Genomic DNA, 72,089 nt, shown 5'->3' on the forward strand with positions numbered 1-72,089 from the left:
ATGGTCATTACCTGTATTTCCCATAATGTTAAGGGATTCAATTCCCCCATAAAGAGACGTAAGGCTTTTGACCTATATAGTCATATAGGTGCCAGAATGCTTCTACTGCAGGAGACCCACTTCTCACATTCTTCACACCCAAAATTCCTTCATAGAAATTTTCCTCAATCATTTTGTTCTCTCCAAACTACCAAAAGCAGAGGTGCCGCCATTCTAATACATTCCTCCCTGTCAATGGATGTAAAGCAATGCTATAGAGACAAGGATAGCAGGTTCGTCATCATTAAAGGGGTAATTCACAACAAAGAAATAACCATAGCTAGCATATACGCCCCAAATGATGCACCTGCATCCTTCTTTAAATTATTTTTTGACAGATTGGTCTCCTTGATCTCTCCCCACATGATCATAGGAGGTGACTTTAACCTAGTAGCCAACCCAACACTAGATAGATCCTCCTCCACAACAGCCTCCAAGGCCTTCCCCAGGTCTTTAACACAAGGCCTGGTAGAACACCAGCTAATCGATACCTGGAGAATGCACAACATGGGTCTTAAAGAATTCACCTTTTACTCACACCCCCACAAAAGTTATGCCAGGTTAGACTATATTTACACCACCCCTATCATATTAGCTAATTCCTCTAACGCCACGATCCACCCTTGTGTTTGGTCGGATCATCATTTAACTTCCTTTACAACAGATTTTATCGGTTTGGCTCCCACCCCACATACTTGGAGACTGAATGAAGCCTTGCTCTCGGACCTAGTGGCAGAGTCTGAGACAGCTAAGACAATTGAGGAGTACTTCTCATTTAATGCTCTTCCAGAAACCCCTCCCTCTATAGTATGGACTGCTCATAAGGCAGTTGTAAGGGGCAAACTAATTAGTCTCGCTTCCTCCCATAATAAAATACATAGACAAAAAATCCTTGACCTCACGACGGAATTGGATCGCCTATACAAAAACACCAATACATTGTGCTTGGAGTCCACCAGAAAAATCATAGACCAAAAGAGTCTAGAACTAGACTCTCTCTTATCCTCCAAGACCGAAAAAGCTCTTCGATGGTCCAAAGCCAAATTTTTACTGCATAACAACACCACCTCAACCCTTTTTGCCAGAAAGCTCAGCCAGTCCTCCCGCCCCACACATGTATACAAACTGACTTTAGAGACGGGTCTATCCACCTCCCATCCCAAAGAGGTGCTTCAAATTTTCGAACACTTCTACTCCTCCCTCTTAGCACCAGTCCAAACTCCGCCAACTATTGCAGAAGATACTTGGTTCCAAAACATTCCTATACCCTCTCTTTCGCCTACACAAATAGAGAAACTCAATGCCCCTATCACAACCTCAGAAGTTCTTAACGTAATAAAAACCCTGAAGATAGGGTTCAGCCCCTGGCCCTGACGGCTTTTCAGCAATATATTATAAGAAATTTGCCGGCCTTCTTTCCCCCAGCCTGGTACAATTGTTTAATGGGGTCCTACAAGGGGGTAGTTTCCCAGATGAAATGTTGCTGGCAAATATGTCCTTGATCCCTAAACCTAATAAAAATTATTTACTCCCCCAAAATTATAGGCCAATTTCGGTCATGAATAATGACTTAAAAATTTTTAGTAGGATTCTGGCGGACAGACTGGCATCCATTATTTCCTCCCTGATAACTCCTTTCCAGTCAGGGTTTATACCCCACAGATTCATAACTGACAACATTCGGTTAGCCACTAACATAATACAGGATGCGGATCTGTCTTCCAGAAAACTCTTCATGCTTAGCCTAGACATACATAAGGCATTTGATAGCATCTCCTGGAGCTATCTTTCCATCCTTCTGCAGCGTATGGGCTTCTGTAATGAATTTTTACATGCGTTCCGTGCCCTTTACGTTAACCCTAGAACTCGCATTAAGATCCCAGGATGTTACTCTGACTTTTTTTCAGTAGGGCGGGGCACTAGGCAGGGGTGCCCACTTTCTCCCCTAATCTTTGCCCTTGCCCTAGAACCCCTAGCTATTGCAATACTCAATAACCAAGACATATCAGGTTATACCAAAGGCACCTCTTCCTACAAATTTTGTATGTACGCGGACGATGTCCTCATGTTCTTGACTAACCCCCATATTTCCCTGCCCAATCTCCTACAAACCCTGTCAGACTTTGCGGGAGTCTCCGGCCTCAAAATCAATGTTTCAAAATCAGTCGTCCTTGCGGTGGGGTTCTCTCCTGGAGAGCTCCAGCATCTTAAGGGTACCTTTCATTTTGTATGGGCGGAAACCCATCTATCATATTTGGACATTGACCTGGTAGGAGACTTCCGCAGACTCTTTGAATTTAACTACCCTGCTATGATCTCTAAATTGAAAAGAACCCTGAAAATGTGGTCCCAACTTCACATCTCCTTTCTAGGTAGAATTACAGCTCTTAAAATGGTTATCCTCCCCCGGTTACTCTACCTTTTTCGATCCCTTCCTATTAGAGTTTCTAAAGCCTTCCTGCTAACCCTTCAGGCACAACTCAATAAATTTATATGGCAGGACAAACCCTCTAGATTTGCTAGGGAAACCCTTTACCGTTCAACTAAGAGAGGAGGTCTGGGTGTCCCTCGTATTTGGCTATATTATATAGCCTGTAGATATGCACAACAAGCCCAGTGGAACATCAAAGACTCCAAAGTCCCATGGGTCAAATTTGAACAAGACTCTATTACCCCCCTGTTTCTTCCAGGAATTATGTGGTCCTCTATCCCCTCCCTCCCTGAAATCTCAATCAAGAACCAGGTTGTGTCACTAGGTTTGAAACTCTGGAACTCATATAAGCATAGATTCAACCTTATCTCTCAAACCCCTCAGGAAGCTTCCTTTCTCAGAGATCCAAGATTTCCCCCGGCCTATGACCACCCGGAGTCATTCCAGGAATGGACACAACACAACTTGAGCAAATTATGGGACTTTCTGGTTGACTCCAAATTCATTTTGTTTTCGACACTTAAGGCCCATTTTCATATCCCAGATAGCGAATTTTATCGCTTCCTCCAAATATGACATTTCTTTCAACAACATTACCCCACTCCCTCGGCAGAAAATACGACATCATATGAAGATATGTGCCTTACGGCCCCACGTCAAAGAGGCCTCATTTCACAAATCTATAAATTATTAGAATCAGCTGAAGATATTCCGACCCTGAAATATAGATGTCAATGGGAACAAGAACTAAGTCTAGATCATGACGATATTGACTGGGACAGGGGTTGGTTAAACATACGCAAATGCTCTAAGTCCTTAACAGTTAGGGAGACAGCCATGATACTTACGACAAGATGGTACTATACCCCATCCCGCATTCACACAATATACCCACAAACTTCTCCTAGATGCTTCAGGGGTTGCACACATTCGGGCTCATACATCCACATATTCTGGGAATGCGAGAAACTTCAACCTACCTGGAAGGAGGTATTGAAACTGGTGGATAAACTAGCAGGACAGCCCGTCAACCTCTCCTTTCTCCATTGCATTTTCTTTCAAGATATTCCTGATATCACAAAACCCATGCTGAGGTTAATTCATTCCATTTGTATTGCTATGATCTGGTGTATTGCTCTTCACTGGAAATCCTCTGTGATCCCTTTTGCACAAATTATCTCACGGGTAGATAGTATGATGATATCTGAGAAAATATTCCATACCTTACATGATTCCATTCTGGCATATGATGCCAAATGGAATCCATGGTTCCTACTAAGGCTTCAAGACTGACCGTTTCTGACCAATGTTAATATTACTATGTTTGTTCCACCTTTTATTTTTCATTTCCTTTTCTTTTTCTCTGTTTTACTGACATTACACGTCCAACCTTCTGGGTTATAGCCCCTTTTTAGTACCTAGTGTTTTTCAAGAGAGCGTGATTTTGATAACATTTTATTATTTTGTAACATGCTGGAACACTTTGTACATTAATTTTCATGACATCTCTATTACCCTGAAGGTAATGGTAGCTTTCGTTTTATATGTATATGTATTCTTCTATTTATTCCAAATAAAATCTTTTGAAAACAAAAAAAAAAAAAATGTAAGGTGTGTACCAGAGCAGGAGTCAGAAGAGACACATCTTATTACTGTGCCCAATGTCCTTCCGAACCAGGCCTCTGCATAGGTGAATGTTTTCGTTGTTACCATACTTCAATAAATTATTAGTGAAGTATGGTAAACGTAATCCTCAGTTCCTGCCTTCACATACCTTCACACCCCTTATGCCACTGCCTGCTCTGTAACTGACCCTGGCTTGTTATTCGACCACGCTTCTGCCTGCCGATTCTGTACATACCACTGCCTGATCTGGAACTGACCCTGGACTGTTATTTGACCATGCTTCTGCCTAACGTTTCTGTAACATACCTCTGCCTGATCTGGAACTGACCTTGGACTGTTTGACCATGATATTTGCCTGCCTCTTGGACTGATCTTGTACCCTGCAACTGGACTATTGGGATTCAACACAGGGGTCTCACATATGTGAGGGGCTCCAGAATTGTTTTTCTGGATGAAGAAAACAATTTTTTTTGTTTTCTCATTGCTATATTAGGGTCTGGAGACTCAGAGGCTTCAAAGAGATTTGGGTGGGAGAAGCCTCTACCCCTGTCCCCATTCTGTCCTGAACGAGGCCCTACTTCTGCCTGCTGCCTGTAGGACTTACTGCCATTATGGCCCTGCCTGTTGCACTGACCACACCACATGTTTCTGCCTACTACCAGGACCAATATTTATGGCACTTCTGACAATATCTCTGCCTGCACTAACCCTGGACTGTATATGGACACTATCCTTGCCTGCTGCCTGGACAATTGTGTTTGCCGTTGCTGACCAAGTCCCTGCTTGCTGCCTGGACCAGTGCTATCCTCCAGTGTACAACTGTGCTACTACAACCACAGGTAATCTTTTGCTTATGCTTTGCTTAGCATAATGTATGTTGGGGTGTAATTCTTGGTATGTGCATGCTATGTGTCCCTGAAACACCTGACGGTGTTCCTTGCATGTTGGATCTCTGTATGTGGTCAGGCTGTGTAGAAGTCTGACACATGTGGTATCGCCATACTCATGAGGAGTAGCAGAATGTATTTTGGGGTGTCATTTTTGCTATCTAAATGCTATGTGTTGGAGATATCTTATAAACGGACAACTTTGTGTAAAAAGAATGCGTTTTTGTTTTTTTCCACATTTTCCAAAAACTTCTGGAAAAAAATGAACCATTCAAAAGACTCATCATGGTTCATAGATTATACGTTGGGGTGTCAGCTTTCCAAAATGGTGTCATTTTGTGGGTGTTTCCATTGTCCTGGTGCTCCAGGGCCTTCAAAAATGTAATAGGTGGTTGAGAAATGAGATGTGTAATTTTTGCTCCTAGAACACCTGATGGTGCTCCCTGCATGTTGGGCCTCTGTATGTGGCCAGGCAGTGAAAAAGTCCCACATATGTGGTATCATAATACTCAGGAGGAGTAGCAGAATGTATTTTGGGGTGTCATTTTTGCTATCTAAATGCTATGTGTTGGAGATATCTTATAAACGGACAACTTTGTGTAAAAAAAAATGCGTTTTCATTTTTTTCCACATTTTCCAAAAACTTCAGGAAAAAAATGAACCGTTCAAAAGACTCACTATGCCTCATAGATTATAAGTTTATACTCAAGACCCAGTAACCCAGAGGATTTTCGGTGGGAAAGGTGTCCAAGTCAGATCTTGCCCCTAGGTATTCCTGCACCGTGTAAAACAGACGCTGGCGATGGTTGCTGGAACCGATCATACCTTGGGGCTGTGGACTAAAAAATTGTCTGAACGCATCGGTCAGACGGCCACCTTCTCCACCACTCCTTCTTTGACTGACCGAAGCCTCAGCAACACGTTGTCCAGAAACAGGAGTTTGTAACCTCCTAGTCTCTGAGAACGCGTTACACAGACCTTTCTGCAAGGCCTCCCGAAGATGTTTCATCCTCTGCTCCCTCTGCGACAGCAAGATAAGGTCCACAACCTTACCCTTGTAACATGGATCAAGGAGGGTTGCCAGCCAGTATTGGTCCTTCTTCTTGATACCACGAATAAGAGGATCCTTACGCAGGCTTTGCAGTATCAGGGAGGCCATGCAGCGTAGGTTTGCTGAGGCATTCGGTCCGGAGTCCTCTGGGTCACTAAGGACGACATGGTCCACAGCCACCTCCTCCCAGCCACATACAAGTCCATGTGTTTCTTGTTGTTGCTGATGCTGAGTGCCAGGCTCCACCTCCATACTGACACAATCCTCCTCCTCGTCCGCTTCCTGTGTGATCGGCGGGCACGCAGGAACTCTGTCTGGATAAAGGGGGCCTTGAGAGATAAGGAAGTCCTCCTCTTCCTGCCTCTGTTCTGCCTCAAGTGCCCTGTCCATTATTCCATGCAGCGTGTGCTCCAACAGGTGGACAAGGGGGACAGTGTCACTGATGCATGCACTGTCACTGCTCACCATCCTTGTGGCCTCCTCAAATGGTGACAGGACAGTGCATGCATCCCTGATCATGGCCCACTAGTGTGGGGAAAAAAAACAAGCTCCCCTGACCCTGTCCTGGTGCCATAATCGCACAGGTACTCATTGATGGCCCTCTGCTGCGTGTGCAGCCGCTGCAGCATGGCAGCATGGCCAACGTTGAGTTCCACCTGGTGGGCATGTCACAGATTAGGCGGTTCTTGGACAGGTTAAACTCCATTTGGAGGTCTGCCAGCCGAGCACTATTATATGACTGGTGGAAATGCACACAGACTTTCCTGGCCTGCCTCAGGACATCCTGTAAGCCTGGGTACCTGCCCAAGAACTGCTGCACCACCAAGTTAAGGACGTGAGCCAAACAGGGCACATGGGTGAGTTGTCCCTGTCGAAGGGCGGAGAGGAGGTTGGTGCCATTGTCGCAAACCACCATTCCTGCCTTAAGTTGGCGTGGCTTCAACCACAGCTGAACCTGCCCCTGCAGAGCTGACAGAACCTCTGCCCCAGTGTGGCTCCTGTCCCCCAAGCACACCAGCTCAAGCACCGCATGGCATCTTTTGGCCTGCGTACTTGCGTAGCCCCTTGAATGCCTATGGAGCACCGCTGGTTCCGAGGACAAAGCACAGGAAGAGGCCATTGAGGAAGAAGAAGAGGAGGGGGTGGAGGAGAGAGGTATGTCACAATCATTAGTAGTGGCATTTTGGAGGCGTGGTGGCGGAACAACCTCCAACACTACTGCACCTTGTCCTGCATCCTTCCCAGCTGCCAGCAGAGTGACCTAATGCGCCATGAAACTTAGGTAACATCCCTGTCCATGCCTGCTGGACCATGAGTCAGCGGTAATATGTACCTTACCGCTGACCGCCCTGTCCAGCGAGACCAAGACATTGTCTTCCACATGCCGGTGGAGAGCCGGAATCGCCTTCCGTGAGAAAAAGTGGCATTTGGGTACCTGCCACTGAGGAACCGCACATTCCACAAACTCACGGAAGGGGGCAGAGTCTACCAACTGAAAAGGTAGCAGTTGAAGTGCTAGCAATTTTGTCAAGCTAGCATTCAACCGCTGGGCATGTGGATGGCTGGGAGCGAACTTCTTTCGGCGGTGCAGCAGCTGGGGCAGGGAAATTTGCCTGGTACAATCTGACGTTGGTGTACTGAAAGCAGATTGCCCACATGTACTTGGCTGTGACACACCTAATTCTACACCTTCATTCCTCTCAGTGCAGGTCTCAGAGAGGACTGAAGGTATAGTGGGGTTGGAGATCTCAGCTGATGAGGAGCAAGGAGAGGTCCTCTTTGTTCTTTGGTGTGGGTCTTTTAGATACGCTTGCCAACAAACTGCATGGCAGGTCAACATATGTCTGGTCAAGCATGTGGTGCCCAAGCGGGAGATGTTTTGGCCATGCGAGATACGCTTGAGACATATCTTGCAAATAGCAATGGTGCGATCTGATGCACTCGTCTCAAAAAAGGCCCACACCAAAGAACTTTTAGAATAACGCGCAGAGACAGCAGCGCCCTGCACATGCAGAGCTTTGCGGTGTGATGCAGTCAGTGTGCTGCCCTTAGGCTTGCCCCTGGAGGGCATCCTGCCTCATTGGTGATGTGCTTCCTCCTCCTCCTCCTCTCTCCTATCAGGCACCCATGTTGAGTCAGTGACCTCATCATCCCCTCCCTCCTCATCACTGGAGCAAACCTGGCAGTATGCTGCAGCAGGGGGAGCATGACTGCCAGATTGCTGTCCTTCTTGGGCACCCCCTCTGTCCGTGCTCACGTTACTGCCTTCATCTAGCTCAGTATCATCATCAGGGCCTTCTAAACGCTGGGAATCCTCCTGGAGCATGTACCCAACACTGTGGTCAAACAGTTCGAGGGACTCCTCAGGAGGACATGGTGGGGCTAGGGAAGGAGTCACTGATGCCATTGAGCCGAGGGAAGAGGCTGCGTTGGCAGCTGCTTTGCCAGACAAAGTACCCTGAGCATTAGTGAGAGAGGATGAGGAGGATGAGGACGGCTTGGTCATCCTATCGACCAAGTCTTCCGCATGTTGCGGCTCAACGCGGCCAGCTTACCAAAAAAAGGCCAAGCGTGTCCCACGGCCACGTGCTGATGAGGATGCACCATCTCCACGACCAGCACTGTTGCCTCTAGACACAGAGCCTGCTTGCCCTCTTTTATTGGCTTGTGACTGTCTGCCTCTCCTTGTTGGCCTTCCAGACATACTAATGGCCTGTAGCTGCACTAAGCTGGGATATATATATATATATATATATATATATATATATATATATATATAGATACTGCAGCTAGCAAAATCAACTGCCTGCCTGTAGTATGAGAACACCACCAACCTTCTACAGGTAGCTTTAGCTGAACACTGTGCAGAGGTCGCACTACACTAACTTGTAGTTTTAGCTGCCTGCAGTAGTGATAGGATCAGGAAAACACCACCAACCTTCTACAGGTTGCTTTAGCTGAACACTGTGCAGAGGTCACACTACACTAATTTGTAGTTTTAGCTGAACACTGTGAGGAGGACGCACTACACTAACTTGTAGCTTATTTAGCTGCCTGCGGTAGTGATAGGATCAGGAAAACACCACCAACCTTCTACAGGTAGCTTTAGCTGAACACTGTGCAGAGCTCGCAAAAAACGAACTTGTAGCTTATTTAGCTGCCTGCGGTAGTGATAGGATCAGGAAAACACCACCAACCTTCTACAGGTAGCTTTGGCTGAACACTGTGCAGAGGTCGCACTACACTAACTTGTAGTTTTAGCTGCCTGCGGTAGTGGTAGGATCAGGAAAACACCACCAACCTTCTACAGGTAGCTTTAGCTGAACACTGTGCAGAGCTCGCAAAAAACGAACTTGTAGCTTATTTAGCTGCCTGCGGTAGTGATAGGATCAGGAAAACACCACCAACCTTCTACAGGTAGCTTTAGCTGAACACTGTGCAGAGCTCGCAAAAAACGAACTTGTAGCTTATTTAGCTGCCTGCGGTAGTGATAGGATCAGGAAAACACCACCAACCTTCTACAGGTAGCTTTAGCTGAACACTGTGCAGAGGTCGCACTACACTAACTTGAAGTTTTAGCTGAACACTGTTCAGAGGACGCACTACACTAACTTGTAGCTTTAGCTGAACACTGTTCAGAGGACGCACTACACTAACTTGTAGCTTTAGCTGAACACTGTGCACTACACTAACTTGTAGCTTTAGCTGTACACTGTGAGGAGGACACACTACACTAACTTGTAGCTTTAGCTGAACACTGTGCAGAGGTCGCACTACACTAACTTGTAGTTTTAGCTGAACACTGTGAGGAGGACGCACTACACTAACTTGTAGCTTATTTAGCTGAACACTGTGCAGAGCAGAGGTCGCACTACACTAACTTGTAGTTTTAGCTGAACACTGTGAGGAGGATGCACTACACTAACTTGTAGCTTTAGCTGAACACTGTTCAGAGGACGCACTACCCTAACTTGTAGCTTTAGCTGAACACTGTGCACTACACTAACTTGTAGCTTTAGCTGAACACTGTTCAGAGGACGCACTACACTAACTTGTAGCTTTAGCTGAACACTGTGCAGAGGTGTCACTAAACTAACTTGTAGCTTTAACTGAACACTGTAAGTAGGACTCACTACACTAACTGTAAATAGTCTAGCTACCTGACTGTGGTACTAATAGGATCAAAAGAACACCAGCAATTTTCTTCAGGTAGCTGTAAATACTGTAACAACACAAGCCTGCCTGTCAATAGCAAGATAACAGGAACGGATCTAGCTAAACTGAATACAGTGTATATATATATATATATATATATATATATATATATACACAACACCTGGGATGCATATACACAATACACTGTAAGTGCAGCTAACTCACTGACTGTCCTGCCTAATCTATCTAACTTAAATCAAATTACACTGTCTCTCTGTTTATCTCTCTCTCAACGCCGGAACACACACTACACAGGGCTGCCATGCAGGCGGCCTTATATAGTGTGGGGCGTGTACTAAATCCCCTGAGCCATAATTGGCCAAAGCTTTGGCTTTGGCCAATTACGGCTCTCTGTTCAGATGGCGCTGTGATTGGCCAAGCATGCGGGTCATAGTGCATGCTTGGCCAATCATCAGCCAGCAATGCACTGCAATGCCACAGTGAATTGTGGGCCATGACGCGCCACACGAATTTGGCGCGAATGACCCATATCATTCGCAATTCGGGGAATGGGCGAACAGACAATGTTTGAGTCGAACATGGGTTCGACTCAAACATGAAGCTCATCCCTAGTGGTATCGTTATACTCAGGAGGAGTAGCAGAATTTTGGGGTGTCATTTGTGGTATGCACATGCCATGTGAGAGAAATAAGCTATTACAATGACAATTTTGTGAAAAAATAAAAATAAAAAGATTAAAATCGTAATATTGCAAAGAATTGTGGGAAAAAATTACAACTTCAAATAACTCACCATGCCTCTTACTAAATACCTTGAAATGTCTACTTTCCAAAAAGGGGTCATTTGGGGGTCATTTGTACTTTCCTGGCTTGTTAGGGTCTCAAGAAATGAGATAGGCCACCAGTACATCAAATGTGATACATTTTTTATGATTCGCACCATAGCTTGTAGACTCTAAAACTTTCACACAGACCAAATAATTTCCACTAATTTTGGGTTATGTTTACCAAAGATATGTAGCAGTATAAATCGTGGCCAAAATTTATGAAGAAAAATTAACAATTTGCAAAATTTTATCACAGAAATTAAGAAAAATTCATTTTTTTTTCAAAATGTTCGGTCTTTTTTCATTTATAGCGCAAAAAATAAAAAAAACAGAGGTGATCAAATACCACCAAAAGAAAGCTCTATTTGTATGGAAAAAAGAACAAAAAAATCATTTGGGTAGAGTGTTGCATGACTGAGTAATTCTCATTCAAAGTGTGCACTGAAAGCTGAAAATTGGTCTGGACAGGAGGGGGGTTTACGTGCTTAGTAAGCAAGTGGTTAAGCATTATTAACCACTTAACAACCGGCCCATAGCCAAATGACGGCTACAGGGCGGTTGTTTAACTCTGGGAGGACGTCCAGGGACGTCCTCCCAGAATTCTGCTCTCGCGCGCCCCCTAGGGCGCGCACTCGAGAGCATCCGTGATCGCCGGGTCCACAGGACCCAGCGCATCACAGATACCGGTAAATGGCCGCTGATCGCGGCCGTTTACCATGTGATCGCTCCGTCAAATGACGGAGCGATCACATGTAAACAAACCGGCGTCATCTGATGACGCCGGTTCCTCTCCTCCCCCTCTCCTCTCCTCCTGTGTACCGATCGGTACACAGTGACCGAAGAGGCGGATGGATGGATGGCTGCAGCGTTGTGGGCTGCATCTGTAGTGCCCACAGCGCTGCACAGAGACATCCAGCCATCCATCCATCCATGCTCAGCCATCCCTACTACTTTACATGCCCTGCAATGCTGTGCAATACTCTGCAATTCCCTCTGCAATACTCTGCCATACCCTGCAATACCCCGTAATACTCTGCCATACCCTGCAATACCCCGCAATACTCTGCCATACCCTGCAATACCCCGCAATACTCTGCCATACCCTGCAATACCCCGCAATACTCTGCCATACCCCGCAATACTCTGCCATACCCCGCAATACTCTGCCATACCCCGCAATACCTCGCAATACTCTGCCATACCCTGCAATACCCCAAAATACTCTGCCATACCCCGCAATACTCTGCCATACCCTGGAATACCCCGCAATACTCTGCCATACCCTGGAATACCCCGCAATACTCTGCCATACCCCGCAATACTCTGCCATACCCTGGAATACCCCACAATACTCTGCCATACCCTGGAATACCCCACAATACTCTGCCATACCCTGCAATACCCCGAAATACTCTGCCATACCCTGCAATACCCCGAAATACTCTGCCATACCCTGCAATACCCTGAAATACCCCGCAATACTCTGCCATACCCCGCAATACTCTGCCATACCCCGCGATACTCTGCCATACCCCGCGATACTCTGCCATACCCCGCGATACTCTGCCATACCCTGCAATACCCCGCAATACTCTGCCATACCCTGGAATACCCCGCAATACTCTGCCATACCCTGCAATACCCCGCAATACTCTGCCATACCCTGCAATACCCTGAAATACCCTGAAATATCCCGCAATACCCAGCCATACTCTGCAATACTCAGTGATACCCAGCCATACTCTGCCATACCCAGCCATGCTCTGCAATACCCCACAAAAATCTGCAATACTCTGCCATAACCCGCAATACTCTGCCATACCCAGCCATACTCTGCCATACCCAGCCATACTCTGCCATACTCGGTGATACCCAGCCATACTCTGCAATACTCGGTGATACCCAGCCATACTCTGCCATACCCAGTCATACTCGGCGATACTCTGCAATACCCAGCCATGCTCAGCCGTACCCAGCCTCTGTATGTGGCCAGGCTGTGGAAGTCTCACACATGTGGTATCGCCATACTCAGTAGGAGTAGGAGAATCTATTTTGGGGTGTCATTTTTGGTATGTACATGTTATGTGTTAGAAATATTGTATAAATGGACAACTTTGTGTTAAAAAAAAAAAAAAAGCGTTTTAACCACTTCCCGCCTTCCGTCATACGACGTCCTTGACTTTGTGCGGGGATATCTGAATGATGGGTGCAGCTACAGGCATCATTCAGATATCATCTTTTTCAGCCGGCGATTCCCTACACCATAAGAATGATCGTAGCGGCTGTTACACTGCTTGATCGTTCTTACGGGAGGCGAGAGGGGACGCCCCCCCCTCCCGCCGCCCTCCGGTGCTTCTACCGACTCACCGCTACGATCGAAGCCAGGATCTTTTTTTTTTTTTTTTTTTTATTTCAGGAACAGCCTAGAGGTGAGATGTGGGGTCTTATTGACCCCATATCTCACTGTAAAGAGGACCTGTCATGCCATATTCCTATTACAAGGGATGTTTACATTCCTTGTAATAGGAATAAAAGTGATCAAAACATTTTTTTTTTTGGAAAAAAGTGTCAAACTAAAATAAATAAAGTAAAATGAACAATAAAAAAAAATAAAAATTTTTTAAAGCGCCCCTGTCCGTGTGCTCGCATGCAGAAGCGAACGCATACGTAAGTCCCGCCCACATATGAAAACGGTGTTCAAACCACACATGTGAAGTATCGCTGCGATCGGTAGAGCGAGAGCAATAAGTTTGGCCCTAGACCTCCTCTGTAACTCAAAATTTGTAACCAGTAAAAAATTTTAAAGCGTCGCCTATGGGGATTTTTAAGTGGTGAAGTTTGGCGCCATTCCACAAGCGTGTGCAATTTCGAAAGGTGACATGTTGGGTATCTATTAACTCGGCGTAACTTCATCTTTCATATTATGCAAAAACATTGGGCTAACCTTACTGTTTTGTTTTTTTTTAAAGCAAAAAACTGTTTTTTTTCCAAAAAAAATGCGTTCCAAAAATTGCTGCGCAAATATCGTGCGAGATAAAAAGTTGCAATGACCGCTATTGTATTCTCTAGGGTCTTTGCTAAAAAAACATATATAATGTTTTGGGGTTCTATGTAATTTTCTAGCAAATAAATGATGATTTTTACATGTAGGAGAGAAATGTCAGAATTGGCCTGGGTGCTCCAGAACGCCTGAAGGTGCTCCCCTGCATGTTGGGCCTCTGTATGTGGCCACGCTGTGTAAAAGTCTCACACATGTGGTATCGCCATACTCGGGAGTAATAGCAGAATGTGTTTTGGGGTGTAATTTGTGGTATGCATATGCTGTGTGTGAGAAATAACCTGCTAATATGACAATTTTGTGAAAAAAAAAAAAAGAAAAAAAAAAAACTTGATTTTGCAAAGAATTGTGGGAAAAAATGACAACTTCAAAAAACTCACCATGCATCTTTCTAAATACCTTGAAATGTCTTCTTTCCAAAAAGGGGTCATTTGGGGGGTATTTGTACTTTTCTGGCATGTTAGGGTCTCAAGAAATGAGATAGGCCGTCAGTACTTCAGGTGTGATCAATTTTCAGATATTGGTACCATAGCTTGTGGACGCTATAACTTTCACAAAGACCAAATAATATACACTAATTTGGGTTATTTTTACCAAAGATATGTAGCGGTATAAATTTTGGCCAAAATATATGAAGAAAAATTACTAATTTTCAAAATTTTATAACAGAAACGAAGAAAATTTTATTTTTTTACAGATTTTTCGGTCTTTTTTCTTTTATAGCGCAAAAAATAAAGAACCCAGCGGTGATTAAATACCACCAAAAGAAAGCTCTATTTGTGTGAAAAAAAGGACAAAAAATTCATATAGATACAGTGTTGCATGACTGAGTAATTGTCATTCAAAATGTGAGAGCACCAAAAGCTGAAAATTGGTCTGGTTATTAAGGGGGTTTAAGTGCCCAGTGGTCAAGTGGTTAAAATCACTGCTCCCGAAAAAGCTGCCATTTTTAAAACTATTTTTTTATTGATACATGTCCTCTGGGGCAGGACCCAGGTCCCCAAACACTTTTTATGATAATAACTTGCATATTAACCCCTAACAATAGCACTTTTGATTTCTCACGTTTGTGTCCCATAGACTTTAACAGTGTTCGAACCAAACCGGGGGGTGTTCGGCCCATCTCTACAGGACAGTGCATGCATCCTTGATCAGTAGCCACTGGCGTGGTGAAAAGAAGCCAAGCTCCCCTGACCCTGTCCTGGTGCCATACTAGCACAGATACTCATTGATGGCTCTCTGCTGTGTGAGCAGCCGCTGCAGCATTGGCAACGTTGAGTTCCACCTGGTGGGCATGTCACAAAGGAGGCAGTTGGTGGGCAGGTTGCATTCCTATTGAATGTTAGCCAGCTGAGCACTGGCATTGTATGACCGGCGGAAATGACCACAGACTTTTCCGACCTGCCTCAGGAGATCCTGTAACCCTGGGTACCTGCTCAAGAACCGCTGCACCACCAAATTCAGGACCTGTGCCAAACATGAAAACATGGGTCAAGTGTCCCTGTTGGAGGGCGGAGAGAAGGTTGGTGCCATTGTCGCATACAACCATTCCTGGCTGAAGGTGGTGTGGCGTCAACCACCTCTGAGCCTGCTCCTGCAGAGCTGACAGAATCCCTGCCTCAGTGTGGCTCCTGTCCCCTAGGCTGACCAACTCAAGCACAGCATGTCATCTTTTGGCCTGCCACTTGAACGCTTACGGAGCACCATTGGTTCAGAGGAGAAATCTGCAGAAGTGGCCATAGAGGAAGAAGAAGAGGACGGGGTGGAGGAGAGAGCTGTGACAGAATCACCACAAGAATTTTGGAGGCGTGGTGGCAGAACAAGCTCCAACAACACTGAACCCTGTCCTGCATCCTTCCCAGCTGCCAGCAGAGTTACCCAGTGCGCCTTGAAGGAAAGGTAACGTCCCTGCCCATGCCTGCTGGACCATGAGTCAGCGGTAATATGCACCTTATTGCTGACTGTCCTGTCCAACGAGGCCAAAACGTTGCCTTCCACATGCCAGTAGAGAGTCGGAATGGCCTTCCATGAAAAGAAATGGCATTTTGGAACCTGCCACTGAGGTACAGCGCATTCCACAAATTCACGAAAGAGGGTAGAGTCTACCAGCTGAAAAGGCAGTAGTTGCAGTGCTAGCAATTTGGCCAGGCTAGCATTTAGACGCTGAGCATGTGGATGGCTGGGACCTAATTTCTTTTTACGGTTCAGCAACTGGGGTAGAGAAATTTGCCTGCTAAAATCAGATGGTGGTGTACTGCTAGCAGATTGGCTGCAAGTACTTGGGACACCTATTGCTATACCTTCATTCCTCTCAGTGCAGGTTTTTGAGAGGACTGGAGATATAGTAGGGTTGGAGATCCCAGATAAGGAGCAAGGAGAAGTCCGCCTTTTTCTTTGATGTGGGTCTTTCAAGTGCTGTTTCCAACAAACTGCATGGCATGTAGTCATATGTCTGGTCAAGCATGTGGTGCCCAAGAGGCTGCTGTTCTGGCCATGCTTGATCTGCTTCAGACATAGGTTGCAAACAGCAATGGTGCGATCTGCTGCACACATGTTGAAAAAGGCCCACACTAAAGAATTTTTAAAAGTCAGCGGGGAGTCAGCAGCGCCCTGCACCTGCAGAGCTCTACAGTGTAAATGCAATAGGGTGACTGCACTTTAGCTGCCCCCAGAGGACATCCTGCCTCATTGGAGTTGTGCCTCCTCCTCCTCTTTTCTCACAGACATCCAAGTACAGCTAGTGACCTCATCATCCCCTCTCTCCTTGTCACTGGAGCAAACTTGGCAGTATGCTGCAGCTGGGGAAACATGACTGCCAGTTTCTTGTCCTTCTTGGCTCACGTTACTCCCTTCCTCAACCTGGGAACCAATATCAGAGCCTTCAAATTGCTGTGCATCCTCTAGCAGCATGTACTCAACACTGTGGTTGAATAATTCTGGGGACTCCTCCGTGCATGATGGTGAGGCTACAGAAGGAGTGACTGTGGACAAGGAGCCGGTGGAATAGGCCACTTTGGCAGCTGCGTTGGAAGGCAAACTACTCTGAGCCTGGGTGACAGAGGATGAGGAGGATGAGGACGGCTTTGTTATCCACTTCACCAACTCTTCTGAATGTTCTGGCTCAATAACATGGCCACAGCAGAAAAAAAAAGGACAAGCGTGCCCCACGGCCAGCTGCAGAGGATACCCCATGTCCACGACCAGCACTGTTGACTGTAGACACAGAGGCTACTTTCTCTCTTTTAGTGGCCTGTGAGCGTCTGCCTCTCCTTGGTGGTCTTCCAGACAGGATGGATTTTTTTTTCAACACCGCACTACACTGTATTAGATACTGTGTACACCGCCTGCACTGTATTAGCAACTGTACTATGGCTGCACTGTATTGTGTACTGTGTACACCACCAGAAGTGCAGTAGAAACTGTACACACTGTATTAGATACTGTGTACACTGCCTGCACTGTATTAGCAACTGTACTACAGCTGCACTGTATTGTGTACTGTTTATATCACCAAAAATATAGTAGAAACTGTAGTGAAACCTGTGAAACTCTGGTGAACTCCATGCCCAAGGGGGTTAAGGCAGTGCTGAAAAATAATGGTGGCCACACAAAATATTGATACTTTGGGCCCAATTTGGACATTTTCCCTTAGGGGTGTACTCACTTTTGTTGCCAGTGGTTTAGACATTAATGGCTATGTGTTGAGTTATTTTGAGGGGAAGTAAATGTACGCTGTTATACAAGCTGTACACTCACTACTTCACATTGTAGCAAAGTGTAATTTCTTCAGTGTTGTCACATGAAAAGATATAATAAAATATTTACAAAAATGTGAGGGGTGTACTCACTTTTGTGAGATACTGTATACAGTATATATCAAATACACTGCCACTAACTGAATAACCTGCCTGCCTAATCGAAATTAAGCTATCTCTCTGTCCACACCAATAACACTACACACGGCCGCCGTGTAAGCAGCCTTATATAGTGTGGGTCGTGGACTTAGTCCCCCTAAGCCATGATTGGCCAAAAGCACCCTGCCTTTGGCCAATTATGGCTCTCTTAGCAGAGGGCGCTGTGATTGGCCAAAGCATGCAGGTCATACAGCAATGCACTGCGATCTCGCAGTGCATTATGGGGCATTCCGCGGCGCTCTAATTTGCCGCCAATGCCCCATAATGTTCGCTCTTTGGCAAATGGGCGACCACCCGATGTTCGAGTCGAACTTATGTTCGACCCGAATATCGAGCTCATCCCTATGTTCTACTAATACATCATTCTGTGTATTGTGTTACATCTTATGATTCTATTATTATTTCATATAGATGGGTATCAGTACAATATGTTATATGGAAAGTCATATATGCAGTGTTCTATATACAGTAAAAAAGTGTGCCTATGAATGTAGAAGGGAAAAAAGATATGAAAAAAGCAATAGGAATATAATCAGCTTCTGATGTGTATGTTTGTAAATTATACTGTAGGATGAGAAATTCCATACTGCATAACTAAGTACTTGTATTCAAATATGGGTTCTAGAAATGTCCTAGCAGATGGCTCCACCTCTATTTCGATATTTTCTGTACAACATTTCTTTATTTTTTATCTCTTGTTGCCAGCACACCATCTATAATTCTTCATGGCTGGGCATCTCTGTTTCTTTATGACTGTGGAAAAAACATTTAATTAATTATCTAAGGTGCGCTGACAGCTTTAAGTCTGAGATATCTTATAATTATTAATATTTATGCTTATTTATTACAACCTGATTGTACAATCTCCTTTAGATTTGTCAGCAGCATGTCATGAGTGGGTATAAATTCAGTGAATTGTAGCTAGGCTCCCCATGGTACTTAATTGTACAATTTCTGTTCAATCTCCTTTAGATTTGCCAACAATAAAATTGTAACATGTGAGTCAAGTGTAATACCTAAATAGACATAGCCTGATACTGTAAAGTAATAGGAAACTTGCTACTGACATTACTGCTGCCGTTACGTTTTTTAGCGATGCCTCTGATGTTAACATAAGCAGTGATCTATAAGAGCATGGCTGTAATGCTGCCTCCTTGTAGTTTTTCTTGCACAATGTCAGGCACAGAGATACCTTCATACTGCTTACATAGTTTTATCTGTATGGAGAAACATAAATGAGGCTGATGTGGTTATTATACAGGATATAACGATTCTAAGATAATAAGGAAACATCATGAATAAAGCCTGCAGTCCTGGATTTAATTAAAGTATCCAATCCCAAGCTTTCTATTAATCCATCCACCTCTCTTTTTTAATTAAATGCTTCAGCTACTGTAACTCCACTGAGAATTTACAAGTGCTTTTTCCCCTACAGATATAGTCAACATAACAGAGAAATGCTATCTGTAGTCTAATATGTTTCTAACAGAGAATGGTAAGGCAGAGGGCATCCATGTGGCCAATTGCTATGCTGGAGAGTGCCCAGGATGGTCACTGAGCTGGCCTTTAATAGTGCCCTTTAGTAAATAATCTTTTTACATTGACAGTGTTTTATTAGAGATAGAAGCTTGACAATTACATTACTTGGAAGATGAATGCTAAACCTCCTGTAAGCAAAAGGATCAATAACTGGCCACTAGTGGCTCCGTGCTGGGACTTCCAGAGGCTTTTCAGAGGCTGTTTTCAATCTATCAAAATTTCATTGTTAATGTTGCCTGCAAGCCAGAGCTGCAAGATAATTTCAGATGAGCCTACTGCTTCCATTGTAGCATCCTATTTATATTATTCTGGCAGCAACAGCAGAGCAATATCAGCATTGCAGGTTTAAAATGGGTGGACAAGTCAGGACACATTTATTTTACACTTCAGAATAGATATAAAGAAAAAGTAAATGCTCAGATCTTAGGGCATTCACACATAAGTAACACATACTAGGAATAAACTGATATCTATAAACAATGTTAAAGGAGATCTAAAGTCAGAGCAGCGGAACTGAAGGCAAAAAGTAAAATATTTCGAAAACAGACAGGCTTTTAAATGCAGAAGACACATGCAATGTCTTTGCTGCAATAGAATACAAGTTTCTGTCTATTCGCAAACCACTCTAGAATGGACACTGAATTGCTCATGCACAGTTTAGCTTACATTGTGGCACACTCCCTGTGTGCCGGAATGACTGAACTCCTGTGCATGCATGGGAGCAATGTGATTTTGCGTCAGCCAATCAAGATAGCGGAAGACTGCCACCTGGAGCATCAGACCTTGATGGCATTGGACAGATAGGGATTAGTTGAGTATTTGTGCTTTTAGTACTGCTTTAATTTTATAACATCAGCATTGTTTTAGCAATAAAAAAGATTGTTATTTTGATAATCCAATATACAAAAAAAATCATTTCATGTTGTGAGTGCTTTCTATCTGCTTGCCATCTCTTTCAACAATTTCTTGGATTCCTTGCATGTTTTGAAGCTTCTCCTCTGCTTCCTCTTGACTTCTAGATGCTGCACTCTGTACAACGTGATGGTGGAGTGGGTCCTGTTGTGCCAATTTCAATATTACAGACATGTGGAAATGCTAACCATCACCACTGGCCATGGCAGGAGATGTTTTATCAGATTGAGGTTAGGACTCTGTGCAAAGTCAAATTCCTCCACCCCAAACTTGCTCATTCACGTCTTTATGGACCTTGCTCTGTGCACTGGTGCACAGTCATGTTGGAACAGGAAGGAGCCATCCTCAAACTGTTCCCATAAAGTTGGGAGCATGAAATTGTTCAAAATATCTTGGTATGCTGATGGCTTAAGAGTTCCCTTCACTGGAACTAAAAGGCCAAGCCCAACCCCTAAAAAAAACAGGCCCACACCACAATCCCCTCTCCACCAAATGATTTGGACTAGTCCACAAAGCAAGGTCCATAAAGACATGGATGAGCGAGTTTTGGGTGGAGTAACTTGACTGGCCTGCACAAAGTCCTGGCCTCAACATGATAGAACACTAACACATCAGTGCCTGCCTTCACAAATGCGCTTCTGGAAGAATGGTTAAACATTCCCATAGACACGCTCCTAAACCTTGTGGATAGCCTTCCCAGAAGAGTTGAAGCTAGTATAGCTGCAAAGGGTTGGCCAACCCAATATTGCACTCTACAGACTAAGACGCCATTAAAGTTCATGTGCGTGTAAAGGTAGGTGTCCAATACTTTTGACAATATAGTGTAAGTGATTTTAGGTCATACAAAAGTGAGTACCTCTGTCCAAAATATTTAATTTCTATTTAGTAAGTCAATTCCTATACTGTGTTGGTGCACTCTTTGCACTTTGTATTTTGCCTTTAGATTCCTAATGGATGCTTCCAGACTGTGATTTTAGAGAGCTGCAAGATTTGTGTAGTCCCTGAAGTGGATCCTGTCATTGGACAAATACAATGGCCGTTGGTGCTCAAAATTTTTGGGGGGGCGCAAACAAACTGAAAAATTCTGAAAAAGACCCATCAATTGCAGCTTCACTGTGCCATCAAACGCAGCCACTGTGCCATCAAACGCAGCAACTGTGCCCGTCAATTTCCGCCACTGTACCCATCAATTGCTGCCACTGTGCCCATCAAATGCAGCCACTGTGCCCATCAATTGCTGCCACTGTGCCCATCAAACGCAGCCACCGTGCCCATCAATTCCTGCCACTGTGCCATCAAAGGCAGCCACTGTGCCATTAGATGCAGGCACTGTGTCCCATAAAATGCAGCCACTGTGTCCATAAAAGGCAGCCACTGTGCCATCAAATGCAGTTACTGTGCCCCATAAAATGCAGCCATTGTTCCCATCAATTGCTGCCACTGTGCCGATCAATTGCTGCCACTGTGCCCATCAAATGCAGCCACTGTGTCATCAAACGCAGCCACTGTGCCCATCAATTGTAGCCACTGTGCCATCAAATGCTCCCACTGTGCCCCATCAAATGCCCCCACTGTGCCATCAAATGCCCCCACTGTGCCATCAAATGCTCCCACTGTACCATCGAATGCAGCCACTGTGCCCATCAAGCGCATCCACTGTGCCCATCAAACGCAGCCACTGTGTCCATCAATTGCCCCCATTGTGATTATCAATTGCCTCCACTGTGCCCATCAATTGCCGCCACTGTGCCCATCAATTTCCGCCACTGGGCCCATCAATTGCTGCCACTTTGCCCCATTAAACGCAGCCACTGTGCCATATCAAATGCTGCCAGTGTGCCCCTCGCCGGCCCGCCGTCTGCACCTACCTGTCTCGGTACGTCAGCTCCTCAATGTCTTCTCCCATCTTCTCTTCCCATTCTCTGCTATGATTGGACATCTGGCGTCCAATCACAACGCCTGTCGTTTCAGCCTCAGGTGACGGGTAACAGATCTGAGCACCTGATTGGCGGAGAGGCGGTTTAGTGTTAGGAAACTGAATATTCATTTCCATGTCACTCACAGGTCACTTTTTTGATGCTTATTAGAGCCTATGGCTTTAATCAGGTGCTTCAAAACCACCCCCCTCCCCTGTAATTCAGGCGCCCTGCGCCCAAAAGGGGTAGGGCATCTGAATAGGGGGTGGCAGCGGCAGACACAGATAGATTCATACAATGCATGAATCTATCTATTGGTGCTAGGGGGGTGGCAGGAGAGAGGGGGCGGCGCCCGCGCGCCCTTATGGACGCACCACCACTGGAAAATATCCCTTTACCCTGACTATCTGTGTTTTACCTAAGGTTTAAATTGCTTTCTGCTCACTCAATACTTTATTTCCATAAACAATGGTAAGAATCACATGGCAATACATGAATTATGCAAAACAGCCAGTGTTATTCCTGCTGTAGAAATGTATATGAGTAAATAAAATCCATAATGATACAGTACATTGATTCCTGTGCTGCATATGTCAATCAATGGATACACAATTTTATGAACCCCTCCCCAAACTAGTAATTTGGTTTGGATGGTGGATTAAAAGGACATGTGAATTTATTCATTTAGAAGATGCAAATGGTTGTAATAATGTGCATTGTGCAATTGCTTTACAATGACCTGTGTTCCTTAGGCCTCATACATACAGGGTGCTTGAAAATGCCCCTCTGAATGCCATAACTGCTGGCAGGAAAATGCAGCTAAAAAAATGTGCTTCAAGCTTTTTGCACAGACGTTTATATGCATTTAGGCACATCGCCACTTACAAGCATTTTTTCCAAAACACCACCCTCTGTGCCAATTCTGTTGCAGAGGATGAGAAGACATAGAGAACTGAATGAGAAGAGCAGAGGTCATCACTACTGGATATACTGAGATATATATATATATATATATATATATATATATATATATATATATATATATATATATATATATATACACACATTTTATTTATAATGCACTTTACATCAAAAGATCTCAAAGTGTTACAGGTTAAAATGAATAGTTTATACAAAGAAACAAACATCTAAAAAGAATAAAAAGCTTTGCTAAAAATAAATGACTTAAGACCTTTTTTAAAGCAATCAGTAGATTGAGGAGCCCTCAAGGTGTCAGGTAGGACATTCCACAGGCACAGGGCAGCTGCACAAAAAGCCCTGTCTCCCATTGTCCTAAGTCTAGTTCTAGGTATTTGAAGAAGGTTTGAGTGAATGGAGTGGAGGGAACATGATGTGTTTTGTGGTTTGAGAAGTTCCTTGAGGTAAGAAGGAGCATGTCCATGTATACATTGGTACGTAAGGAGGGAAACCTTGTACTCAATCCTGGCGGAGACAGGAAGCCAAAGGAGTGAGTGGAGAATGGGAGTAATGTTCTCATGTTTTCATATGGATGTACTGAAGCCTCTGCAGACTCTTTCTAGGAATCCCAATGAGAAGTGCATTACAGTAGTCCAGTCTGGAGGAGATAAAGGCATAAACCAGCCTTTCAGCATCTGGGAAGGAAAGAATATATATATATATTTATAAATGGGACACATGCAGTGCTAGAAAGTGCAATTACGTTTTCAACATGTGACTGTGAAAAGGTGCTAAAAGTATAACCAATATCTCTTAGGTTATGTGTGTCAAAGGTAAACCTCTAACTTATAAATAAAAAAGAAAAAGTCCATAAATATAGTGAACAGTGTATCAGTTCATAACTGCAAGGGGGTTCATAGATATAAACGGTGCCGAAACTCCACACGGGGTGAGGGCTGGAACCAATTCTGTGTAAGGGGACACCTTGCGTATGGATCTTCTAGGTTTCAAATGAAGACAACACGTAGTAGAAATAAATATCCTTACCGGAAAGGGTGGACACAGTCACCATACGGTGGAGTGTCTTACAGGCTTGGGGGATCCAACGATCCCGAGGGTATCTGGCTGAAGAGGTCCCGATGTGAAGTCGCATCCAAGACGACCATCACCATTCGATAGTATGGGGGTTCTCGATCAATCCGGATATCTTCCTCCGATGGAAGGAGTATGCCAGGAGAACTAGTTAAAGCTCAACAAAGTCCCATTCATAAAAGGAGACAAAAATAAAAAATTCTCCACATAGGGCATGAATCCGTTAAGAAAAGCTTTTATTGAAAAGCTGCAAAAAGTGCTGGACAATGCACTATAATATAAAAACGTGATCACGAAGAGAATAAAACAAAATCAAGTAAAATCGCGTGATAGCAGGGCATCTAAAGGCATTAGCAACGCGACATGTTTTGGACCATCGTCCTTCTACTGGGGCATAAGCCTGAATGCCTGTATCACACTTGCATATATACACAGATAATTACACCACATATAAGTCAGCTGTGTGGACCTGGGTAATTACATAAACAATTTGTATGGACCTGCTAAACAGCTGTGTCAAGCCATTACTCAGTGTTTAATTCAGTGTAGAAAACATTCATTGCTGACACTGCACAGTATACTCCATAGTAATCCACCAATCGGTGCTCTATATGGAGTCACGTGATGAGGTCATGTGACACTGCAGAGTATACTCCATAGTAATCCACCAATCAGTGCTCTATACGGAGTCACGTGACGAGGTCACGTGATGGCGTCATTGAGCGTGACGTCATCGTGCTCCGGACATCGCGCTCCACGCCTCCCTTTCACTTCAGGAAGTGAGAGGCCGAGCTAAGGAGTAATAACATCCACAACAGCCACAGGGGCTGTCATAGCTTGTCAATCCGGCGCGCTCCAGTGCGCTCGACTTCCGGTGTCCCCAATAAGGGGAATTTGAGCATTTTGGATCACATGGGGAAAATGATGGACACAAGTATATGTATTTAATCAGACAAACAATAGGCAGGTCAAGTATTATTACCTATATGACCTATAAATCCCTCTACATGGTATTAAAACCATAGGGAAATTAAAAATAAAACTAAAATATGTAATTAAAAATAAAAAATGGAAATAACCACCATATGTAAAAAACATATTAATAATCAAAAATACCCATCCAATGCTATACAGCCCTGCTCATTGACTATATAGCAGGGACTCACAGAAACTGGCATGATAATATATATGCATGTCACCCAGGCCAACATAGTAACATGCATATACATTAAGGACTATATGTACCAGTTATGACTTATTTATAAAGGCATTTATATCCCAATCTACATTCAACCAATGGGGGGAATAGCTTTTTAGTTGGTAGATCCAGAAAACTTCGAGCTGTGATACCCCCCTGGTGCGTGGACCCCCTCTTCATGATGGAACAAATTTATCTATGACCTGGAATTTAGAGCCCCTCGGATTCTTATTATGGAACTCCAAAAAATGACGAGGAACACTGTGGTTTGTGCGGCCTTTTTTAATGGCAGTAATGTGTTCATTTACTCGAATGTTAAATGATCTAATGGTGCGACCCACATACTGCATATTGCAAGGGCATGTGATGAGGTACACAATGTAACGTGTGGTACATGTGACAAAATGTTTAATTTGATATATAGTGGAAGTGACGGCAGATTCAAAGCATACCGATCCACAAAGATTGTACCTACACACATTACATTTCTTACAGGGATAGTATCCTTTAGTCTCTGGGAAAAAAGACGGTCTGGTGGGTGCTTCTATAACATTGCGGGAGATGCGATTCCACAATGATGGAGCTCCCCTAAAAGTGACACCTGCCCTGGTAGGGAGCACCGGACCCAGGACAGGGTCACTTCTGAGGATGCTCTAGTGGCGGTTTAAGATTTGTTTAATCTGTCTATGCTGGATAGAGAATTGTGTGAAGAGAGACCATTTGAATTTATCATTAGGGGTTGACTTCGGTCGCACAGATATCAGCGTTTTACGGTCTATGAGAGAGATTTTTGTGATCTCATGATCTATCTGGGCGGATTGGTAGCCTTTTTCCAGGAAACGTTCTTTCAGAAATTGTGCTTGGTGTATAAAATCAGTAACGCTGGTGCAATTCCTACAGATGCGTAGTAATTGACTGCGGGGGACAGACTCCAACCAGGGGCCGTAGTGGCAACTGTCCTTGGAGATATAGCCATTCCTGTCCGTCGGCTTGAAAAAGGTGGTGGTTACAATCCAACGGTCAGAAATGGCAATCTCCAAATCGAGGAAGTGTATCGAAACTGTGCTCAGTTCGTACGTGAGAATGATGCCCCTATCATTATGGTTCAGAGTCGCCATAAACTCATGGAGGGTCTCCTCGTCACCTTTCCATAGGAGGAGGATGTCATCGATATATCTAGCCCATAAACACAGCTCAGGTCGCTGTGTGGGATAGACGACATGCTATATAGTCAATGAGCAGGGCTGTATAGCATTGGATGGGTATTTTTGATTATTAATATGTTTTTTACATATGGTGGTTATTTCCATTTTTTATTTTTAATTACATATTTTAGTTTTATTTTTAATTTCCCTATGGTTTTAATACCATGTAGAGGGATCTATAAGTCATATAGGTAATAATACTTGACCTGCCTATTGTTTGTCTGATTAAATACATATACTTGTGTCCATCATTTTCCCCATGTAATCCAAAATGCTCAAATTCCCCCTATTGGGGACACCGAAAGTCGAGCGAACTGGAGCGCGCCGGATTGACGCGCTATGACAGCCCCTGTGGCTGTTGTGGATGTTATTACTCCTCAGCTCGGCCTCTCACTTCCTGAAGTGAAAGGGAGGCGTGGAGCGCTACGTCCGGAGCGCGATGATGTCACGCGCAATGACGCCGTCACGTGACCTCGTCACATGACTCCGTATAGAGCACTGATTAGTGGATTACTATGGCGTATACTCTGCAGTGTCAGCAATGAATGTTTTCTACACTGAATTAAACACTGAGTAATGGCTTGACACAGCTGTTTAGCAGGTCCATACAAATTGTTTATGTAATTACCCAGGTCCACACAGCTGACTTATATGTGGTGTGATTATCTGTGTATATATTCAAGCGTGATACAGGCATTCAGGCTTATGCCCCAGTAGAAGGACGATGGTCCGAAACATGTCGCGTTGCTAATGCCTTTAGATGCCCTGCTATCACGCGATTTTACTTGATTTTGTTTTATTCTCTTCGTGATCACGTTTTTATATTATAGTGCATTGTCCAGCACTTTTTGCAGCTTTTCAATGAAAGCTTTTCTTAACGGATTCATGCCCTATGTGGAGAATTTTTTATTTTTGTCTCCTTTTATGAATGGGACTTTGTTGAGCTTTAACTAGTTCTCCTGGCATACCCCCATACTATCGAATGGTGATGGTCATCTTGGATGCGACTTCACATCGGGACCTCTTCAGCCAGATACCCTCGGGATCGTTGGATCCCCCAAGCCTGTAAGACACTCCACCGTATGGTGACTGTGTCCACCCTTTCCAGTAAGGATATTCATTTCTACTACGTGTTGTCTTCATTTGAAACCTAGAAGATCCATACGCAAGGTGTCCCCTTACACAGAATTGGTTCCAGCCCTCACCCCGTGTGGAGTTTCGGCACCGTTTATATCTATGAACCCCCTTGCAGTTATGAACTGATACACTGTTCACTATATTTATGGACTTTTTCTTTTTTATTTATAAGTTAGAGGTTTACCTTTGACACACATAACCTAAGAGATATTGGTTATACTTATAGCACCTTTTCACAGTCACATGTTGAAAACGTAATTGCACTTTCTAGCGCTGCATGTGTCCCATTTATATCCATTTGTACACTGTCTACCACACTGTTACATGCTGGCGGCTATCACTTATATATTCTCGTAATAGCGCAATTATTGAATAATTTTATTGATATATATATTTATTACACTGAGCAAAATTATAAACGCAATACTTTTGTGTTTGGCTCTATTTATCATGAGCTGAACTCAAAGATCTATGACTTTTTCTATGTACACAAAAGGCCAATTTCTCTCTAATATTGTTCAAAAATCTGTCTAAATCTGTGTTAGTGAGCACTTCTCCTTTTTTTGAGATAACCCATATACCTCACAGGTGTGGCATATCAAGATGCTGATTAGACAGCATGATTATTGCACAGGTGTGCCTTAAGCTGGCCACAATAAAAGGCCACTCTAAAATGTGCAGTTTTACTGTATTGGGAAGGTCTGAAAACCAGTCAGTATCTGGTGTGACCACCATTTGTCTCACGCAGTGCAGCACATCTCCTTCGCATAGAGTTGAACAGGTTGGTGATTGTGGCCTGTGGAATGTTTGTCCATTCCTCTTCAATGGCTGTGTGAAGTTGCTGGATATTGGCAGGAACCGGAACATGCTGTCGTATATGCCGATCCAGAGCATCCCAAACATGCTCAATGGGTGACATGTCCGGAGAGTATGCTGGCCATGCAAGAACTGGGATGTTTTCAGCTTCCAGGAATTGTGTACAGATCCTTGCAACATGGGACCATGCATTATCATGCTGCAACATGAGGCGATGGTCATGGATGAATGGCACAACAATGGGCCTCAGGATCTTGCCATGGTATCTCTGTGCATTCAAAATGCCATCAATAAAATGCACCTGTGTTTGTTGTCCATAGCATACGCCTTCCCATACCATAACCCCACCGCCACCATGGTCCACTCGATCTACAACTTTGACATCAGCAAACCACTCACCCACATGATGCCATACACACTGTCTGTCATCTGCCCTGTGCAGTGAAAACCGGGATTCAGTCGTGAAGAGAACACCTCTCCAAAGTGCCAGATGCCATCTAATGTGAGTATTTGCCCACTCAAGTGGGTTACAATGATGAACTGCAGTCAGGTCGAGACCCCAATGAGGACGACGAGCATTCAGATGAGCTTCCCTGAGAGGGTTTCTGACAGTTTGTAAAGAAATTCTTTGTTTATGCAAACTGATTATTGCAGCAGCTGTCCGGGTGGTCGGTCTCAGACGATCTTGGAGGTGAAGATGCTAGATGTAGAGGTCCTGGGCTGGTGTGGTTACACGTGGTCTGCGGTTGTGAGGCTGGTTGGATATACTGCCAAAGTCTCTGAAACACCATTGGAGACAGCTTATGGTAGAGAAATGAACATTCAATTCAAGGGCAACAGCTCTGGTGGACATTCCTGCAGTCAGCATGCCAATTGCACGCTCCCTCAAAACTTGCGTCATCTGTGGCATTGTGCTGTGTGATAAAACTGCACATTTTAGAGTGGCCTTTTATTGTGGCCAACCTAAGGCACACCTGTGCAATAATCATGCTGTCTAATCAGCATCCTGATATGCCACATCTGTGAGGTAGATGGATTATCTCAGCAAAGGAGAAGTGTTCAATAACACAGATTTAGACAGATTTGTGACAATATTTGAGAGAAATAGGCCTTTTGTGTACATAGAAAAAGTCATAGATCTTTGAGTTCAGCTCATGATAAATAGGGGCAAACACAAAATTGTTGCGTTTATAATTTTGCTCAGTGTATATTGATGTTTTCTATATTATTTTTCATAATTTGTTTACATTTTTTTTAATGTTTTTTGGTATTCAATTTTTTTTAATTAATTTTTTTTCTTAAAGGGACTTTTTTGATGAAAATATTTTCTATTCTAGGTTTCTGGCAACAGGACAAACTTTTGCATCCCTACACCATTGATTCCTTATTGATGTGAGCATGGTGGCAAAATTAAGCTGAGAAATCTGTTTGGCACTGTAGGAGGCGTTACATAATGTAATTTTGCCTCAGCCAAAAGAAGGTATGTGGGAAGATGAAGATTATACAGCCACTATGTTAACACAACTCAAAGACTGGTTTATGAAGCTGTTGGTATAGCCATGGAGCGAATCTGAGCAACACCAAGTACCTAGAAAATGTTTACATGCTTACCTGCTAGCTTCTCTGTATACAAACTTGCCACCTACAAATCTTTCCCCAACTATTTGTGCTGCTCTGAATGCATGGCGTACTTTCCCATTACCTCTCCCACATCGGATCCTGAGGTACTTCCATGCATATTCCTATCTCTACTCTCACTCTTCTAAATCCAGATTTATGACTTAAAGACTGGAATGATCATAGTATCCATTTACTATATCACAGTACTAGCCTGAAATTATTCCACACCCTACAAACTGAATATAACCTGCCAGACACTGCACACTTTAAATACCTTCAAATCTCCTCTTACCTGCTAAACAACACTCAAATTAAAAAAAAAGAAAAACATATAGTGAAGAACTCCCCAAATATAAATTCACAACAGATATCACAACCAATGTGTAATGGTTTCATATACAAAGCACAAAGCAAATATATAGACTCATTTGATAAATCATAAAAAATGCATAAAACATAAATAACGGATTTGTGTAACACATGTGCTCATACAATAATTCACTTTTTAAATTTGAATAAGTGGCTCACGTTTTAAAAATAAACATAATTGTCCAAACAAATATAATTATCTCCATGAACATTTTTTTCCAACTAATTATATGTTCACAGCATATAGTACACAATCTTCATCGTGATTCTTTACTCCATCCAATGTGTGATAAAACACCACCACAGTGCACAAATGGATGTGTCCTCACCTTTTGAGCTGGACCCCACAATAAACAGCACTTTAAATCTTTCCATCTAGTCTAATTCAGATCTTTCTCCAGGAGAAGAAGAAATCCCCATAGTTTAAAACCATAATGTTTATTTGTAAAAAGAAAAAATGCACTCACGGACTGTTTTTTTAACGTGTTGAGCTAAGTGTCAACATCACGTTGGGCGGAGCTTGGGCACCATCTTGGATTCCTATACACTGGCTTGTACTTGGAGCTGGTTGCTGTTATACTGATGTTATTGTAAAAATACAGTCTGTGAGTATTGAAGCCATACCTCTTATGCTTAAAATTGTAACAACTCACATTCTATTAGCAGAGAGACTGGAAATCTGATCACATACCTGACACTATGGAGACTGCAATAGTACACTTTCATTACATTTAAGAAACTATGCTAACTTCTAGTAATGGTAGATACTCCAGTGCAATAAAATTATGGCAACCTTGGATTTTCTGGTATGCAACATACAAGCCTAGATAAACTGCTATGTGTCATTTAGAGATATTAATACTCTATCCTCAACCGACTGTATCTTCCACCAGATGTATAACTGAATGTGTGAAACTCTGACACTTTCTTATTTTCTTTACTGGATATTTTGTTTGTTCTACTGATTGTCATTGACTTTTGTATCCTCTTGGCTTTAAGATGTAACCAAGATATTTTGACCTTACTATAAGACCTTGTTACATGTATATGTCAAGATAACTACCCTACTATTGATGGAATTTATGGAATTGTTTTCCTGGTATGCAATATTCTTTGTACTGTTTTTTACTTTTTTTTTCAATTAACAAGTATTGAAATTAAAAATGTAAAATGTAAAAAAAAAAGTGTAAAAAAAAAAAAAAACATTAAATATATATTATATATATGCAGTATATCACAAACGCTGCCACAACCCCCTGCACCCTACAAAATATAAATTAGGAAACAATTTACTCTCTAGATGACATGGACTTCCTCAGGAAACCAATCTCTGCAGCCGTAGGACGTGCTTGGGGCTCCACTACGCTGTGCTTGGATTTCTTTATTCATATCTCTATGCACATGGTCAAGAACTTCCGCCATGTCTGAAAATGTCAACTGAAAAAAACACAAAAAGGGTACACAGGCATACATACAATACATACATACTAAATACAAATTGACGTGAATATAAATCATGCAGACATATGCACTTATGTTGACCCTTCTTTTGCCTGCAAGACCATGCCAATCTTCAGTCGGGCTCCGTACAATTTTTTCCCCAGACATTTCTTTTAGACATGCAGCCTGCATATCTAGGATGGGACCGGTCCCAAATTTGGGGGTGCATCTGTACAGCTGGGATCAGTTGTGACTGACTCACATCCCTAGCCGTTGTAACTCTCAGCAGTGTGTACTCCAGGGCGATGGCAAGGTTCTTGTATACACAGGATTTTCTCTATTGTCATTTTCATCATCAAAATAAAAATCTTTTCACCACTAGAATGGATGAACGTGCCTAAGCATGAATGCACCTAAATCAAAATTTGTAGAGCTAAATATGTTTAAATTTTTCTATACGACTATTTTTTTGTGCATGTCTCCTGCTTTCGTTTTTTTTTTTTTTCTCTCCCATGGGAAAACAAACTGTTATGATTGAGGACCTTTCCAAAGATAGGAATTTCACGTCAGTAGCCTTAGTTTTTGTGTCTTAGGATATTTTTTTTTTTTTTTAATATTTATGGTCTGATTATAAGGAATCACAGTTCAAATTAGTCCGAAAACTATTTAGCAACTCTCTAAACAAAAAACAAACAAATAAAAAACCCCCAAAAAACATAAAGATATTTTGTAAAGAACAGAAGCGCCTGAATTTATTTTGAAAGTATATGTTCTAGCTCCACATTGTCTTTGGCAAATATAGAACATCAAAAAGCATTTAGTAAACTAGTTTTCTTTTCAATTCATAAATCCCAGTTTAATTCCAGCAACAACAAGTGTACCCAGTTTCTTGCTCTACCTCTTGATAAATACAATAGTGGGTCTAATTTTCTTGATATTGTTAGGTTCCCCCAAGCCTCAAAAACAGCACAGAGTAAAAATGGCAGCCATGGAAAATGGCTTCCTGGAAACCAAATACATTTCATCAGCTTTCAGGTCATATTAGTTGCAGCCACTATCATAAATTGAGAAAACCAATGGTAGTTTTCTAATGCAGAGCATTTCTATACAAAGTAAAAAGTGCTAAATGGAAATAATGTGTTTGATACCCCTGTAATCAGAAAAAAAATAAGAGATTATATTTATATTTGTATATGGGGATCAAAAATGACTGCTTTGTTCTAGTAGAAGGAAATTAAGAAAATGATTTGTCCCATTTTGTTTCCAAGTATTTTGCTGAATAAAAGACAAAAATCAAATGTGATCTTTTAGTCTACCAGAAGAAGGACAAATTATTTACAAGAAAAAAAATTGCTGTGATCATCAATGTGTGAAAAAGCCCAACTCCACTGAAGGAGTAAAGTTTATATGTAACTATAGTGCTCATGGTCAAAATAATAAGAGCTCACTCAAGCCATTCTGTTAGTACAACCCACATTACATGTTTTAGCACTTTTCGGTGCCATTACTCTTGAATGGCACCCCAACTCACTAAGGCAAACCAGCTCCAACCTGCATTGCGGTGCCCCCCGTAACTGCTGTGATTTGTGGTACGCTTTTTTTCCTGAAAAAGATGCATGCTCTCTTTTGGATGTTTTGGTGAACTGTAGGCCCATTCCTTTGAACAGTCTGTCCTAAAATGTTACTAAACCCAGGACCCTGCATTCACTATATCTGGTCTTCCACAGTACTGTACACAGAACATGGAAATTAAATTATTTTAGAAAATATAAACTGCTAAATACCTTTTCTCATCAGCAGTATATAGCAGTCTTCTATCAGTGTCTGGCCGAGCACTGGTTAAAGCTTATAGGAGGAGTTTTCTGCTCTGACTGTCCTATGAGGCTGCAGGACACTTGACCCTCTGCCTGTACAGTATAACAAGCATGCTTTACTGCATATACAGACTGATTTTACTGTTGTGGGTTTAATAACACTTTAATACAAATCATTTTAACAAAAAATGTGCATTAACACACCACACTGAAAAAGTGTGAACATAGCTTAAATGACCCCAAATGATGACAAAACAGGATTTTCCATAATTCATGCCTTTTCATGTTGTTTTAGTTTATGTGCTCAGCTACATTTCTTCCTCCGTTAAAATCCAGGAATCATGAGAGCAGATCTTCACTGGGAGGCGCTGTCAGTGAATAGAACTGTATATCAAGTGCTACTTGTCCACTACAGAAAATGAAATTAATGGAATCAGATAAAATGTAATGAAATATAAATGCATTCTGAAAAATTGCCTGTTGAGCATGTTAAATAGAACACTTGACTAGGAGAATTGTTGAGAAGTATATTTCTATTTATAACTTGTTATGTTATATAAGGGTAAAATTAGAGTGCATGCTGTATATACTGGGAGGTAAAAGTTCATCATAGTGATTGGAGACAGTTGATGGGAAGCTAGGTGGAAGTTTCTGTGAGATTACATTGGTAGTATAGTAACCTTCATCTATAGAACTGAAGAAGGCAGCTGACTGGACAGTAACACAATACACAAAACTGCAGGCTTGGTGAAAGTGTTAATAACGACACACCGGAACCAGCGAGAGCGGGGAGGAGCGTCTCCTCTCCACCACAGAGGGGAGGGGCTAAGCCAACTCTGCTGCCTAGGACACTTGGATTTCCTGATACAGCCATCAATCTCCCAGTGATATAGAGCCCAATGAATATTAAGTCTGAGAGTTGGTAAGCACACTCTACAGCTGTGGTGGTGGGTTATCACCTTTGTTCCAAATGCACAATAGGGTGTTGGTTTCAGGTGCATGCTCATATTTGGTTGCAAAACAATATTATACTATGGCAAGCATTTTTGTTTCTCTTTCGGTAATGAACTGAGGGAACTACGCCTGAACTCTGACAGAGCTGATCGGTCCTTATCCCAAAAGGCCCCGGCTGGGTTTTAAGCCATCCGCTTATTATATTTGGCGTTCTGGTAAGGGCAATTCATGGTCGTGATCTCCGGATTGTGAATCATTTCTATGCATGTTGTACCATTTGGATGATCTGGAGTGCTTTTTCTTACTCAAAGCGATATTTGGACTATACCATTGTACATTCACTTCAAATATTTATGTCAATATCAACTAAAGGACACTTAGCGCAGTTTATTTTTATTATTGGTGAAAGTGTTGTCAGGATGCTTAGTCTATATAGCTGTTATTCTATTGCATTTACATTAGTCCAGGGTTAAATGTATCTTTGAAGTTTACAGCATGGAATCTGAAATCGTTTTTCAGGTACAATGTTTACCGCTCAGTTTGTATAAGCATTTAATTTAATTTAGTTTTCCTGGATTTACCATTTAAGTCATCAAATGGACCAAATCTAATAATATATTACAATATTATTTATATTTGATACTTTAATTTAAACTATATGAACACTCTATTATGGTCAAGGTAATCAAGTGAATGTTAATGCCTGAAATTGATTACTTATGCCTAATACTGAGCAGTGCAGACCCTTTTATGTCTTACTGAGAGTGACAGGTTAGTAATAGAACCAGTATGCAGCCAGTGAAAGATACAAGCCACATTTCTGCTAGATATGACAGAGTCTGCATAGGTTATATCTGTGGGCAATGGTCAAACTGCTAATGTTACATTTAATCTGTATATTACAAAGAGCACATGTGTCAGACACAAGGCCCGCAGTCAGGGGTGTACCGATGGGGAGGCGGTCCGCCCCGAGTGCCACACATTGGGGGGTGTCAGTGGCCGAGTAGTGTCGCTATGGGGGTGCGCCCTGCATAAGGGTCGGGTGACACCATCTGACACCATCTCGAGGGCACCCATGCTGGCTCTGGCTGCTCCCCTTCCTTTGGTCATTTTGAACACCCCCAGTGCCACGGCCTCAATAGCGTGGTCTGGTCACTGTTCTCCCTCCTGCTAGCTCCACCCACCACTGCTGTGCAGTCACGCCAGGCCTGTGCTTCATCACTGTGCTCTGGGGTGGCTGCTTCCACACAGTCCTATGAAGTCAGGACCTCCCTAGCTGAGGCTGAGAGCCCGAGGTGGTGAGCAGATAATAGGGACCGGGGTGTGTGCTGTAAAAAGAGGCTGGAGGAGTGTGTCTGCCCTGCCACCCTGTGCTGGTCTGACAGGGGGGGGGGGTGATTGCTGTGTCCACCACCACCCAACCAATATTTAGGGCTTCCATCTTGTCAAAGTTAACTTTAAAGTTACTCACACTCCCAATTGTCTTGATTTCACATACAATGAAAGGGATAGACACATGTGCGTTTGTAACATACAAAAGGCGATCATCTGCATAAAAAGTTTGTAATGATGGTAGTCCACACATACATTGCATCCTAGGAAAATACTCTCAAAATGAGTTCCTTATTGAAATATGCCTAAAGAAAGAAGATACCTGCCTGTTTAATATCAGTTGATGCTGAAAAAGTATTTGACCAGGTACAAAGGGATTTCCTGAGGAAAATACTTCAATAACTTCGTCTCAGGACTAAGATTTTGTACAAAATCTTAGTCCTTCATGGCAATCTTTCAGCCCCTGTCCACACTAATGGTGTTTTGTCGGACACTATTAAAACAGCAATGACACAGACCAGAGGTGCCCACTCTGTTGGTATTCACTTTGACAAAGGAGCACTTGGAGGTGACTCCACATAATAATCCGAATTTTACAGGGATACAGTGTATTCGGAAAGTATTCCCAGCGCTTCACTTTTTCCACATTTTTATGTTACAGCCTTATTCCAAAATGGATTAAATTAATTATTTTCCTCAAACTTCTACAAACAATACCCCATAATGACAACGTGAGAGGAGTTTGTTTGAAATCTTTGCAAATTAAATTAAATTAATTTAATTAAAAATTTAAAAAATGAAAAAATCCCAGGTACATAAAAATCACAGCCTTTGGCACCAATTACAGCCTCAAGTCTTTGAGAGTATGATGCTACAAGCTTCACACTCCTATTTTTGGGCAGTTTCTCCCATTTTTCTTTTCTCAAGCTCCATCAGGTTGCATGGGAAGCCTTGTTGCACAGCCATTTTCAGATCTCTCTAGAGATGTTCAATCGGGTTCAATCTGGGCTCTGGCTGGGCCACTCAAGGACATTCACATAGTTGTCCCTTAGCTACCCCTTTGTTATCTTGGCTATGTGCTTAGGGTTGCTGTCCTGTTGGAAGATAAACCTTCACCCCCATCTGGGGTCCAGAGCCCTCTGGAGTAGGTTTTCATCAAGGATGTCTCTGTACATTGCTGCATTTATCTTGACTAGTCTCCCAGTTCCTGCAACTAAAAAACATCCCCGCAGCATGATGCTGCCACCATCATGCTTTACTGTAGGTATTGTATTGGCCAGGTGATGAGCGGTGCCTGGTTTACTCCAGACATAACGCTTGCCATTCAGGCCAAAGAGTTCAATCTTTGTTTCATCAGAATTTTGTTTCTCATGGTCTGAGAGTCCTTCAGGTGCCTTTTGACAAACTCCAGGCAGGATGTCATGTGCCTTTTACTGAGGAGTAGCTTCTCACTTCACGTTTGGCCACTCTACCATAGAGGCCTAATTGGTGGAGTGCTGCAGAGATGGTTGTTCTTCTGGAAGGTTCATACCTCTCAGAGAAATGCTGGAGCTCTGTCAGAGTGACCATCAGATTCTTGGTTACCTCCCTGACTAAGTCCCTTCTCCCCTGATCGCTCAAAATGAAAGGGGGCATGTAGCCTGGTATTGTTAAGGAGGGAAGATGCATTTTGATTGGGCATCTCTGGTCTGTGTCATTGCTGATTTTAATAGTGTCTGACAAAACACCATTAGCGTGGACAGGGGCCGGAGGGTTGTCATGAAGGACTAAGATCTTGTACAAAATATTAGTCCTGAGGCCCAGTTATTAAAGTGTTTTCCTCAGGAAATCCCTTTTTACCTGATCAAATGCCTTTTCAACATCAACTGATATTAAACATGCAGGTATCTTCTTTCTTTAGGCATATTCTATAAGGCTTTCCTAGGCTTCTCTCCCTGTGGTTAACTGCTGCAAGAAAGTTTTATTATGTTTAGTTATTTATTTTGCAATTGTAAACTTGTAGAACTTTGGGGACACAACAATACAGGCATTTTTTGCCAGCAAAATAACAAAAAATTTTACACTCATCCGTCTGTTATTTTCCATGGTTAACCTTCATGGCTGCATACAGGGGTTGTGGCTGTGCACTCTGAACCTAATAGAATTGATTGACTCTAAGTTTGGAGCAGCACACAAAATTCTCTTTGTTGTTTTCACCAATCCCTTACTCCTTATGGTTTGTATATTCCCTCTGTCTCAAAGATGGTTGTCCAAATCTCGAGAATTCTGTGTCCAATCAGACACAGGTTCTCCCGAGATGGTGCCCAGAGTCTATGGCAGAGAATAACTGTTAGCATGTCTGCTCCTCTCTTGATAAAACTAAAGGAAAGAATGTTCCTGCAAAATAATTGCAATTACAGAACTAAAGACAGGTGGGTGCATCTAGTGTTGAAAAGTGAGAGCTACCCCAATATCTCAGGGAAACAATAGAGTCTAGTGCCCCGTACACACGGTCGGACTTTGTTCGGACATTCCGACAACAAAATCCTAGGATTTTTTCCGACGGATGTTGGCTCAAACTTGTTTTGCCTACACACGGTCGCACAAAGTTGTCGGAATTTCCGATCGCCAACAACGCGGTGACGTACACCACGTACGACGAGACTAGAAAAGGCCGGTTCAGAACCAAGCGCGGCACCCTTTGGGCTCCTTTTGCTAATCTCGTGTTAGTAAAAGTTTGGTGAGAGACGATTCGCGCTTTTTCAGACTCGTGGCTTTCAGATCGTTTTCTGACGTTCAGTTTGTGCTTGTGGGTTTGTATCTGCTCTTCAGTGCGTGCAGTCAGTTCGTATCGGAGTTTTCTGTGTGATCTTGCCTGCTCGTTGCTGTTTTTCAGGTCGCTCTTCACAGGCCTTGCTGTTGTTCAGTGCGTTCTGTTACTTCGTTTCTGACCGTTTTCTAGCCATGTTTCGTATGCGTACTCCTCGTAGAGTTCGTGCTGTGCGGGGGCTTGGTGTTGGGGTCCTGACCTTGACACAAGTCCAGTCCATGAACAGGGTGGGGAGGAGTTCATGGACCAAGAATTGGTTGCTTCAGCGTGACCAGTTCTCTCATATGCCTTTGCTCCGTGAGATCTGTGAGAATAATCCTGATGATTTCAGGAACTTTCTCAGGATGACGGACCCCGTATTTCACCGTTTGTTGGCTTCGCTGACCCCCTATATCAGCAGGCAGGATACCTGCATGAGGCAAGCCATCACTCCGGAGCAGAGGTTGGTCGCTACCTTGCGGTATTTGGCCACAGGGAGAAGTCTGCAGGACTTGAAGTTCTCGACAGGCATCTCCCCCCAGGCTCTGGGGATCATTATCCCAGAGACCTGTTCTGCCATCATCCAGGTCCTGCAGAAGGAGTATATGAAGGTAAGATTTTTATCCTTTTATATCCCATTTTATTGTATTTAATGTTTGATAATATATTGTATTTCTTCCCTCATTTCCTAATTACCATGATTGTAATATGCTGTGAATGTCCCCTTTGTTCTCATGCATGCTGGATTTTTAGGCAATTATTATTTTATGTCCTTCATACATATTTGCCCTTCAATAACCTCCCCAGCATGGTGTCTCCTGCCCTATATTCACCTCATGTAGTCACTTAACAATGTATTTTATCAGCTCCATAGTAGTGCTTTACCCCAAACACCCCCTATAAAAAGTTTGGAAATGTTATTTTTGATTTAAATTCAGGCAAAGTGCCAGAGGCTTTTTTTTGTGGTGTCCCCAAATTTTTTTTAACCCTCCCCCCCAACTGCTAAGTCAGCTGATCCCAATTCTCTATCTATCCTCAATCATCTATCTGCTGACTTTGCCAAACCCATACACACTATACCCATCTCTTTACTGGTCAGATTTATGGATGAATTCCCCAAAGCATGTAGTGCAAGGGCCTGCCTGTATACTTTCCAATGGTACTGTTTAAAGTTTTTGTATCCTATTATTATCTTGATAGGTAATAGCAGAATGTTCAAATGTCCTCAAATGTGTACAGTGTGTATTTATATCTTTGTATTATGACACTTCTTACCTGTCCAGTGGTCTGCCAATAGTGTAACTAAGGAGGGGCTGTTCAAAGTAATACCCTGTATTTAGGCATTCATCTCTCAATGAAGTGAAGAGGGTTACCTGTCCAAGAGTTCCCCCCCTATAATGTTAGAAATGGCCCATGAGAGGGGGGGAGGGGGAATATGATAGGTGTACCTTATACTTTGGCCTTGTTAAATTCCCCTTAGTAAATGCTATCTGGAGGTTGCCCCATAATGTTTGTGTCTAATCTGCTTGCCATGTTTCTGTGAAAAAATAGTAAGGTTTATTTTTTTTTCCTCAACAGTTTCCTTCAACGCCACAGGAATGGCAGACTGTGGCCTCCCACTTTGCCCAGCGGTGGGACTTTCCTAACTGCGGAGGGGCAATTGATGGGAAACACGTCCACATCGTCCCACCACCCAACTCGGGGTCATACTATTATAATTACAAGGGGTTTAATAGTATAGTGATGTTGGCGGTGGTGTCGGCTAATTACGAGTTCTTGTATGTGGACATGGGGAAGAATGGCCGGATGTCCTATGGTGGAGTGATCGCCCAGACGGAGTTCTACAGGCATCTCCAGAATGGCAGCTTGGACTTGCCACCTCCAGAGGACAATGTTGAAGGTCTCCCATTTGTGTTCGTTGCTGATGAAGCATTTGCGCTGGGGGACCACTTGATGCAGCCATTCCCGATGAGGACCCTCACCCCGGAACAGAGGGTTTTTAATTACCGGCTGGCCAGAGCCCGAAGAGTGGTGGAGAACACATTTGGAATCCTGGCCAGCCGGTTCCGATTATTTATGACACCCATACATATGGCGGAGTATAAACTGAACCATATAATACTTGCCTGCTGTGTTCTCCATAATTTTTTAAGAAAACATTCAGCCAACTATGCTGGCTCAGTTGGGCCTGAGGCCGGAATCCCTAATCCATCAACACTGACGGCGCTTGAAAGTGGCCGTCCTGGCTTGCCCTCCCTGAATGCCCGTGATGTCCGGTTACGCTACCTGGAGTTCTTTGCGGGTAGGGGGGCTATCAATATGCCAGACAATCTGTGACACCTTTTTCAAATAAAAAACAACCAAAAGAAATTCTTGGTGGACATTTACTGCTTGTGTTTGTTTTAGCTGACCCTGACAGAAATGTGTTGAGTGCAGAAAATGTCGTGATTGGGTAACCTTATAAAAAACAGTGTTGGCTGGTACTTCCTAAATGCAAAAACACATTTCACTACAAGTGCACTTGCAACTGCACTGAACCTGCACTTGTAGTGCAAAGAGGATTTGCCCTTAGGAAATAACCCCCATTTTTGCATAAAACAACAATTACATCACCCCAAAAGTGTTGTAGTGTTGAGACAATAATCCACACATTCTTGAGTAAGGCACTTTTTTATACCTGCACAATCACATGTGCATTTCCCAAAGGTTTTTAAAACAAACCAACAAGTTTGTTGTATAACAATGTTTGCAGTAGCATTATGAAAAATAAAAATATCCATTTCAGATAAAACAGGCCTGTGTAAAACCAACAAGAAAGCCAAAAAACTTGAACTTACAAAGTTCACATTAGGTAAAACCTGAAGGCTATATCAGACATCAGTATTTAGGAACTGGGTTTGATATAGCATTCAGATGGGGGGAAATCACCCCTGGAAAAGCCAAATTTGGAAGATGCACACCAATTTACGAATGTCAACATGTGCTATCTGCCATCAGGGGGGGATCAAGGGACGTGTTTGGGGGGAGCAAGCCCTTCCTCAACGCTACTTTATAATTGAGGAAGGGGTTGCACCCCCAAAACGCGTCCATTGATCTCCCGTGATGGCAGATAGCACATGTTGGCACACTGTGTGCATCCTCCAAATTTGGCTTTTCTAAACATTTAAAAAAGTTTGGTACGATAAAACAGGTGATTTTGTGGGGTTTAAATTCGCCCCAAAACATCAATGATGTTATTATTTTTTTTTATAACATCACTGATTTGTTGCTGGATGTTTTGTAATTGGAGATTACACCCCATGATCTCCCCGATCAGTATCTGGGCACTTTCAGATGTAAAGCGTTCTGGATCACGATCACCTAAAAAGAGATAAAGAACAAAAAAAAAGGTCTCAAAAATCTGCCACCAGCCATCTCTTTTACCTGAGTCTGTGGTCGCAGACACTCACCTGTTGTGGTGCCAATCTCCACCACGTCTTCTTCTTCCTCCTGCTCAGCTTCTTGGGTTGGGGGTATTTCCCCTTCTTCCAGAGGGGGGGGGGTCTCTGGTCTCCTGGGATGAGGGGTGTCCTCCGAGTCTTTTATCCCCTATATAAAACAAAAATGGTATAATTAGCACACAGATATTTGATGGCAGAACTATAGAAATAGGAAACATTGCTTGGAAGTGGGGTACAATTGTCTATTTTAGCAGAGTTCCAAGATGTATATTTTTTATTGCCCTTTGTCAAGCTGCAATACTTTACCTGTTTGGTACAAGCTTCACAGATGTAACCCCCCCTATAGTATACACTGGAGCACCTGTGTGGCCCCCCCTAATAAAAATGGTGTTCTTGTGTCCCACACTAGTGCTCCAGTGTCCAGATGTGAAAACAGCTGCTCAGTGTCCTCTCCTTACACACAATCTAGTTTGCATTTCATTCTAGTAACAAACCCATCTACACAAACAAATATTTGGCATCAAAGTAGGCCCCCAAAAATGTGTGAAAATGCATATGGCCTAAACAATGGTGTTCTAGAGGCCGAAAGAAAAATGTTTGATACGAACGAATAATGTGCCCATGAACATTAAAGTTGACCTTTTGAAACGTTACAACTAATAAAAGCATATGGAGCAGAACGAACGTAATAAAGACAGAAAGAATAGGAACACAGCACAACTACTTACTTTTTTGCAGCACTCTCCGGATCTTTCGGTACTGCTCTGGCTCTCTCAACTTCAGGTCCGACCACCGCTTCCTGAGCTGATCTTTAGACCTTCGTACCCCGAAATTCTGCTCAAGACTCCTGACCACTTTCGCCATGATCTTGGCCTTTCGGATGTTCGGGTTGGGGTAAGGCCCATATTTTCCGTCATAGTCGGACTTCCTCATGATGTCGACCATCTCCAACATCTCCCCAAACTACATATTTGTGGCCTTAAAACGTCTCCTTCTGGATCGGGACGTGCCTGGATCCGCCCTTTCCTCCTCCTCGTTGCTACAATTAGCCCGCACCTGCTGTATGTCCGCCATCATGCTCTTCCCCCACTGCGCCGAACGAAAAGGGGCGGGGAATACACTAGAAAGAACGTCAGGGACGGGCGGAGTTACACGCATGCGCAGTGTATATAAAGCGTAACACGCGTGCGTATTACGTTTGATCTGTGAGCGGAGGAAGGAGCATTGGACGCGGCGATCGTAAGAACGAAGGTAAGAGACAAACTTGGGCCTATACTGCTTCTATAGATTGAGGCCTATATTGTAACAAGATTAGGAGAGTTTGGTGTGACATTAGGCTTTGTCTTGTGTTGTGTCTTGCAGTGAACATGGATATGGTCCTGAAAGATGAGGACTTCATTTCAGTCTTCATAGAGATGCTAAGGGAGCTGCCCTGTCTGTGGGAGATTAAACACCCCCATTACAAGAACCAAGCAAAGAGGAAGGCAGCACTGGAGCAATTGTGTGAAATTGTGAAGCAGGTGATCCCCACGGCAGACATCACTTTTTTAAAGATTTTCATTGGTGGCCTGAGGAGCACATATCTGAGGGAGCGCAATAAAGTCCTGGATTCACAGAGATCCGGAGCAGCAGGTGACATCTATGTCCCCAGGATGTTGTACTACGACAGGCTGCACTTTCTGGCAGGCCAGACTGAACCCAGGCCATCCCTCTCCAGTCTTCCTTCCACGCTTCCTTCCCCCCCGGCTGAGGCTTCTGACGCCCAACCTGGGCCTTCCAGGCCACATGTAGAGGAGCCCAGATTGAGCCAGGTATAGCATTCCTCTAAATATTTCTGCTTGTCCAATCAATGATGTGAACTATATGTTAGTTGGGAGTACTAATTTAGGATTGTGATTGATGATGCAAAACATTAAACTATGTCCCTTTTCATACACAGGGAAGTCTCAGCCAGGAGGTGGCCGGGCCGAGCTGGCTGGCTGATCTGCAGGTCCCTCCATCCCCCCTGGAAAGAGAAAGTGGCAGTAGGAGGAGTGCCCTAGAGGAGGCGGCTATCAGATTTTTTTGTAGGGCTACAGAGGTCCTGGGAGCACCACACACCAGGCAGGAGAACATTGCTGCATTCATAGCATATAAAATGCAGAGGATGGAGGAGGGCCAAAAAGCCATGTGTGAGGCACTCATATCTGAGGCTCTGGCGAAAGGTGTGAGGGGCCAAATTACACCTCACACACAGCTTTGGGATGGTCCTCCTCCTCCTCCTGCAGGTCCTCCTCCTCCTCCAGGTCCTACTCCTCCTCCTGCCACATCTCCAACTGCACAGCCACAGCCCGGAAGGAAGTGTGAAAGGAAGACCAGAGAGTGATTGCCCTGGATCCAGTCTGGTCGGCCAAAAGATGCAGCCTCTTGTGGTACCACAGCCTGCGGACACAGATGTCATCTGCTGCTATCCGAGTCTCTGTGAATCCCGGACCAGACTGCCCTCCCTTACATATGGACTCCTCAGGCCACCAATTTTGATGTTTAAGAATTGATGTCTGCCGTGGGGGTCCCAGGCTTCACTAATTTCTGCTGTTGATCCAGTGTTGCCTTCCTCTTTGTTTGGTTCTGATCCTTTAAATAAAGGATTTTTGTTTTGAATTATACTCTCCTATGTGTTTTACTTCAAAAATGACAGTTGGTTTGTGAGGATTCAGGTACATTTCAAATATACAATGTGAAATGAACAAGGGTCACCAACAACAAACAATCTCCTTGAGATTAAATAATAAAAGATATCAATGGTGTTGGGGTAACTTGACACACAAAACACACACAAAAATATTCTGGAGTAAAAATAAAAATAACATTGAACAAAGATCAGCCTTGGAAAAAATCCAAACATTAAAGAAAAAAAAAGGCTTAAAATCAAAAAAAAAACAAAAAAACATAAAAAATATAAAACTGTCAGATGTGACAACTAATAACAATATATTCAGGGAATCCCACTAAAAAAACACAAATAAAACTTTGTGAGAAGTGTGTGTGAATATGAGCAGCAAAACTACTTCATTCTTGTCACATTATAAAGAAGAAGAGAGTGCGCTGTATTAAACCATTTTTTACATTGCAGCATGACGAAAGTGCTGTATCCATTGCGAACGCTAAGTTTACAGTACCTGACCGCGAGATTGTGTTTCCAGCGCGATACCATCGCGCTGGTTCTCGGCGACAGGGTACTGTGAATGTCGCGCTGGCTCGCTCATCGGGAAAGGAAAACGTTGTTTTCCTCCCGCGATGAGTGACAGGCAGCGCTGACAGCTGTCTAGTATGAATCCTGAGGCGGGAACACCGCGCCAAATTTTAAATGAAAAAACCTGCGTGGGTTCCCCCCTCGGGGGCATACCAGGCCCTTAGATCTGGCATGGATTGTAAGGGGAACCCCCTATGCCGAAAAATCGGCGTGGGGGTCCCCCCCAAATCCATACCAGACCCTTATCCGAGCACGCAGCCCGGCCGGCCAGGAAGGGGGGTGGGGACGAGCGAGCGGCCCCCCCCTCCTGAGCCGTACCAGGCCACACGCCCTCAACATGGGGGGGTGGGTGCCTTGGGGGAGGGGGGCGCCCTGCGGCCCCCCCACCCCAAAGCACCTTGTCCCCATGTTGATGAGGACAAGGGCCTCTTCCCGACAACCCTGGCCGTTGGTTGTCGGGGTCTGCGGGCGGGGGGCTTATCGGAATCCGGGAGCCCCCCCTTAATAAGGGGGCCCCCAGATCCCGGCCCCCCACCCTGTGTGAATGAGTTTGGGGTACATGGTACCCCTACCCATTCACCTAGGCAAAAGTGTCAATATAAAAAAAACACACTACACAGGTTTTAAGAGTAATTTATTAGTCAGCTCCGGGGTCTTCTTCCGACTTCGGGGGGTCTCCTTCCGACTTCTCCCGGTGTTCGGCCTCTTCTCCCGGGCCCCGCCGCTATCTTCTTCCAGCTCTATTGCCAGCGAGGGGCCCGGTCTGCTGCCGCTGTCTTGTCGCCGCTGTCTTGCCGCCGCCGCCGCTGTCTCTCCGCTTCTTCTCTTCTTTTCTTCTTCCCCGATGTTGACACGACGCTCTCTCCGGCTCGAATGCTGTGTGCGAGCTGCGGAGCCATTTATATAGGCGGTAACCCCGCCCCCTTACGACGTCATGCTCCCAGCATGCGCAGGGACTCTGGCGTCATAAGGGGGCGTGGCCCCAGAGTCCCTGCGCATGCTGGGAGCATGACGTCGTAAGGGGGCGGGGTTACCGCCTATATAAATGGCTCCGCAGCTCGCACACAGCATTCGAGCCGGAGAGAGCGTCGTGTCAACATCGGGGAAGAAGAAAAGAAGAGAAGAAGCGGAGAGACAGCGGCGGCGGCGGCAAGACAGCGGCGACAAGACAGCGGCAGCAGACCGGGCCCCTCGCTGGCAATAGAGCTGGCAGAAGATAGCGGCGGGGCCCGGGAGAAGAGGCCGAATACCGGGAGAAGTCGGAAGAAGACCCCGGAGCTGACTAATAAATTACTCTTAAAACCTGTGTAGTGTGTTTTTTTTATATTGACACTTTTGCCTAGGTGAATGGGTAGGGGTACCATGTACCCCAAACTCATTCACACAGGGTGGGGGGCCGGGATCTGGGGGCCCCCTTATTAAAGGGGGGCTCCCGGATTCCGATAAGCCCCCCGCCCGCAGACCCCGACAACCAACGGCCAGGGTTGTCGGGAAGAGGCCCTTGTCCTCATCAACATGGGGACAAGGTGCTTTGGGGTGGGGGGGCCGCAGGGCGCCCCCCTCCCCCAAGGCACCCACCCCCCCATGTTGAGGGCGTGCGGCCTGGTACGGCTCAGGAGGGGGGGGGGGGGCGCTCGCTCGTCCCCACCCCCCTTCCTGGCCGGCCGGGCTGCGTGCTCGGATAAGGGTCTGGTATGGATTTGGGGGGGACCCCCACGCCGATTTTTCGGCATAGGGGGTTCCCCTTACAATCCATGCCAGACCTAAGGGCCTGGTATGCCCCCGAGGGGGGAACCCACGCCGGTTTTTTCATTTAAAATTTGGCACGGTGTTCCCGCCTCAGGATTCATACCAGACAGCTGTCAGCGCTGCCTGTCACTCATCGCGGGAGGAAAACAACGTTTTCCTTTCCCGATGAGTGAGCCATCTCGGCGCTGGCTCCTGCGACGGGGCTCGTAGGTGTCAAATCTCGCCGAGAAGTGCGGCGAGATTGACACAATATCGCGGTCACCTACTGTACCAGAACGAGCTGTCCCGTGTCGGAATTTCTTCTGAGCATGCGTGGCACTTTGTGCGTCGGAACAGGCCACACACGGTCGGAATTGACGCGATCGGATTTTGTTGTTGGAAAATTTTATCTCCTGCTGTCCAACTTTGTGTGTCGGAAAATCCGATGGAAAATGTCCGATGGCGCCCACACACGGTCGGAATTTCTGACAACACGCTCCGATCGGACAATGTCCATCGGAAAATCCGACCGTGTGTACGGGGCATAATACTCATACACGATACCAGAAGATTTAAAGACATATTGGCAGTTTCTTGGGCAGTGTATTGTTAAGTTTCTCAATTCAAAAAGCAGTAACCTGGAATTGGCAGAACATCTTTATTTCTCATTATAGTGGGCCCTGCATGCCTAATGACAGGGGAATTCGGCAGAGCCATAGCTCAGCATTACAATTTTGTTTCTGCTCATTAAATCCATTCTTTATTGCAGCCTACCAACTTGAGCAAGTTAATTCCTAGTGTATGCTGCTAGGAAAATGGGAAATTGTATACTCACCTTTCTGTATCTTTTCTTTCCTGGTGCATCTTCATGGCAGCTTACAGAATTCACACTCTTATGATGATAGTTACTGAGAATGCTGTGTCTAGGTTCAGCTTCAAATTCATAATTACCCAGTCCTATCGGGAATTGTAAAACGTGCAAATTTACACATATGATTTTGAACCATTAGCTGACAGTAACAAAATATTCCTCTGAAAGTGTGTGGATTGTGCATCTTTATTGACTTGATGGTTATTCTCCAAAGCATGTTGTCTTAAATTGAGCTAGTTATGTCAATCTTACCCTACACAAAAGTATTTTTTTTAGGGTATCTTCATGTTAAATGTGTATTTATGAATCATATGTGTACATTTTGACTTTGAAGTGAAAACAATAAAAATACCATAATATAAAAAAAGAGAAGCTTATAATAGCCCATATAATGGAAATTCTGGAAATCATTGGATCATGGAGATGAAAAAGGCAAATCATGGGTAGAGCAGGTTTTTACCAAATTTGCTCATCTCTAGTGACAGACCATTTCCAATTTAATAGGTTCATATATTATATAATATATGCAAATTCATATCTACTGTGCACATACATGGATATTCCTTCATAAGAAAATCCAGGAGAATATAAATTTATACAAACTTTTGCAATGCATTTTACATATACAGGCAAGCACAAACATTTTAAAAGATATCCCCTTTCCCCCAGATATTTTACAGAAGAGCATGGTTGAGCTTTCGTTTTCAAGGTTGTATTAAAGTATCATGTGTTCATTTTTTATTGCTATGGATATGAAAAGTAGGATTCATGTGTGATTTTTTTGTCACCTGACCCCATTCACTTACTAGCTGGGAATCCCAAGCCATATAAATGAAGGAGGAGCCAGGATAGTTTTAAAAGAAATGGCATTGGGGTTTCTCCATAATTCATGCTAGGCTGTTCAGGTCTGGTGTGAATTTCAAGGGAGACCTCACCCCCAAAAAATGAAAAAGCATTGTAAGGTCTCCCCCCAAATTCTATGCCAACATGTTTGGAATCTGGAAGCCCCCTTTTGTAATAAGGGGACATACAAGTACCACCCCCTCTAATGTGAATGAGCAAGGGGTACATAGCACCCCTTCTCATTCACAAAAAAATTAAGTGTAAATAAACTAAAAAAAAAGACTCTGAAATGTCCCATTGTATACATCCATCATCAATCACACTGCCTAAAGAAAAAAATGCAGATCACCAACACACATTTGCTCTTGTCACTTCATTCACTTGAAAAAAGCACCTCTGGTCCCTGCTGCTAAAATGAAAACAAAGGAGCTGAGGATGCTTCGTGGGTGACATTGCCATATTTACACAATGATTTCACCCAGGGGGCCCCATCTATATTTCAGCTGACATCTGCTGGAGATGTCATTTAGGGATGGGGAGGGCGAGAGAAGTGATGGCATAAGACGTGTGTCCACTTTTTCTTTTCTTTTGGCAGGCAGTGGGCATCATGATTGATGTGGATCTACATCACTGGATAATGTGATTGATGGTGGATGTACGTTTTAAGACTTTATTTATTTTTTAAGTACTATGTACCCCTTAGTCATTCACATAATGGACCTCCTTATTATTAATGGGGTTTATAGATTTTGATAAGCCCCCCGACCACAGACCCCCACAGCTACTAGAGTTGTGGTGAAGAAGCCCTTGTCCTGATCAACAAGGTACCACCTATGTTGAGGGCATGTAGCCTGGTATTGTTAAGGAGGGAAGATGCATTTTGCAAGCTCAGATAAAGTTCTAGTGCAGATCTTTGGGGGGACCACACTTTTTTTCTTTTTTTTTTGCATCAGGTTCCCCTAAAAATCACTACCAGATCCAAAGGAGGATTTTTGCTTTGGGTTGCCTTTAAAATTCATAACAGACCTGAAGGGCCTGGTATGAAATATGAAGGATTTCCCATGCTATTTTATTTTATTTGTGTGGGATTATTCCATTAACAACTATATCAAACCCTCATCTAGGATAAATGTCATTTATAGATGAAGGGAATCCCCAGCCTCTTTGCTTACAAACAAAATGAAGTGGTCAAAGGCTTCCTGCTCAGTGTGAGGCTGTGGAACTTAGTCCAAGTGGAACTGGCCTAAGTGGTGAGTTAAAAACCAGAGTTAGAGTGAATAAGTCTTGCTTTTTGTTGCTGGGTTGCATTTTGGGGGCTTTTCCTTTTAGTTTTTCAATCACCTTTTTCTGTCACTTTTTAAATAGCTTTTTTTTTTTTCTCTCTCTGGTTCCTTCAGGCTATCAATTAAGGGGGGTGGTTAATTGCTCACAGGTGCCTATATAACTCTGTGTAGGACTCATAAGTGAGCCTGCTCAGTGTGAGGCTGTGGAACTTAGTCCAAGTGAAACTGGCCTAAGTGGTGAGTTAAAAACCAGAGTTAGAGTGAACAAGTCTTGCTTTTTGTTGCTGGGTTGCATTTTTGGGGCTTTTCCTTTTAGTTTTTCAATCACCTTTTTCTGTCACTTTTTAAATAGCTTTTTTTTTTTTTTCTCTCTGGTTCCTTCAGGCTATCAATTAACGGGGGTGGTTAATTGCTCACAGGTGCCTATATAACTCTGTGTAGGACTCATAAGTGAGCCTGCTCAGTGTGAGGCTGTGGAACTTAGTGGTGAGTTAAAAACCAGAGTTTAAAACAGGAGGTTATAACAGGGGTCATAGTACCTGTGTAGTGTGAGTACCTGAGTTTTGTCTGAGTAGTGTGTGTGGATCGTTAGTACTTGTGTATTGTGTACTGTATACTTGAGTATTGCGATTGCACGTAGGTCTGTGAGTACCTGTGTATTGTCTTGTTGTGTACCTGTGTATTGTCTTGAGTATTAGTGCCAGGAAGCTAGCTGTTAGGTAATTTGGACAGGGTAAAATCCCCAAATCCTCACTAAATTTAATAGGTACGATGCCCGGCGGGTGTGGAGAGGCGACTCTTTGTACATCTTGCTGCATGTATGCGTTCCTTGATCATCCGATCAAGGTGCGAATACTGCTGTGCAAAATGTAAGCACGTTGTTTCCCTGGAAGCCCAGGTTCTGAATCTGGGGAAGCAACTGTCAGCACTGAGAAGTCCCTCCATACTAAAGGAGAGCCAGGAACGTACATGGCAGGTGCCGGCAGGGGCCAGCACAGAGGCGGGTGGAGACAAAGAGGTGCAGGCACTAGCAAAGAGTAGATGGGTGACAGTCAGGAAGGGTAGAGGGGGAAGTGCCAGGGATGCCGATCCAGGACTGGAGCATCCCAATAAGTACTCTCCATTGAGTGACATTGGTGAAACCAGTCAGGGACCAGCACTGCTGGAGCTGAGGGACTCTCCTAGCTGCCGGGGGAAGAACTCCTCCAGTGAGAGTGGGGGGGCAGCAAAGGGAAAGGAAAGACAGATTCTGGTGGTAGGGGACTCAATTCTTAGAAGGACAGAGAGGGCAATCTGTAACCAAGACCTGAAGCGCCGAACAGTATGTTGTCTACCGGGCGCTCGGGTTCGGCACATCACGAATCTTGTGGACAGATTACTGGGAGGGGCTGGGGAAGACCCGGCTGTCATGGTGCATGTTGGCACCAATGACAAAGTCAGAGGCAGATGGAGTGTCCTAAAGAACGATTTTAGGGACTTAGGAGCTAAATTGAGGAAAAGGACCTCCAAGGTAGTATTCTCAGGAATACTACCGGTACATCGAGCCACACCAGAAAGGCAGAGGGAGATTAGGGAAGTAAACAAGTGGCTGAAGAGCTGGTGTAGTAAGGAGGGGTTTGGGTTCCTGGAGGACTGGGCCGACTTCTCAGTCGGTAACCGGTACTATAGAAGGGATGGACTGCACCTAAATGAGGAGGGTGCAGATCTGCTGGGAATGAAGATGGCCAAAAAGTTAGAGGGGTTTTTAAACTAGGCAATGGGGGGGAGGGTCCAGAGACAAAAATAGCCAGCGCAGAAGATATTCCAGAGGGTAGTATTGGGGGCATTAGTGGTAGGTTAACCAAAGCACAAAAACACAAGGTGAGTATAGTAGCAAGTCCTAGTTGCAATCTCGAAACACCCAATATGAGGACAATATGCGACCGGTCTAAACTATGTGGCATGTTCACCAATGCCAGGAGCATGGCGGACAAGATGGGTGAACTAGAGATACTGTTGTACAAGGAGGATTTGGATTTTGTGGGAATTTCAGAGACCTGGTTCAACAGCTCTCATGATTGGCTGGCAAACATTCAAGGGTATACCCTATACCGCAAGGATAGAGAGGGTAAAAAAGGGGGAGGGGTATGCCTATATATCAAGAATAATGTACAAGTGAATGTGAGAGATGACATCACTGAGGGAGCTAGAGAGGAGGTGGAATCCTTATGGGTAGAGCTCCAAAGGGATGAAGCTAAGGGGAAAATAATACTGGGAGTATGCTACAGGCCCCCTAACCTGAGGGAGGTAGTGGAGACGGATCTCCTATCACAAATTGGATTAACAGCAAGGATGGGAAGTGTTATCATAATGGGGGATTTTAATTATCCAGACATAGACTGGGCGGAGGGAACCGCGCATTCATTTAAGGCTCGCCAGTTCCTTAATGTCTTGCAGGACAATTTTATGGGTCAGATAGTAGACGCACCAACTAGAAATAAAACATTACTGGATCTACTGATTACCAACAATACAGACCTGATCACGGATGTGGAAATACGAGGCAATTTAGGTAACAGCAATCACAGGTCAATTAGTTTCAGTATAAATCACACAAATAGGAAACATAAAGGGAATACAAAGACACTGAATTTCAAAAGAGCCAACTACCCTAAACTACAAACCTTGCTAAAAGGCATAAATTGGGATAAAATATTAGGAACAAAGAATACGGAGGAGAGATGGGTTTGCTTTAAGAGCATATTAAACAAGGGCATTAGCCAATGTATCCCATTGGGTAATAAATTTAAAAGAGCGAACAAAAATCCTGGATGGCTTAACTCCAATGTAAAAATTCATATAAAAGCAAAGGAGATGACCTTCAAAAAATACAAGGTTGAGGGATCATCCTCAGCATTCAGACTTTATAAAGAATGCAACAAGAAATGTAAGGGTGCAATTAGGACGGCTAAGATAGAACATGAAAGACGCATAGCGGAGGAGAGCAAAAAAAATCCCAAGAAATTCTTTAAGTATGTAAAGAGTAAAAAAGGGAGGACAGACCATATTGGCCGCATAAAGATTGAGGAAGGACATCTGGTTACAAAGGATGGGGAGATGGCGAAGGTATTGAATTTATTCTTCTCCTCAGTCTTCACGAGTGAATCGGGGGGCTTCAGTAACCAAAACGGCAGTGTTTATCCTCATGACACAACACAGGAAGCACCTCCATGGTTAACAGAGGACAGAATTAAAATTAGGCTTGAGAAACTTAACATTAATAAATCACCGGGACCAGATGGCTTGCATCCGAGGGTACTTAGGGAACTCAGTCAAGTGATTGCCAGACCGTTGTTCCTAATTTTTACAGATAGTCTACTGACTGGAATGGTACCAGCTGATTGGAGAAAAGCCAATGTAGCACCAATATTTAAAAAGGGCCCAAAATACATCCCTGGGAATTACAGACCAGTTAACCTAACATCAATAGTATGTAAACTCTTGGAGGGGATGATAAGGGACTATATACAAGATTTTAGTAATAAGAACGGTATCAATCAGCAGTAATCAGCATGAATTCATGAAGAATTGTTCTTGCTAAAGGAAGGCCCGTAGACGTGGTGTATCTGGATTTTGCAAAAGCATTTGACACAGTTCCCCATAAACGTTTACTGTACAAAATAAGGTCCGTTGGCATGGACCATAGGGTGAGTACATGGATTGAAAACTGGCTACAAGGGCGAGTTCAGAGGGTGGTGATAAATGGGGAGTACTCAGAATGGTCAGGGGTGGGTAGTGGAGTTCCCCAGGGTTCTGTGCTGGGACCAATCCTATTTAATTTGTTCATAAACGACCTGGAGGATGGGATAAACAGTTCAATCTCTGTATTTGCAGACGATACTAAGCTAAGCAGGGCAATAACTTCTCTGCAGGATGTGGAAACCTTGCAAAAAGACCTGAACAAATTAATGGGGTGGGTGACTACATGGCAAATGAGGTTCAATGTAGAAAAATGTAAAATAATGCATTTGGGTGGCAAAAATATGAATGCAATCTATACACTGGGGGGAGAACCTCTGGGGGAATCTAGGATGGAAAAAGCCTGGGGGTCCTAGTAGATGATAGGCTCAGCAATGGCATGCAATGCCAAGCTGCTGCTAACAAAGCAAACAGAATATTGGCATGCATTAAAAGGGGGATCAACGCCAGAGATAAAACGATAATTCTCCCACTCTACAAGGCTCTGGTCCGGCCGCACCTGGAGTATGCTGTCCAGTTCTGGGCACCAGTCCTCAGGAAGGATGTACTGGAAATGGAGCGAGTACAAAGAAGGGCAACAAAGCTAATAAAGGGTCTGGAGGATCTTAGTTATGAGGAAAGGTTGCGAGCACTGAACTTATTCTCTCTGGAGAAGAGACGCTTGAGAGGGGATATGATTTCAATTTACAAATACTGTACTGGTGACCCCACATTAGGGATAAAACTTTTTCGCAGAAGAGAGTTTAATAAGACTCGTGGCCACTCATTACAATTAGAAGAAAAGAGGTTTAACCTTAAACTATGTAGTGGGTTCTTTACTGTAAGAGCGGCAAGGATGTGGAATTCCCTTCCACAGGCAGTGGTCTCAGCGGGGAGCATTGATAGCTTCAAGAAACTATTAGATAATCACCTAAATGACCGCAAAATACAGGGATATGCAATGTAATACTGACACATATTCACACACATAGGTTGGACTTGATGGACTTGTGTCTTTTTTCAACCTCACCTACTATGTAACTATGTAACTATGTATATCTACCAGCAATGTAGATTACATCACACAGATGCACCACTTAACAGGTGGTGTCAGGGAATCACCCAGGCACACTGTTTAATAGAATTTTGCATTTATAATGCTTTATTTTAGGTGTTAAGGAAATTGATGCTCCTAGCAAAAGGAGTATTAAAAAAAAAAAGTATGGTCAATTTTTTGGCCATGCTTCTCTTCTGGGTCACAAGAGTGCACTTTCGTTTGCTCTCCCGTGACCCACAATCAGCTGAGAGTGGGCTAAAACCTGCTGTTGTTTGATGTCACAGAGCCGCTCCAGGCTCTAGATTAAGATCCCATATTGTTGGGATCCACCTGGATGCTTGATCGGCAGCTGTCTCAGTCTCTAAGTTGGGAGATGGAGACAGCTGCTCCTGCCCCCTCACAGGATGATAGGGAAATTGCATATTTCATATTTCCTTATTATTGTTGTTTCACAATATCTAATAATGAATTCTAAACCTGGCTAAGGGGCCATACAAGACATATAAGAATGGTCATTTTAACTGACTTCATGCTGAAGGAATGCCATTACAAACTGACCAGGTCCTTTTGCTTGCAAGGGGAGTTGGCAGGGGTTGGCAATTCCTTACACACAAATCCTATATACTATAGTTATAACCTGGAACATTCAATTTCACATCAAAGCTGGCATTAGGCATGTGTCTGAACCTGGTCATGGGCCACACCGTCATGGGGGGACTCAGTAGTGAAATAGCATCTTTAGTTAAGTATTCTTGTTATATTTTCTAATATTATTACATTTGTTATCTGTATCTGTCATTACTTAATTAAATGTCATACCTACAAGTATTTGTGTATTCTCTCTTTGCACATATTGAATACAACCCCAAAATCGCAAACTATTATGTATCCATGATAAAATACCAGACCGGAACTGGCAGGGTTCTGCATGTGGTGGACCGGGTTGATAAATTACTTGGAGGGGCTGGACATGACCCAGCTGTCTTGGTCCATGTTGGAACCAATGACAAAATACATGGAAGGTGGAAGCTCTTTAAGACTCAATTTAAAGAACTAGACTGCAAGTTGAAGAGTAGAACCCTCAAGGTGACATTCTCTGAAATATTGCCTGTGCCATGCACAACACAGCAAAGATGGGGGAGCTTACAAAACTGAATGCTTGGCTAAAGACCTGGTGTAAGAGAGAAGGATTTGGGTCTCTAGAGCACTTGGTTCACTTTTCATTGGGGTGCAAAGGAAATTTGTAAGTTCTGTATATAATTGTATTCTATTTTGTAAGTATTGCACACTGCCCTCACTGTGCACACAGCACTAATAATGTTTTCATTACATGTTTGCATTCTTTCAAGTCCTGATTAGAATTAGTCTGTGTGACAGACCTAGCCGAGAGAGAGACTTTTGGAGGGGACTGAATGCTAGCCTCTTGCCGATCGATCGTGGGCCCTGGCATTTGGGGGAACGGTGCTCTTTGTGAGCTGTATGCCTGGGGACCCTTGAGATGGTATTACTGTGGATTCGGGTCCTGGTCCCCCAGGACACACAGACTCTGGGGACCCTGGATTTGCCATATTGGAATAGTGATTGATTCATAACGTTGGGACTCCTACTGTTAAATGCTAATGTCATCAATTCCAGCTACCTGTCTGTTGTCTGCCCAAATGTGTATTGTAAATAAGTCTCTAGTATGGGATCTAAGAGTCATTAGATCCCCATTGTTGTTTGTGTTTAATTAACTCTGCTATTGTGATAATGTTGATTGGATTTTCTGAACTACAAGACGGCCAGTCTGGCCTAAAGGTCATGTCTGAGTCATCTAGGCTGTCTAAAGGGTTTAGTTAATTAGCTCATGTTAATTAGGTTAATTAGGTTACAGCTGTATTGTTCGAGCAATATGAGCAGGAGGTCTGCACCTCCTCTTTTATTGTATAAATAAGACTGTATTCCTGTCAATAAATATATATTCCTGGTTGAACTTACATACAGCCTGCCTGGTGTTTGTTCTGAGCTATCACAACTGGGTTAGAACAGCACATAGCTGTAGTTCTAATCCCGGAGCATTGGATGACCGAGCAATCAGATGTCGCGATCTGCAATCTGATTCTATAGCTGCAGAGGAGTGTCGGGAGAGTGGAACCGAGCGAGCAAGGGGCTCGTTACCGTCTGCTTATGTTACGCCCCTTGTTACCATAAACGTACAATTGTAATATTAATGTGATACCTACGTAATCATGTGTATAAAAGCCTTCAATTGCATCATAATAAAGCAGTACAGTTATTTGGAAAGATGCAGAGTGTATCTTTTGTGTCTGTTCCCACTGCAGTAGTTATTAATTCATTTGTAACCACTAATCAATATAAGGATAGGAGTTGCCTATCTTTAAAATTCCATGTCAGATGGTGAGCCAACCAGGAGGGGATTTACAGATGACCCTGATAATCCGAAACGAGGAGTGTCAGGTCACCTTGAGGCTAGGTGACAGATGCACACCGTTAGGATCAGGAGTGCACCGCAAGGTAGTGGACCCTACAGCTGACTGCTGTGGATGGGAGTTCGGGTATAAGTTAGGCAGGGCCGCTGGAACACCAACACGGATCCCACCGGGGTTAGAGCGTAGGAATCCCTGGGGCACGGAGTCTAAGAGCCAGCAGGTGTTCACCAGAGCCTCTAGTGGTGAGGATGGACTGGGCTGCAACTGGCTCCAGGCCGCGACCCCCAGGGTCCCCCAGCTCACACCCACAGTAGGCAACAGAAGGACAGGGATAGTAAAGGAATAAGCCAAGGTCAGGGCCACAAGCAGACAAGGACAACAGAGTACGCGAAAGGTACAGGGTCACAGGCAAACAGGGATAGTCGGGGACACGCCAAAAGGTCAGGGTCACGAGCAGACAGGAATAGTATAGAACACGCCAAGGTCGGTAACAGAAATAAACGTAACACACGCGGCAGGCAGGAACAGGAAGCCAAACACACAAAGATTGATCAGCAGGGCTGACCTGCAGTGCAGAGTTCTCTGATAGGAGCTGGGGTGGAGCCATGCTAGAGGAGAGTTAATAAAAGCAGTCAGGTGAGAGACAGCTGGTCTTTGGAGATGAACACATGGAGACAGGTAAGCTGACAAACAAACTCTATTGCATAACAATGACAGTACCCCCCCTCTTACGAGGCCTCCCCCTTCCCCGCCTGGGACCAGGTTTAGAGGGGAACTTCAAATGAAACTTCCTCAACAGACGAGGTGCAAAGACCTCAGAAGCCTTGATCCACGACCTCTCCTCAAGACCAAACCCCTTCCAATGCACGAGGTACTGGAGAATGCCTCTACAGAGTTGGGAATCCAAAATTTGGCTAACCTCGTACTCCTGATTATCCTCAGAGACCGGTGCTGCGGTAGAGAGAGGACGAGAGAACTTATTGAGGACTAAAGGCTTCAGAAGGGCAACATGGAAGGAGTTAGAGATTTTGAGGCTTTTGGGAATCTGGAGCTTGAAACAAACCGGATTCAGTTTAGAAGTTATGGTGTACAGACCAATGATTCTTGGGGCAAATTTGAGAGAAGGAACCCTGGAGTTTGATGTTCCTGGTGGAGAGCCAGACTTTGTCTCCTGGCTGAAGAGAAGGCGGCTTACACCTGCGACGGTCAGCAAAACTCTTGAATTTGTTGGCAGCTTTCTGGAGGGAATCATGAACGTCAGCCCAAATGGAATTGAATGATTCCTGAACAGTAGCCAAGGCTGGAATGTCAGAAGAACAGGTCATAGGAAGAGGGAGTTGAGGATGTCTTCCATAAACAGTGATAAAGGGTGTTTTCTGAGAACTGACGTTGACATGATTATTGTGGGAGAACTCGGAAGTAGTGATGCCCAATCATCGTGCTGAGCCGAGACCAAGGTACAGAGAAAGACCTCCAACTCCTGATTAACCCTCTCAGTCTGGCCATTGGATTGTGGATGGTAAGAAGAGGTAAAATCCAAGGTAAAAGTTGAGGGATTTGCAAAAGGCTCTCCAAAAACGGGACGTAAACTGAACACCCCTGTCCGAAACGACATGGGAAGGAACACCATGAAGGCGGAAAATCTCTCGTACGAGAATGGGAACCAAGGCAGAGGCAGAAGGGAGACCAGGAAGAGGAACAAAATGAGCCATCTTGGAGAACCGATCGATTACCACCCAAATGGCTGTATTATTCTCCGACAGTGGAAGATCGGTGATAAAATCCATGGCGATATGAGACCAGGGCTCCTTAGGAATGGGCAAGGGCATGAGAAGACCAGCAGGGTCTAGCAGAAGATTTAGACTGAGCACAGACATGACAAGCCTTAACGTACTCTTTAACATCCGAGCAGAGGTTAGGCCACCAGTAGAGACGACTGATGAGCAGGAAGGATCGGAGGAACCCAGCATGACCTACCACCTTGGAATCATGTCCCCAACGAAGGATCTTAGCTCTTAGCTCCGTGGGAACAAAGGTCTTGCCAGGAGGAATTTTTGATTTCAGGGTAGTAGAATGGGCAACAATGCATGAGGTCAGAATGATCGGCTCAGGATCAGGGTGGACTCCTCGTCCAAAGCGTCAAATGACCTAGAGAGCGCAATCCCCCGACCGTTGCAGGAACCAGGTTTGTACATAATCATGAATTTAAAATGAGAAAAGAAGATACTCCACCTGGCCTGTCTGGGGTTCAGACGTTTAGCATTCTGTAGGTATTGTAGATTCTTGTGATCAGTAAAGATCGTAATGGAGTGAGGGGAACCCTCCAAGAGACGAGGTCACTCTTCCAACGCCAATTTAATTGCGAGAAGTTCCAGATCACCAATGGCATAATTTCTCTCTGCCTGAGAAAATTTTTTGGAGAAGAACGCACATGGTTGACGTCTCTTCTCAAAGAACTGAAAAAGCACAGCTCCCACCCCATCAAAGAAGCGTCTACTTCAATAAAAAATGGGTCCCCAGGATTTGGTCTCCTCAAGAGAGGTCCAGAAACAAAGGCCTGTTTCAGATCGTGAAACGCAGAGACAGCCTCGGGAGGCCAGTCTTTGGCATTCGCACCCTTCTTGGTTAAAGCGATAATAGGCGCAGCAATGGAAGAATAGTTCCTTATGAACTGCCTATAATAATTTGTGAAGCCAAGAAAGTGCTGTGTGGCCTTGAGGCTAGCAGGAAGGGGCCAGTTTGTAATGGCCGAGACCTTTCCGGGATCCATGCGAAGACCCAAACTAGAAACAAAACATCCCAGAAACAGGACCTCAGGACATTCAAAGGAACATTTCTCCAGCTTGGCATAGAGATTATTCTCTCTAAGGCGCTGAAGAACGGTGCGGACATGGTTTCTGTGAGCAAGCAGATTTTCAGAAAAGATGAGAATGTCATCCAGATAGATGACAACAAACTGGTACAGTAGATCCCTGAAGATTTCATTGACAAAGTTCTGGAACACAGCTGGAGCATTACACAAACCAAAAGGCATAACCAGGTATTCGTAATGCCCGTCCCTAGTGTTAAACGCAGTCTTCCATTCGTCACCTTCCCGTATTCTAATGAGATTGTATGCACCTCTGAGATCCAACTTGCCGAAAATGGAAGCCCCCTTCAACCTGTCGAATAGCTCAGATATTAGAGGGGTATCGGTTTTTGATGGTCACTGCGTTTAACCCTCGATAGTCAATGCAGGGTCTGAGGGTACCATCCTTTTTAGCAATGAAAAAGAACCCTGCTCCTGCAGACGACAAGGATTTCCGGATGAAACCTCTCTCCAGATTCTCGGCGACATACTCAGACATGGCCTGGGTCTCTAGAATGGACAGAGGGTAGGTACGACCCCTGGGCAGAGTTGCTCCAGGGACAAGGTCAATGGCACAGTCAAAAGATCTGTGGGGAGGAAGCACCTCAGCAGACTTTTTACAGAACACATCCCGGTAATCGCTGTATGCCGCGGGAAGATCAGAAGATACGGATGTGGTAGCAATGGGAAGTCTCTCCTTGGGGACCACCTTGAGAAGACAGGATGAGAAACACGAAGGACCCCAAGCCAGGATCTGCCCAGAGACCCAGTCCACATGTGGAGAGTGGAGCTGTAGCCAAGGAAGGCCCAATACAATGGGGGTAGAGGCCTTGGGTAGAATGAGGAAGGAAATCCACTCCTGGTGGAGTATCCCTATCGACATCCTAATAGGTAGCATCTGGAAACGTATAGGACCCCCTCGGAGCACAGTGCCATCAATTGCCGACACTACCAGTGGTGGAGAAAGGGTAAGCTTCATAGAAGAAGCAGTTCTCCAGTCCATAAAATTGCCGGCAGCCCCGGAGTCCAGATATTCTAGGACCGATTGGGGAGAAGGGCCTACATGGAGGAACACCGGAAGAAGAAGACGAGAAGGTGATGTTTCTGGGTCCAATACTCCACCTTCCAAATGTATTAGACCCGAGCCTTTCCCTGACGAATCGAGCAGGAGTCACGAAAATGACCCTTGCCCCCACAATAGAGACACAAGCCTAGAGTTCTGCGTCTAGCACGTTCTTCGGGGGTTAGTGTGGTCCGGCCCAGCTGCATAGGTTCCTCAGCAGGCAGAGGATGCTCCACAGAGCGACGGGGGAGAGTTCTGGCTGACTAGGACCTAGGGGGTGCTGGTGTCTTTTTTCTAGGGACCTCTCCTGGAAACGAATGTCAATCTGATTGCACAAGGAAATTACATCGTCCAGACTGGCGGGGATGGCTCTTCCTGCCAATTCGTCCTTCACTCGGTCAGAGAGGCCATGTAAAAAGGTTGCGACCAGGGCCTCATTGTTCCAGCTCAATTCAGCTGTGAGGATACGGAACTGAAGCGCATATTGTCCCACTAACAAGATTCTTGGCGAAGGTGTAAAAGGGCACTAGCTGCTGAAGAAACCCGAGCTGGCTCCTCGAAGATATTATGAAAAAGCTTCAAGAAGTCGGACAGGCTGGAAACCACCGGGTCATTCTTCTCCCACAAGGGGGCAGCTCAAGCTAAAGCTTCACCAGAGAGGAGGGAAAATGATATAGGCTACCTTAGCCCGATCAGACAGAAAGTTTTGAGGCTGGAGCTCAAAATGAATGGTGCATTGGCTGAGGAAGCCCCTGCAGGCCTTGGAGTCCCCAGAGAAACGGGACGGAGCTGGCAGTAAATATGAATGTGTGGCTGGGACTGGTGCGATAGGTGCAGCTGCTGATTGTACTTGAGGCTGCAGGTTCGGGTTTCCCAAGGTGGCCTGGAGCTGCTCGAAGCGGGAAGCCAGATCCTTAAGGAATCGCATCACCTGAGTCTGATTAGATTCCTGGGACTCCAGTCTGCGAACTATGCCCTGCAATGGATCGGCTGCAGGAAGCAGCACGTCAGCCGAGTCCATGGCTGATCAAACTGTCAGGTCACCTTGAGGCTAGGTGACAGATGCACACCCTTAGGATCAGGAGTGCACCGCAAGGCAGTGGACCCTACGGCTGACTGCTGCGGATGGGAGTTCGGGTATAAGGAAGGCAGGGCCGCTGGAACACCAACACGGATCCCACCGGGGTTAGAGCGTAGGATTCCGTGGGGCACGGAGTCTAAGAGCCAGCAGGTATTCACCAGAGCCTCTAGTGGTGAGGATGGACTGGGCTGCGCTATGAAATATATGAACCGAAGGTGTGGTTCCGCCTATACTGAGCCCCTAGATTAATGGTTAAAGCTGACAGGAATCCAGGATGGGTAACAGGGTTAACACAAAAGTCCACAGGGACTAAGAATCATGCCGAGTAAACAGCTAGAGAAACAGCTATCTATGTGAGCAGTAGGGATGAGCCCGATGATCGAGTCAAACCTTCAATTGTGTCATAATAAAGCTGAACAGTTATTTGGAAAGATGCTGAGTGTATCTTTTGTGTCTGTTCCCTACAGCAGTAATTATTATTAATTTGTAACCACTAATCAATATGAGGATAGGAGTTGCCTATCAATAAAATTTCATGTCACAACCTATATGCCAAAGATGGTTTGCGGGTTTCCCCGCTGACAGCTAAATTAATTTAAAAAAAAAATTAGAATTAGCTGGCAATAGAAAATAAAAAAACAGTGTGGGGGGTCTCTCCCCAATCAATACAAGGCCCTTTGGGTCCCTTTCAAAATCCATACCAGACCATTATCGGAGCATGCAGCCTGGCAGGCCAGGAAAAGCGGAGGGGGCGAGCAAGTGCCCCCTCCTAAACCATCCCAGGCCACGTGTCCTCAACATGGGGGGATGCTGTGGGGTGCAAAGCACCTTGTCCCCATTTTGATGGGAACAAGGGCCTCTTCCCCACATCCCTGGGCAGTGGTTGTGGGGGTCTGTGGGCAGGGGGCTTATTGGAATCTGGATTCCCCCAGATCCCCCCCATGTGAATGAGTACAGGGTACAAAAAAAGTGTCAAAAATAAATAAAAACAGGAGGCAGTTTTTGACAATTCCTTTATTAAAAAAATAAAAAAGTCTCCCAATGTAGATCCATCATCAATCACGCCACTCGCCGCAACGCGGGACCCAAAAAACAAAACAGATAAAACGTTCCGCCAGCGATGAAGGCTAATCGCTGAACTCACTGGTCTGTGATGTCACAAGGAAGATGATGCCACCAGGTGACATTACCAGGTTACCCCGTCCCTTACCTATTTAAGAGCTGTCAGACAGAGGAGCAGGCATTTTGAGGTTAGCCTTCGTCGCAGGTGGAGCGTTTTTTCTTTTTTTTTTCAAGTCTGACGGTGCAGCAGGCATCATGATTGATGATGGATCTACAATGGGGGACATTATTTTGTGTCGAGAAGATGTCCTTGTTCCATTAAAATGAGGACTAGGTGCTTTGGGGTGGTGGGGAGAGAGCCCAAAGGACCTGGTATGCATGGGGGGGACCCCACGCCATTTTTTTCATTTTTTTGTTGTATTGCCGGCAATGGCTTGCACCTGCGAGTCACTTTAACCTTCCTGTCGGTATGATTATGTCAGATTTGACAGCGGTACAATTGTTTTGCATGGAAATTTGGCATTTTATATTGTAGGCCTGTAATTGTTAGGAATAACTCACTTAAATCTGTCCAAACCTGAGTCTAGTAGACATCCCGGGTATGATAAAGTTTGAAACACAAAATCATAAATTATAATACATAAATATAATTAATAACCAATGATAATATAATAATAATACATTTTATTCAATAAATTTCAGTCAATAATATAATCAAATCAAAAATACTGAAATTTTTTTGGGCCAAACAAGGGTGCAATATTACAAGTCATATTGCTTCAGTAAACATCCTGGGCATGGTAAATTTTGAAACATGGGACTGCACAAAGTCTGACATCACAATCAGGACAATAGAACCTGGTTTCCTTTCGGATTGTCCTTCCAGTGTCATCACGCTTGTAATATTTTTTTTTTTTTGTTTTCTTATTACTGGATAAAATGTGATTGCCTGGTTGGCTCTGTCAACACCTCCCATGGTGTTGTTCATATCACCACTTGTCGTTTCATGATGTCTTTCCCACCTTTTGTGTGTACCATGACAGTGGAGGTGTTATGAATTGAACTCATTAGGCACACATCTTTTTTGTCACGCCATTGCAGTGCCATCATTTTGCCTTTCTGCCAGGCAACCATTTCTCCTGTTTTGATCTTCTTATTGCAAAAGACTGGTGGCATGTCATGTTAGCCCCATAGGCATCCGTTTTGTTCTGTAGAAGGATCTCATAGAGTTCAGGAGATGTGTAAAAAATTGTCTCTAGTTACACAATAGCCCTGATTTAGCAATGGCTCAATCAATGAAAAAACGGAAGATGTTGCCATTCCATAATTACTGTATTTTTGGTTGAATTTGGTTCCTTTCCCAGTGTATAGGACAGAATTCCAAATTTAACCAGTGCTCGATTCACATAGCATGAAGGATTTGATGCCAAATCGTGCTCTCTTTGACGCCATATATTGTATCCAGCTGAGCCTTCCATTGTAGGCCATTAGACTTTCGTTTATGCTGATGTCTCTATCTGGCACATAGCTTTGTTGGAAATTTTTCTGAATCATTTGATATACCTCCCAAATCTTCTTGAGTTTCGGTGCTGGATGAGTAGTTTCATCAAATTCTTCATTATTTTCAAAGTGCAAGTACTTCATTATCAGGGAAAATTTGTACTCTGACATGACCGTACCAAAGAATGGAGTGGCTAGTAATTTATTGGTTGTCCAATACCACTTTTGCAGGGGTTTCCCCACCACTCCCTGAAGAATTATTAGGCCCAGAAATGTCCAAATGTCCTCTTTGGTCACTGGTTCCCACTTTCTGCTCCTTGTAAACCTCCGATGTGTAGCAGCTTGTTGCTCCTGGTACTGGTTTGTCTCTGTAACTATTTTTTCAATAACCTCATCGGTCAAAAATAGTTGGAGGTATGCCATAGGGGTTGTCATCTTCAACATCCACTTTGATTCCAGGTGCTCCAGTAAATGGAAATCTTGGGGGCGCTGCGTGATCCGTACCGCAGTCAATAGAGCACAAAGTCCTCACATTACTGAGGTCAGTCACAGGATCGTCGTTGAAATCACTTTCTGTGTCTGACGAATTTCTCCATGAATCGCTATCACTCAATTCTGCAAGTGATTCTGTATCGTTATCGCTGTTTTCCAGCATGTCATAAACCACTTTTGAGGTAGAGGCGTGCTTTTTTGATGCCATGGTCGTTCTCCAGTTTCCAGGCAGAAAGTACAGTAAAACTGCAGGCAAGGGCACTGGACAAAGCACTGGGGGGCAAACTGAGGTCAAATTATGTTATACACTAATGTAATCCAATAAGATTACAATGTATTGTGTGTGTTGTGGTTTATACCTTTTGAATTTGCCGCCAGTTCCACCCCCAGTCTCAACGCTCACAGGGAAGGGAAGCCGTAGCACACAGAGCATCAGGCGGAAGATCTGGCCGCTGTACACAGCGGAAGTACATTGCGGGATCCCAGGGACAAGGTAAGTCACCTCTTCCAGGATCCAGCGATGCAATCCCGAGTGTGGCTCGGGGTTACTGCTAATGGTATTTAAATTTCCCCCCAGCCACACTCGGGATAGCCACCAAGGAGGTTAAATGTCATCTTTTTTTCTTTACAAATTTTAGTTTTGCTGTGGCAGGTTCTATACATGGTACAGATGTGCCACTTTACAGGCAGACTAAGAGGACCCCCCAGGCACTATATTTAAAGGAATTTTTCATTTTTATTATTTTACTTTAGGCATCATTAAAATGACTGCTCCTTTAAAACCACTTCAATACCAGACACTTTCCCCTCTTCCTGCCCATGCCAATTTTCAGCTTTCATCGCTGTCGCACTTTGAATGACAATTACGAGGTCATGCTACACTGTACCCAAACACATTTTTTTATCATTTTGTTCTTTTGGTGGTATTTGATCACTGCTGGAGTTTTTACTTTTTGCCCAACAAATAAAAAAAGACCGTACATTTTGAAAAATAAAGTTTTTCTTTGTTTCTGTTATAAAATTTTGTAAATAAGTAATTTTTCTCCTTCACTGATGGGCACTGATGAGGTTGCACTGATGGGCACTGATGAGGTGGCACTGATAATGGGCATTAATATGCAGCACTTATGGGCACTGATAGGCGGCGCTGATGGCCACTGATAAGTGGCACTGGTATGCAGCACTAATGGGCATTAATTGGACACAGCTGATCATGTCGTAAAGAGCCTCCGTCAGAGGCTCTTTACCGAGATCAGTGTTTTGGTGTGTCAAGCTGGAGACATGCGGCACCACTGATCGCCGCGCTGCGTGCCCCCACGGGTGCGCCGGCTGTTATCCTGAAAGATGTTGCATGACGTCCAGTCAGGATAACTGAACCATCGCCTGGCTGTCATTCTGCAATAGGCAGGGCAGGAAGTGGTTAAAAAGAATATTTTTTATAAAAAATGTTGCATTGGCTTATATCCCCCAGGGCAGTACCCGGGCTCCATACCCTATTTATAGCTAATAACTTGTATTTTGGATTTTCATGTTCAGGTCCCATAGGCTTTGATAGAATTCATGGCTTGGGTCTGAACATTTTCTCTGTTCAGAAATTCAATAATTTGTAGAGTCACCTTTTACGCCTATCACAGCTCCAAGTCACTTTGGATAAGTCTCTACGAGCTTGCCACATCTTACCACTGGGATTTTTGCCCATTCCTCCTTGCAAAACTGCTCCAGCTCCTTCAAGTTGGATGGTTTGCGTTTGTAAACAGCAATCTTTAAGTCTGACCACAGATTTTTTATTGGATTGAGGTCTGGGCATTGACTAGACCCTTCCATCACATTTCCCCTTAAACCACTCAAGTGTTGCTTTAGCAGTGTGTTTGCGGTCATTGTCCTGCTGGAAGGTGAACTTCTGTCCTAGTCTCAAATCACACACAGAGTGGTACAGGTTTTGCTCAAGAATATCCCTGTATTTAGCACCATCCATCTTTCCCTTAACCCTGACCAGTTTCCCAGTCCCGACTGCTGAAAAACATCCCCACAGCATTATTCTGCCACCACAATGTTTCACTGTGGAGATAGTGTTCTTTGGGTGATGTGATGTGTTGGGTTTGCGCCAGACATAGCGTTTTCTTTGATGGCCAAAAAGTTCAATTATAATCTCATCAGACCAGAGCACCTTTCTCTATACATTTTGGGAGTCTTCCACATGACTTTTCACAAACTCAAAACGTGCCATTTTGTTTTTTGCTGAAAGTAATGGCTTTCTTCTGGCCACTCTGCTATAAAGCCCAACTCTATGTAGCATACGGCTTGTTGTCATCCTATGTACAGATACTCCAGTTTCTGCTGTGAAACTCTGCAGCTCCTCCAGGGTTACCTTAGGTCTCTGTGCTGCCTCTCTGATTAATGCCCTCCTTGCCTGCTCCGTGAGTTTTGGTGTGCAGCCGTCTCTTGGCAGGTTTGCTGTTGTGCCATGTTCTTTCCATTTGGTTATGATAGATTTGATGCTGCTCCTAGGGATCACCAAAGATTTGGCTATTTTTTTTATAACTTAACCCTGACTTGTACTTCTCAACAACATTGTCCCTTACTTGTTTGGAGAGTTCCTTGGTCTTCATGGCAGTGTTTGGTTACAGATCATGAGATACTTAGATTGCACACAGGTGTACATCATTTCACTAATTATGTGACTTCTGAAGGTAATTGGTTGCACCAGAGCTTTTAATGGGCTTCATAACAAAGGGGGTGAATACATACGCACATGGCAATTATTTTTTTATTTCTGAAAAATAGTTTTATGTATTTATTTTTCTAATTTTACTTCACCAACTTAGACTATTGTGTACTGTTCCATCACATATAATTCAGATTAAAAAACATTGAACTAAAGGCTGTTATGTAACACAATAGGTAAAAAGCCAAGGGGGATAAATACTTTTGCAAGGCACTGTAGATATTAAAACATTATAAATACCTTTCCTGTCGCATCATGGCAGCATACACCTATGGGTTGTGGCTCCGCCCCCGCAACCTGATAGGACCGCGTAGCTATTAAAGTCTGAGAGAGCCCCTGCCCCAGCATTCTCCTTTTTTTCCTCACCTGTCAAGGACCGAAAACATGCATCCCTTACCTAAAACATTCGCCCCAGCCAGGTTCTAGCCTCTCCTGGGTGGAAGTCCTATCCTGTACAGCCTCTAAATGAGCTCAATGGAAGGAACCCCACTCTGATGGTCTCAGGGGTATGTTACAATACATTACAAACCTTAAACAGGTTTATGGATCGCAGCGGTCTCCAGCTCCTTTCTGTGCACCTGTGGGTAACTTCTCCTCCTGTCTGTCTCCATAGCTCCAGCTTGTCAGGACATCCCACTTTCCAGCTTCCAAAATGGCGTCGGAGGCCTCAGAGCGCATCTGAGCATGCTCGAGCGTGACGTCATCACCCCGGGACGGCGGCAAGTTTAAAAATGCTGTAATGTCAGCATTTTCTTGTCTCTTCTCTCCTGAGCCTGTAAGGGGGAATTTTGACCGGATTTCTTTTGCTAATCTACCCTATCTCTCTCTTGCTATCTCCACGCCCAGGTAAGATCTATGATGGCTTTTTTCTTTGCTTGTTTACTATCTGCTATCCCATGCATGCTAAGCCACCTATATAATTATAGGTTGATTCATCACCTTTCATGGAGACCGTTGCCCAGGTAGACCATCGCCAGCCTACTAGGTAAGAGGGGATGATGGGTAAGTATGAAGAGAAGGAAAAAGAGAGCCCTCACTAATGCTGTTTAAATTGAACAGCCCCGCCAGGTCTTCCAGATCGTCACATTCAAGACGAGGGGAGCCTTCAAGAAGGAGCCGCTCAAGCCACAGGCAGAGTCGCTCAGAGCGCGGCAGAAGTCGCTCAAATCGCAGAAGCCGCTCAAGTCGCAGGAGGAGCAGATCAAGTCGCAGGAGAAGCCGATCAAGATCAAGGCATAGTCGCTCCCACCACAAAAAATCCCCTGCGCGCAGGAAATCTCCTGTCACCCAGCCTTCCCGTCCACCCGGGAACTCCTGCTGGATTTGCGGTGCTACAGCACTTCCAGACAAACTGGCCTGTCGCACATGCTTCATTGAGGCAACTAAAGACAGAGAAACAGAGGCAAGAGAACCAATTGATCCATCACCACAAGTCGCAGAGCCAGAAGCCAGCAGACCTATACAAAGTACCTCATCCACTGCCCCATCATCATCAAAGACGTCAGACCCTCTCTCTGACACTGATGATCTAGAGGCATCCACCGGCTTCGACTTCTCATTGATCGACCCATTCGTGAAGTCAGTAAAAGAGGTGATCGACTGGGTGGAAGAAAAAGAAACTCCTCAAAAAGTGAGGAAATACTTTCCAAATCTTAAAAAAGACCCAGAGAACTTCCCGTTCATTGAGGAACTTGAGGATCTAATTAAGGATGAGTGGCAAAAGCCAGAGAAAAAAACTGGCCTCAGCAACAGATTATCAAAACTCTATCCACTTAAAGAGCCTAACGTCAACCCACTAATATCTCCTCCAGTGGTCGACTCCTCCCTAATGCGCCTCGCCAGGCACGTAACACTTCCAATAGAGGATGCAGTCACATTCAAAGACGTCCTGGATAGAAAGATCGATCTGGATCTTAAGAGAACCTACCTCTCGGCAGGTGGCGCTTGCAGGCCAGCAATAGCATTGGCTGCCGTCGGTAAGGCTATCTCAAGCTGGTCCACGATGGCCGAGAAGCTGGTATCGGAAGGAATAGAGCAGGAGAAAGTTATCTCAGCACTCCAAGAACTTAGTCTTGCAGGCGACTTTGTCGCAGAAGCCTCTGTGGATATAATTAAAACCACTTCAAGAGCAATGTTAAGCTCAGTAATGGCCAGAAGGGCGCTCTGGTTAAAACCCTGGTCGGCAGATCCCTCCTCAAAATCCAATTGGTGCAAAATACCCTTTGATGGCGTAAACCTTTTTGGAGAAAAACTGGACATGGCTATTTCTAAAGTCACGGGGGGAAAATAGGGACTCATCCCTTCAGATAGGAGGCCCAGGCAGCAGAGACCACCGGTTTCTAGAAGAAATCTGCCAGATAAATACAGAGAGGCAAGATCCTACAGGCCCGGAAAAGAGTATAGGAGGAACTGGAAGAATCCCCAGTCATCATTCCTCAAGCTCCAAAAGTCTAAGACCCCTGCGTCAGGGGAACAAAAGTCTTTTTGAAGGTGCGTCCGCCCAACCAGCTTTAGCGGGGGCCAGACTCATGAGTTTCAAGCAGGTCTGGGCGGATACAATAAAGGACCCATGGACGATAGACACTGTCCAGTTCGGCCACAAATGGAAATTCAAGACACGGGCTCCAAGAGACCAATTCTCTGTAACCAGATTACCTGCATCTCGGGAAAAAAGGATGCTACTGACAAAGTACGTCCAAGACCTGTTACAAAAGGAAGCCATAGTGGAAGTTCCAATATCCCAAAGGTCAACGGGATTCTACTCCCCGTTGTTTCTGGTGAAGAAGAAATCGGGGGATCTACGCCCTGTCTTAGATCTAAAGAATCTCAATCGCTCAATCTTAGTCGTGACATTCAAAATGGAGAGCCTCCAGTCAATTCTTCGGGCCATGAATATCGGGGATTGGATGCTTTCCGTCGATTTACAAGACGCCTATCTGCACGTCCCCATTCACATCTCATTCTAAAAATTTCTCCGCTTTGCGGTAGGTCTACATCATTTTCAATTCCGAAGCCTCCCGTTCGGGATCTCCACCGCTCCAAGGACATTCACAAAAATCTTACTGCCAGTAATAGCCTTACTAAGAGAACAAGGATTGAGGGTCCATCATTACCTGGACGACATCCTTTTGCTAGCAGACAATCAGGATTCCCTTCTACTGCATCGATCCATTCTGATTACCACCCTACAAAACTTCGGCTGGATCATAAACTGGGGGAAAAGCAATCTGCAGCCCACTCAGAGAATGATATTCCTGGGGGCGGAACTAGACACCCGTCTCAATACGGTGGAACTTCCGCAGGAAAAAATTCCCAGCCTCATTCAGAAGGCAAGAAAGTTATTAGCCTCTACCACACTACCAGCCCGGGAGTACCTCAGCATACTGGGGTCATTCTCAGCAACCATCCCAATGGTAAAATGGGCCCAATGGAACACCAGACCTCTGCAAGCATCATTGTTAAAACAATGGAACGGGGTATCATTGTCTCAGCCGATCGTAGTCCAGAAAGAAATAAAACAATCACTCTGGTGGTGGACCAGATTGAACAATCTGAAGAGATGCAGGCATATAGTCCCTCTTCCTCAGGAAATAATCACTTCAGACGCCAGCCTGAAGGGCTGGGGGGCACACTACCGCCATCACGCAGTCCAGGGCCTTT

Source organism: Aquarana catesbeiana, linkage group LG03 (genome assembly GCF_042186555.1).
Source record: "Aquarana catesbeiana isolate 2022-GZ linkage group LG03, ASM4218655v1, whole genome shotgun sequence".
In the NCBI taxonomy this organism is placed as follows: domain Eukaryota; kingdom Metazoa; phylum Chordata; class Amphibia; order Anura; family Ranidae; genus Aquarana; species Aquarana catesbeiana.